The sequence below is a fragment of the Chiloscyllium punctatum genome, chromosome 9, assembly GCF_047496795.1.
Source record: "Chiloscyllium punctatum isolate Juve2018m chromosome 9, sChiPun1.3, whole genome shotgun sequence".
NCBI classification, from domain to species: Eukaryota; Metazoa; Chordata; class Chondrichthyes; order Orectolobiformes; family Hemiscylliidae; genus Chiloscyllium; species Chiloscyllium punctatum.
In genome coordinates this window covers 66,108,554-66,172,404 of record NC_092747.1, presented here as the reverse complement: position 1 = coordinate 66,172,404, position 63,851 = coordinate 66,108,554, and the positions used below count along the sequence as shown (strand labels likewise).

General features: G+C 39.0%; 1 protein-coding gene across 4 annotated transcripts; it reads right to left on the bottom strand.

Annotated features, from left to right (window-relative positions):
• Positions 1-4,905: 4,905 nt before the first annotated feature.
• Positions 4,906-43,405, bottom strand: pcf11 (PCF11 cleavage and polyadenylation factor subunit). 4 transcript variants are annotated; one of them, XM_072577690.1, is made up of 16 exons: positions 43,015-43,405; positions 37,138-37,263; positions 33,833-34,021; positions 33,425-33,622; positions 25,516-26,714; positions 23,483-23,666; positions 20,179-21,061; positions 16,626-18,349; positions 15,947-16,049; positions 14,295-14,411; positions 14,077-14,197; positions 12,074-12,257; positions 9,876-10,031; positions 7,761-7,853; positions 6,118-6,153; positions 4,906-5,842 (listed from the first exon to the last, which is right to left on the bottom strand). In XM_072577690.1, exons 1-16 carry the CDS (start codon positions 43,183-43,185, stop codon positions 5,630-5,632), a joined length of 5,697 nt encoding a protein of 1,898 aa, XP_072433791.1. In that variant the 5' UTR covers positions 43,186-43,405; the 3' UTR covers positions 4,906-5,629. The 4 variants fall into 4 exon arrangements, with proteins under 4 accessions (XP_072433791.1, XP_072433792.1, XP_072433793.1 ...); XM_072577691.1 differs by having other exon boundaries at positions 16,626-18,346; XM_072577692.1 differs by having other exon boundaries at positions 20,875-21,061.
• Between the last annotated feature and the right edge of the window lie 20,446 nt (positions 43,406-63,851).

Here is a 63,851-nt window from a genome sequence, read left to right as displayed (position 1 = left end):
GCTATGACGAGGGCCTCTGAGCCCTCCGTTTCTTCCTCTCCTGGCGTCCCCACCAGTACCCTTCCACTGACACTCTCATTTGTTTCGCTGACCTGGTCCTCACCCTTAACAATTTCTCCTTCGAATCCTCCCACTTCCTCCAGACAAAAGGGGTAGCCATGGGCACACGTATGGGCCCCAGCTATGCCTGTCTCTTTGTTGGCTACGTAGAACAGTCCATCTTCCATAGTTACACTGGCACGACTCCCCACCTCTTCGTCCGCTACATTGATGACTGCATCAGCGCCACCTCGTGCTACCCTCAAGAGGTTGAGTAGTTCATCAACTTCACCAACACATTCCACCCAACCTTAAACTCACCAGGATCATCTCTGACACCTCCCTCCCCTTCCTGGACCTCTCCATTTCCATCAATGACAACTGACATAACACTGACATTTTTACAAACCCACTGACTCCCACAGCTACCTGGATTACACCTCTTCCCACCCTACCTCCTGCAAAAATGCTATCTCCTATTCTCAATTCCTCAGCCTCCACCGTATCTGCTCTCAGGAGGACCAGTTCCACCATAGAACACACCAGACCATAATTTCCCTTCCCACGTGGTTGAAGATGCCCTCCAACACATTTCATCCATGTCCCGCACCTCCGCCCTCAAACCCCGCCCCCTCCAACCACAACAAGGACAGAACATCCCTGATACTCACCTTCCACCCCACCAACCTTCGCATAAACCGCATCATCTGCCGACATTTCCGCCACCTACAAACAGACCCCACCACCAGGAATATTTCCCTCCCCACCCCTTTCCACCTTCCGCAAAGACCGTTCCTTCCGTGATTACATGGTCAGGTCCACGACCCCTAACAACCCACCATCTCCTCCTGGCACCTTCCCCTGCCACCGCAGGAATTGCAAAACCTGTGCCCACACCTCCCCCCTCACCTCCATCCAAGGCCCCAAAGGAGCCTTCCACATCCATGAAAGTTTCACTTGCACATCCACAAATGTCATTTATTGTATCTATTGCTCCCAATGTGGTCTCCTTTACATTGGTGAAACAGGACGCCTTCTCACAGAGTGCTTTAGGGAACATCTCCGAGACACCCGCACCAATCAACCCCACCGCCCTGTGGCCGAACATTTAAACTCCGCCTCCCATTTGCCAAGGACAGACAGGTCCTGGGCCTCCTCCATCACCAGTCCATCACCACCCAATGCCTGGAGGAAGAACGCCTCATCTTCCACCTCGGAACACTTCAACCCAGGGGCATCAATGTGGACTTCACCAGTTTAACTTCCCGTCTCCCTACCTTATCCAGTTCCAACCTGCTAGCTCAGCACCATCCTCATGACCTGTCCTACCTGCCAATCGTCCTTCCCACCTATGCGATCCACCCTATTCTCCGACCTATCACCTTCATCCATACCTCCATCCACCTATTGTACTCTTAGCTACATTCTCCCCAGTCCCACCCCCTCCCATTTATCTCTCCACACCAGAGTCTCCCTGCCTCATTCCTGAAGGGCTTTTGCCCAAAACATCGATTTTCCTGCTCCTTGGATGCTGCCTGACCTACGCTTTTCCAGCACCACTCTAATCTTGACTCTTGATCTCCAACATCAGCAATCCTCACTTTCATCAAGTCTACTTGTTTCAGAGATGTGAACCATCACATCCAAACAGATTGAGTTAAACAAAAATCTCTAGTTATGTCCTGGCCACAAAAAGCAGAGCAAATCTAATTCATCCAATTACAACTCGACCAGTGTACTCTCAATCAGCAGCAATGTAATGGCAGGTGTTCTCATCAGTGTTATAGGGTTGCACTTAACTAATAATTTGCTGAATACTTGTGGCTCAGTTTAAGTCAAACCCAATTGTCTGAAATTATGTTTTGCAAAAATGTTTTTTGTCATTGCTAAAACTATCTCAGCCAAGTAGAGTATTTCTTTAAGACTTTATTGCTGTATCAAACTGTTCAAACATGTCTTGGGCAGGTGGGACTTGAACCTAGGTCATCTGGGCCAAAGGTTAGGGATGTTACCATGGCAGCACAAAAACCCTGCTTTATGATTTTGTCTTTTTTTCTATTGCTTTTTTCATATCCAGAAGTGCTCTTACACACAACCAAACTTCGTTCCCCCCATAATTAAACCAGCATGGTATTTTCTCATCTATCGACATTTAGGAATTTGTCCTAAACTAAGTTGTTTTATCAACGACTTGCCCTCTGTAAGGTCAAAGGTGAGGACATTGACCGATGATTGCAATCCAGATCATTATAGCATAATGCATGTTTTGTCAACATGAATTGGCTATAACATGATTGACAAATTGTGGATGCTGTTTGGATAACATGAACTTTCTACTGAAAGTGCATAGTGATTTTCTATAGCACGAAATTGCAGAGGAACGCAACTGTTGCATTATACCAGAATGCCTGTATTCAGTACCAATAGTGAATCCTCAGAAAATTAAGCAGTACGTGTTTGCTTGGATCAGGAGCCGGCATATATTCAGGTATTTGATCATCACTATGGCTGATGCAAAGAAAATGCAGCAAACACCCAAGGAGGGCACATAAAAGCCAAGTACCTATCAGCAAATGGGAGAAAGACATCAGCTAGGAAATAAAGTTGCTCTATCTACAGAGTTATGAAGTTCAGCTAGACACCAGCATCTCCTGCAAGTCCACACGTATTGTGAACATTTTACTTCCCACCTGGTCCGTTACATGTTCAGCACCATCAGGTCTTCGGAAATTCAGACTGTCCAGGGAGCTAGTCAAGCACGAGGTGTTATTGCCCCCTCGAGGTAATGTTCGGTTTGTAACTTTAAATATTAAGCTAATGTAATGGCATAGATTGGAAATTAATTTGCTTTGCACCAATAAATTTTCAGCTGGCCAATCACAGTGTCAGATAGGACCAAGACAGTATCCAAGTACACCATCTCAAAATATTATGTTTTTTCCTCAGTACTTAATCACAGGTTTTGGAAAGTGAGACATACCCCATAAACAATAGGCAATGACGTTGTCCCCTTCACATTCCTAGATCATGAAAATCAGCATCTTGAAGCCTACTTTTCTTTGGAAAGAACTGCATCTTATCACCTACAAGTCTCACCCATAACATCCCTGCCCCCTCAAGTCTTTGAAATGTTCAGCCAAAATTCCAGGTTTTCATAGGGTTCATTCATTGTATAGAATACATCAGTTCAACAAGTTGGTTCTAAATAAAATTAAAGTAACAAATGCTAATGTTAACAGTACCACCCATATCCTGTAAATGATTTAAAAACTATACCCCAATATCCAATGAAGCCATTTCTTCAACTTCCATCATTGTTCCACGTCTTTGATAGTTTTGTCACATTGCATAACTGCAAAGCTTTACTGCAGTACTTATTCCCTCAGATCTTCTCTATTTGCTGATCTAATAGCAGATTATGTTCATTAGATTTAATCTTCAGTATTGGTTCCACTCCATTTAACCTTGTATTGTTCAACCACCTTATCTCTTAGCACACTTCCTTCTAGTTTTCAGTACATACTTTCATCCATATAAACTTCATTAAATTTTGTTTTACAATTGAAATTGTAAGACATAGTTTGTATGTTCACCAGGTAATGTACTCAATATGATCACTGTTGCCCAGATTCCTATACAGGAAACTTGTTTAATACTTAGCCCAACATGGGTGTGCTAGACATAATACCTCACCAATCTTATTATAGAATAATTAAAGCAGGTTTGGTTGATGGAATACCATGTGGGAAAATTTGAATGCTCACTTTGAAAGATAGAGGAGCTAGGTTGGCCTTTGTACTTAAAGTCAGCATAAAGGTTCAGCAAGTAATTAGTCAAATTAAATACTCTGGCCTTATAAATCTATTGTATTCCACATCTACCTTTATAGTTGACGGAACATTAATGGTTCCTGAAAGCCACTTTGCAGTTCATGGATTCAACTTCAAAAGCAGACAATTAAGGCTGTTAATCCATGATAATCAGATGGTTATTAAATAATTCCAAGATTTCCAGGCTTTTCATTAACCCTCAAAATAAAAACCTGAAGATGCTAACACTTCTGTAATGTCACAGAACAGCTACTTTGTAAAATATAATCAGACAGCTGCTTGGCTTTCACTTGTCCTATATCCCTCTGTAGATGCTTGTCATCTTCCGTACTTGCCTTCCCATCTATTTTTAATCATCTGCAAATTTAACCATAGCACATTCTCTTCTCTCAAAGTCATTTATGTTGTAAATAATAATGTAATCACTGATTCCTTTGGCACTCTTAATTACAGGTCACCATCCAGAAAATGACCATTGCCCAACTTGTCATCTATTAAAAATCACACACCAGGTTATAGTCCAACAGGTTTAATTGGAAGCACACTAACTTTTGGAGCGACACTCCTTCATCAGGTGATATCACCCAATGAAAAAGCATCGCTCCGAAAACTAGTGTGCTTCCAATTAAGCCCATTGGACTATAACCTGGTGTGTGATTTTTTAACTTTGTACACCCCAGTCCAACACCTGCATCTCCAAATCATGTCATCCATTAGTTTGCAAAACTTCTACCATGCTAATATATATTAGCTTAAGCAGTAACACACTCCCACAAAAAAATGAGTATTAGGGTAAGTGTATGAAAATACAGATCATCTAGCTAAAGGGCAGAAACTTGGCTGAAACCCTATTCATTCCCATGGAACATATCAAATAAAATCTCTAAACCAGAAATACTTGTTTTATTTAGTTAATACCAAACTTAAAATGCATGGTGGCTGGAATGCTGTGCATAATGTTACCTGATTGAAGCTAATATTCAGATTTTCTATGTTGCTCAGATTGAGAATTACATAAATAAAAAAAAACAGAAAATTTTTGGATGGAGATGGTTTATTTAGTTCAGTACATACAAGGTTAATTTCTAATGGTTTCAACACTGCATTTGTTTCAGGTGCATAGATCCTTTAGCTGTATGAAGATTTAGTAAATCAAAACTACGAATGCAGGAATAAAGTAACTTGGGTAAATATCAAGTTTTATTATCAGTTTTCAATAGTTCAGATCCCATAGTTTTATAATAAATTTTATTTCCTAAATAAACTGACGCATTCAATTGCACCATAAATAAAAAATCAACTTAAATACTTTGCATCAACTGTACACAAACCATATTTCAAAAATATTTTATTGGTTTTAGAATTTACATTCTTACAAAAGTAACATTTTCATTCCCCAAGTGCATTCATTCATTTGCAGCACTCAGTAATACACACCTGAACTGCACATGCAGTTGAACATACAAATACCAAAATGTATTCAATATAACTTCTGCTGAGATCCCTGTCTCAAATAATAAAAAATATAAAACAAATGGTTTCAATTTGACATGTTCCTTGAAGGTAGCATGTACTATTGCTGCTTTGCAAGTTTCCCAATGATTTCAACATAGCAAGAGGTAGTATCACTTCAGTGTCATACGAAAGTCACCCTCATACAAAAGGATACATCAAATCCAACCAGTCATCTTGCATCTGATTCTTCTTCCAATACTCAAGTTTGTAATAGTGAAAAAAAATCATTTTTCTTCATCAAAGACCTAGACTGCTTCCACTTTAACAGTTGCACTATCTTTTTCAGTTTTATTATCATTTGTCAAGACACAGCTCCGCTCATTCCCAGTATCTTCACAGCTGTTCGTGGTATCAGAGGTCTTGCTACTACCAGTCAACTGTTCCTGTTTAAGGACTGAATGTAGTGGATTTTCTATCGGAGCTTCACTTGGAGATGGAGTTGTATCAGTAAATGAAGCCTTAAAAAGGTAATGAGAAATATGAACATCTAAAAGCGGTTTTCATAATAAATATTTGATAAAACAATTAAAATTTACTTTTATCTGAATTTTATATACTTAATTACATATTGCTCTTGTGAACAGTACAAAATCCACCTCAGAATTGCTGTAGGATTCTTGACACTACATCCAAACCTTGCTGTTCAAATGTTGTTAAATTCTACTTTGCATATCAACTATATTTCAACTTTTTTCAATAATTTCTGATAAAAATATTTCATGTTCATACTCACATTTTTGTAATCTTCATAACATGCTGGATGATATGTCTAAAAGAAATGATAAGAGAAATCAGCTCATATATCAAAGGTGAAAGTAATTAGAGACAATATCTATGCTGTTAAATAGATTTCAAATTCTGTTGGCTCTGCCAAACAAACTAGATTAGAAAAAAACATTAAGTCACAGCTTAGCACTTGCAGTTAGTATAGATGGGCCAGATCTAACTGGAAAAGTAATGGCATGATAATGACAAACAGTTTAATGTGCAACATTCAAAAGGGATTAAGAGGTAATCTCCAAAACCTGATTGTTTTGCACTCCTCCACTATTTATTTCACATGAATGATATATATTTAGATAAAGGATAACCAGAAGATGTGATTTAATGGAATTTCCAGCAGACCTTTCACCAGGTGCCATACAGGATGCTGTGAACAACCCGGGGTGTTAGGTGCTGGCATTGTTAGAGGATTGGCTGACTGACAGATGGCAGAAAGTAGAGGGATAAAAGGATGTCTTTCAGGAAGGCACCAGTGATGAATGGAGTTCTGCTGGGTTAGGAACAAACTTTGCACATTAACAAAGGAAACAAGGGCATTGTTGCAAAGTTGGTAGATGATAGGTGGAAGAACAGGTAGTGGTTGAGGAAGTGGAAGGCTGCACAAGGACTTGGACAAAAGTGGTAGATGGAAGACAATATAGGAAAGTATGAGGTTATGCACTTCGGTAGGAAGAGAAAATGTACACTTTTTCCTAAATGGGCAAAGACTTTGCAAATTGAAAGAGAGGGTTTTAGGAGCCCTAGTTTAGGATTCTCTTAAGGTTAACATGCAGACTTAGATGGCAGTTATGTAGACAAATGTAACGTTAGTATTGTAGTCATCCTGACGTGAATACAAGAGTAGGGATGTATATGGCTGTGTATATGTACTGAAGATGTGTATGGCTGTGGTCAAACTGCATATGAAATATTATAAGTAGCTTTGGGCCCCACATGTAAGGGACAACGTGTTGGCATTGTACGAGGTCCAGAGAAGGTTTACTGAATGATCCTGGGGATATGAGAAATGATTGAGGACTGTGCAACAATGGCTTGTACTTGAGATGTTTAGGTTTAGGTGGAAGAGGAGACACCTCATTGAAATTTAGAATACTGAGAAATCTGGATAGAATGGATATAGAGAGGATATTTCCAATAGGAGAGACTACGACCCAAGGGCAGAGCCTCAGAGGGAAGGTACAACCCTTTTAGAACTGAGAGAAGGTGGAATTTCTTTAGCCAGAGGACGGTAAATCTCTGGAACTCACTGCTGCAGAAGACTGTGAAAGCCAAGTCATTGAATGTCTTTAAGTCAGAGATAGATAAGTTCTTGATTAGTAAGGGAATCAAAAGTTACAAGGCGGCAGGAAAATGTGATTGAGAAACATATCAGCCATGATCAAATGATGGAGCAGACCTGATAGGTCAAATGGTTTAATTCTGCTCCTCTACTTTATGGTCCAATAATCTACTGGGTTAACCACCAATGAGTTTTTGATAAGACCTCAGCCAAGCTATCTTTTTTCAAATAATGGCAAACAGTGACCATAGCTCTTTATAAGTGATAACTCTGAACATCCCAAAGTATTTAATAATTGGGTTTACAATACTTACTCTACTATCCACACGAATTGCATTTTTTAAATGCCACTCTTCTTCATCTTCATCCCAATACTGCTCAAAAGCCTCTTGACAAATTTCACACACCTACCAGATGAAATTACAAATGTGTTTGTTAGAATTAGGGCAAATATTAATTTTTTTGATAAGCATGAATATATTTACTTGCAAATACAATGCAGTATACGTCTAGATTTAGGGTAGGCTAAGCTAAACTTAAAACTCTTCTGATGGGATGCTTCCCCATCCCCATATTGGAGGGGACTCCAGTGGAAGTGCAATTTTCTCTTTCCTCCAAACAAATTGTGAATTTGCATAGTACCTCTGGCATTGACAAATGATTTGTACACGTCTTTTAAGCTCCTGTGTTATTATGAATAATTGGTCATTATCCTTTAAAGTGATCAAAGAATTCTGAACATAAACACTTAAAAAACGTTACTTATTACAGCCCTACTTGGGAATAGTGTCTTTTTTGTTGTCTTTATTACTCCAAATGTAACCTTTTACATCTCAGGTGCGACTAGGTCTAGGTCAGCGTTAAAGGTATTAAAAAAGGTATTAAAAATAGAGGAAATGGTCACTAGAATTGTGTCTTCACCTTCTGCAACTGCCTTTATTGAGGTTTAACTGAGATTTTTGATTATGTAAAGAAAATTCAATATTTACCATTGGAACCAGAGCTTGCAAAATAATTGCAGGAATCCTGTTCCAAAAAGGATTAATGATGAGCAATATAAAATCATGCTGATTTTCCTCACATAATCGAGCCTAAGAGGAGGTTAGTTGTGTCCCTCAGTACTTTTTCCAACCACAAATGTAAGACATACTATTTCCTGGTTTACCCCCACCATGCTATTCTTAAGCAAAGACACCATAATAGCTGAACTCCAGTCCACTGGCACCCCTCTTGTAGCTAGAGAGGATTTGAAAATTCATATCAGAGCGCATGCAATCTCCTCCCTTGCTTCCCATAATAATATGGGATACATCTCATCTAGTCCAAGGCTTTATCCACTTTCAATCTTGCTAATTCATTCAATTATATCACAACTTCCCTGTCCCGACTTTTAGGCCCACATAATCCTTCTCTATAGGAAATAGAGATATGAAGTCCTCCTTTGAAAACCTTAGCTATATCTTCCAGCTCTGAATACATTGTCACTTTGGTCCCTAATTGGTCCTTACTCCTAACATACTTATAAACACCTCTGGATTTTCCTTAATGTTGCCTGCCAGTGTTTTTCATGTCTCTTCATTCACCTTACCTTTTTTTTTGAATCAACTCCTGCACTGATTACAATCCTCCAACAAACGGCTGTTTTGAACGTTGGGGATCTACCTTAAGCATCCATTCTTCCCCCTTCAATCCAGATCTGCTTTCGCTTTCTCCTCATATTTGATTACAATGACGTATACACAGCTAGATCAAACTCCATTGCTAATGTTCATGATAGACTGACATGCATAAAAATATTCCTACTGCTGTAACTGTTCGAAGGCAATCTGCAGAATTTTCTTAAGATCACAGTGAAGAAAAAATTCTAATTGAGGATATTAGACTCAACTGGAGCAGAGAATGTTATGAACAATCACTGTCTGTGTGACCACCATCATTTCCAGATTTGTAAGTATCTTATTTTCCAAAGGCTTAACCAGTAAGCTTTAATTCTGGAAATTCCAGAATTTCTGAAACAGAATGTTTCATCTTATTACCTTTAAGCTGTTATAGGGTCATAGAGATGTACTGCATAGAAACAGACCCTTCGGTCCAACCCGTCCATGCCAACCAGATATCCCAACCCAATCTCGTCCCACCTGCCAGCACCCGGCCCATATCCCTCCAAACCCTTCCTATTCATATACCCATTCCAACAAGTCAGCTCTTTAAATATTAGACCCAAAAGAGGAATGTCATCTCCAAACGTCAGGCTATTCTGCTGAGTATGTTGCACAGAAGAGTGGCCTGCAAGTACCTAATATCATCCCCTTAAGACTGGGCAACAAGCAACCTATTGGTACCTTCTGCATGCATACAAGTAAAGCTGTATGGAAATCTGATGAAACTGTCATACAATCTAATCACATGCACTTCATTAACAAACCTACTTCATGTACTCCAGCAGGCCCAGCAGGAACACTCTGAAATTCCTTTTCCTTTGCAGCTTCTTGCGTTCTCTGTACAACTTCCTCATGGACCTTCTCGAAGAACTGACTCTTTGCACGCTCTTCCAAGTCGGCAATTTCTTCAAATTCTATCCAGTCCTGAGAACATGCAAGCAAAAATGTTTCAAAACCTAACAGTTCATTTCTGTGTTGTTTTCAAAATTTGGAACCATTCTTAACAAATAGAATATCCAATGACACTCTTAGAAGAGCCTGTGATTATAATGGTAAAAATGTACTACCAATTTTCAACTTTCCAATTCTGAACTCTACATCTGGAACCTTTTGTGGAGTAAAAATAGTTTTTAAAAAGTTGCAAATGCCACCTTTGAATGGAGGATAAGGAACAGGTGCAGTAACAGTGTCAGAAAGATCCCCTTTGCAGACAGCGTGATGGCTGGAAAGGACTGTGCAGAAAGGGGAAGCCACAGCTGGACAAAGGAGCAAGGAGGCGCACATGACAGACACCATCTGTGGAGGGGAAGCTCCGCATTGTCAGTCTCAGCCTCTTGCATCTTACCTCCAACCTGATGATTTCAATGGGCACATGCACAAACACATCTGGGCACGGTAACATCAATGGCACTTCTGACAGCATGTCGCAGCCAGATGACCTCAAAGATAGTATGTGCGCTTGCACAGGGCTATTTTGCTGTTATGAATAAGGACTCAAAAAAAAGGAAACCAGTGACTTAAGATGAATACGATCAAGTTTAACTAAGCTTATGAACACATCAAACAAGACCCAGTTTGAACTGAAGCTGATGAGTCTTCAAAATGACCAAGACCAGTCATTCAGATCTCACCTCCCATTTGATTTAAACTTGTTTGGATGTTTTACATACTGGGATGAAAGACTCCTACAGATTATCCATCTTGAAGAAAACAATTATTCCAGATGTGAAAACAGAAAAAGGAAAATATATTTCAAGCAGAGAGATGTATAATAGATTTGTAACAACAGCCCGAGATCTACCTCTTAACCAGAGCTTTCTCTCAGTCTCTCAAAAACAACACCACTGATAAAATGAATTGGAAGAACATTCCTTTCATAGAAACTCAGTCGTCTATAAATCTTGTGACTGAGGATGCAGGCATCCATTAACAAAACTCTCAGGATACTAAACATATGTTCCTGATTGTCCTTTTCACGCTAGAAATTGTCTGCTTTTTACATTTTATATCTGTTTAATCTCACTGTGATTTTCCCTAGGGTTAGTAAATAATACAATCCCTCTTTCTTTCACTCAATAAAACCTTGTAATTGGCTGTTTCATTTTTATTAAGCAAACTGTTTTTAATTAAACAGTGATTCAACTGTGTGCAAAAACTTAGAACTCTATTGTGGTCAAGGACAATTTAAATTCAGCCTCCTCATCAGGTCATGTACATAGTGGGCTCAAACAGTACAGAGGGAAGGAAATTGTTCCTTCAATAGCTGTCTCACAAAAACAAAACCTGCAATAAAACATTTTCCTGGATTTGTATAATTAAATAATGGAAACATTTGGTTGGTAATAAAATGTGCCTCAACAAAGGATAGCCCAGGCTGGAAAAGCTGGAGAAAGCCAGAGGGTGGCAAAAAGGTACAGAACCAAAGCTGTATGTAAACTTCATAAAGGGGCAGTTAAATGAAGAAAGGATCACAACAACATCTCTAAACAACTTCAGCACAAAATATTTGTTAAAACTGAATATTAGTTTTAAAGGCAAGTCCCAAAGGCACCTAGATTCAGAGGATGATTGGATAAATTCTAAACATCACCATCTTGTAAATGCAATCATTTAAAAATTTAAAACGTAAACTTCAGTGGGAGGCATGGTTTTAAGTATCCCATTAGAACATAAATTAAAGGGAGTGTTTCACCTCATGTTACATTAATTGTCCCGAGTTGTAGAAAATCTCATTTATATTTTCTAATTTATAAAAATGTAATCTGACATTCTATCTGTCAATGCCAGTTTAAAAAACTTTTCTAGTCCAATCCCCATTCTTCCCCTCACATTATATCTGCTTCTTCACAATCTGGTCCAATTATACTCAAATCAATTTTATTTGTCTCAGAGTAGTCTTACATCGCCTTCACTTGTTTCGTGCTACAAATCAGCTAGTACAAAAATCTTTGTACATTTAAACTTACAGTTAAACTGTAGTACCACTTTCTGTAAGTCACTTTCTTAGTGATATCCTTTTCCATTCTGTTCATACGATAATGCCAATCTAAATGGTCTGCATAAACATCAGTTTGTGACGCTGTGAACCTCATTCCACAGGAGTAACACTGAATTCCCGTGTATAGTCGACCGATAACACCATCGTATCTCCTATTAAGATAAATTAACAGTACATCTAATGCTCAATAATGATGCAATACAAAAGTTATTTCAGTTTCTGGACAAAACATTGAGGTCTTTGTTCATCCGAATTCTTTTATATGCTGGAGACTTCTCAGTACTTTCAAGGTCTTCATCATAAATCAGACACACGTTTGCTTTCAACAGATATTTTACTTACGCTGAAACAAGAATTTAATATAAAGCATACATCCTTTACAGTTTCTGCTTATGCACAAACTTAAGGACTGAACTAGGCAAGTAATTTCCTTACTAATTCTTTGAATGTAATTAATGTTCACGTGCCAATAAATGATCTCCCATTTGTCTTTGAAAAAGAGACAAGGATTCTCCAAGTTATATTACGCTGTAACTTTCAGTTAGAATGTGTACACCGAGTTCAATTACATTTGATGACTAAATTTCAACCTAGACACAGAGACAATCTACAGAAGAAGTAGAACTATGAACATGTTAACTTTTCCCCACTCTGAATTGCAATGTAAACCTTCACAATGCAGATGGTTTGTCTTCTTAATGTAAGAAAGCCAATCCCACATGTCATTCTTACAGAGAACAATTCTGCAGTGAAATCAAAAGTTAAAGATTGCACAGATAATTAGCCAGAAGCAGGATGTGGTGTCAAACAACTCTAAGACCAAGCACATCTTTCTTCCTCAATTCTTCAAAAATATATAAATCTTATACCTAATTGGGACCATATAAAAACAGCCCTAAATTTATTTTGAAGTACCATTGAAGCAATTACTAAAGGTCCGGATGCACATACGTTGGAAGTTAACATGCAGACCCTATTGAGAGAAATTGATTGGTAACAACAGAACAAAATTAAACAAGCCTCATTTATTTCAGATAATTTCAAACAGGTTGTGATCATCCTGACAACATTTCAGCTTTCACTTAAGCATTGTTGATTGTTTTCTGTATTTTGTGTTTGACTCTCTGGCATGCAGTTATATGTGGAATCCTAATTTTGTTACATGGGTATCAAATAAAGTCATTAACTTTTAAGGCTTTTCTTTTAATGAAACTTAAAACTTAGAGCAGTATCAGTTCAAAACAGCTTTGAGCTCACAAAAATACTCTTATGACAGTGGGTTGCAGAACTGCTCTTCAAGCACATAAGTCGAAAATCAAGATATCTAAACTAAGTCTGTTATCAATTGAACTGAAGGTGAGTTGATCAAGGCTACCCAAAAGTTAGGTTTACTTCAACCAACAGCTGTAAAGGTGGTTTGAAAAGACCAGCATGGCTGTAGAGAAAGAACAGTCAATCTAAGTGGGCTTTTTTTTCCAGGTATGATGGGTTTATATTCATCTATGCTGCATGATTGCATGCAGTCAGCATTAACTGCTAAGTTAAAAACTCAACTGGTTTCATAATTTTAAAGTGTTTAACCATTCACAAAATGCTATGTAGAAATCAACAAAATGAAAGTTGAATAAATTATTTTTCTTTCCTGAATTAATCTAATTGTTATGCACTGCAAAAAAATGGTTTCCAAAGCAAACTGTGTGTTATTGGGTAGTGAAGAGTACATGTCACCAATCTCAAAGGTGTATTATGTTTCAACTATCTATTAAATAAACAAATAAGGAAGAATAAATTTTGAACTATCATTAATTGAATCAATGTAACGTATGGTTGGAATGTTTGTTTTGAAAGCTGAACTGAAAATTAACTTATGATTATTTTGATCAGATCTCCTTCAACTTGACGAGAACTTAATCTTCAAATCAGTTTCTCTGAATGCGAAGCAGAGTCAGGAATTAGTTAGAAATTACTTACTGTTTTAATTCCTCAATTTGAAAGCCAGTAAGATCTGGAATGTTTTCCTCATTTTCTTCCTCCTCATCATCTTCGATTGTTGTTTGAACCTGAGAATCACCTTCTGGAACCACATCAGACTCTAAATTCATTGAAATAAAACAGTTACACCTTGATTTAAGCTTTCTAAAGACAAGATATAATGCATTGTTTAAAAAATTTCTACAAAAACATCTTACGTGTTGGAGCAGAGTCTACTGGATTTGGCTTTAGAATTCCAGTCGAAAGCAGCTTTGAAAACAATTCATTAACATCCAACTGCCCCAAATGATTATCCAAAGGTGCAAAAGATGACCCTGTGATATTATAAAATACTTTGATTACAAAAAAGGCAAGTTAATGCTCTTGACTGAATGGAGTCTTTAAATACATTAATTTTAATGGCAGCAAAAATCCAACATAAGCTCAGTAGCAACATACTTCATGACCACACTAATTTATCAGCACTAAAATGTTATTTGCTATTTCAAAACCAAGACTTCAGACCATGAACATAAATTTTAAGAGAGTTCTTGAACAATAAACTGTTTAATGCAATATTTACAATACGAACATCATTCTCATTATTACCATAAAAATTACATTCTGGAAAATTTCTAAACAAAACAACACTAAAAGTCAGACAGTTTGTGTATATTTGAAGTGCACAAACCCTCATGCTATAATGATTCAGACATTTCCCTCCATATATCTGTTACACACAGCTGGTTTCTTTGAATACAAGTCCAAATAGTCACCATCCACCACATTCTCCTGTTTGAGCTTATTCTTGCCACGAATGTTATGAGTCAACAACTAGGTAGTTGAAAGCATGGTTGCAAATAGTGAAATGATGAAACGTGAATATTCAAAACAGGCCAGAATCAGAATGCAGAGGTCTCAGCAAATTGCAGCAGGGAGGTTAAAGAAATCAGAAAACACGTTTTGAAATACTTTGTAAGCACAAGTATAAGCATTTTCAACTGTGTTGCCACACCAGGAGCCAACATAGATAATCGGCATAGGGATGATAGATGAAAAAAAAACTTTGCAACAATTTTCAGATTTGTTCCAGTTTTTATACAGTGCACAAAATGAGGCTAGCTCGTAAAATAATTGCAATAGTCGAGCCTGCAAGAAACAAAGATGTAGTTGAGAGCTTCAGTGGATGAGCTGAGACAGAATAGACCAATAGCATTGCAAAGGTGAAAATAAACAATCTTGGTAAAGAATACTGGTTTAGAAGTTCAGCTGAGAATTAAACAGAATACTACTGTTGCATAGTCAGTTTATTTCCGACAGTGACCACAAGGAGTCAGTGGCAAAGGAATTGAGTTTGTCGTGAACCACAAGATAATGACACTCTGTCCCCAGTATCTAATTTGAGGAAATCCTGAATGTCCGACAAACATGACACAATCGTACAGTGAAAAGCTCTCAGCATTGAATTGGATCTGACATATTTTTGGCTGATACCACAGATGGACTTTGTGTATATAAATAGTCAGAGGGAGGCGAGCATAGATCGCTTTGGTAGGTAATGTTATAGTGTTAAGAAAGAAAAGCTGTGGCAGATGATTTTCAAACAATTACCAGATAAACAGTGAAAGTACAGCTTGTGGCAAAGGAAGAAACATGAATGGATGGGTCAAACCAGTCAATTATGAAAAAATACTGGAATTTCAGAGGAAATAACATTCAACAGCACTGGAGGCAAAAGGGTTCTGTAGATACTAACATATTACATTACCAGTCAAAGACATGGCTGCCAATTACTGTGAATGAAATCAATAAGCATAAATCAAAGCAGAGGAAATTAATTGGTTCAATTCATCAGCAGAAAAGCCATTACCTTGCTGAATCTGTGAAACCGGAACAGAAGACTGGGGGGTTACGTACTGCTGGCTTTGACTAAAAGGAATTGGATTGTGAGAAAAACCAGTCATGGTATTAACCTGGAAAATAAATATAAAGTTATATCATGAAAATATCCAGAGATCACGCCTTAAATTTATGCTGTTTCACCTAAGAGTCTGTTGTTATTTTTCTTTCCATTTCTACCCTCCACTCCTGAGGGTACTGGATACAATTTCATTAGTTCTTCAATGCCTCTTTAAAAGATTAAATTGACATTAACTGAAAATTCCAGTTGTATTTTGATTGTGTAGAGCTTCGAGATGTCCATGAAAGAGCACCTTCCTACCCAAATCATAGGGGGGATATCAGTTATGCTGATTTTAACAGGTCAGTAACGTGCCATTGAAACAAATCATTGAATTTCTTTAGTCGGCATGCGCTGGTTTCATCAAAGGGTCTGTTTCCATGCTGTCAATGACTTTATGGCACAAAAGCATTTCAACTTAAATCTACTGGTTAAACAGTTCCCACAATTGCTGCAGTGCCCAGATTTGTAAGTTCTGGTAATGTGAAATTAATTTTACTCCTTCAGATCCAAAATATTGAAACTAACAAATAATAAGTTTTTGACAGAACGTGTTCCCATACAAAAGAATTAATGTGTTAATACTTACAGGCTGCATTTGACGCATATTTTCAGGTAATGATGCAGGAAGGTTGTTGTTGTAAAACGTTCCACATGCTGAATCATATTGGTCATTATTATGGGGTCCTGCCAACCGAGGTATTGATGTCTGACCTTCAAAACAAGGACCTGTGGGCCCATAGGCTGGGTTAGCCAACGTTGTTGCTCCATGTACAGCAGATTCATTATAATGAGATCCTTGAGGCACATTAAATCTGGGTCCAGGCTGTCCATCAAATACTCTTCCTTGATACTGTGAACTTGGTGGATGACCATTAAATAAGTGACCAGCAACACTGCATCTAGGATCAGGATTCATGGAAGTGCCTTCAAACTGCGGCCCACGAGAATTATCGAAGAACGTCCCAGGTTGTGTAGAAATAATGTCATAACGAGTTCCAGTGGGACCATCAAAACGAATTGCAGGTTGTCCAGGGTGACTGCCTGAACTATCAAAATGTGTGCCAGCTTGCCCAATCTGTGGGCCATCAAATCGCACTGCACACTGTGCTGGACGACCACCAAGACCGTCAAAGTGTGTATTGGGCTGCCCAGGATGTGGACCATCAAAGCATGTGACAGGCTGCCTTAGACGAGGAACTGGGCCATCAAAGCGTATATTGGGGTGTCCAGGTTGGGGCCCATCAAATCGCATACAGGGCTGACCTAAACCATCTGGACTATCAAAGCGTGTACCAGGCTGTCGAGGATGAGGGCCATCAAAGTGAATGGCAGGCTGCCCGGGGTGTGGGTCAAAGCGAGCGTGCCCTCGATGATTTCCAGGAGTATCTAATTGTGAGCCAAGCTGACCTGAATGTGGGCCAAAGCGTGCGCCAGTTTGACCTGGGTGGCCACCTGGACTATCATAGTGACCACATGGTTGCCCAGGGTGTGAACTATCAATGCGAGGACCAGATTGTGGACCCTCAAAGTGTATCCCAGACTGTCCAGGATGACCACATGGACTATCAAAACATGTACCAGGCTGTCCTGGGTGTGGACCACCAAAGCGCGTCCCAGGTTGTCCTGGATGTGGGCCTTCAAAGCGCAGTCCAGGCTGTCCTGGGCGAGGACCATCAAAGCGTAACCCCGGTTGTCCCATACGAGGACCATCAAAACGTGGTCCAGGCTGTCTAGGGCGAGAACTGTCGAAACGCAACCCAGAGCGAGGGCCACCTGGACCATCAAAGCGCACACCAGGCTGTCCCAAATGTAAACTACCTGGACAATCAAAGCATACACCAGGCAGTCCTCGGTGTGGACCATCAAAGCATGCACCAGGCTGTCCAACACGGGAACCACCTGGACCATCAAAGTGTGCATTAGGTTGTCTAGGAATACCCTCAATCCAATGACATGGTTGTTCAGGGGCACCGTCAATTGGTTGGATAACCTGTTCAGGGGTTTCTTGTAACCTTACTCTAGATCCAGCAATGCATCCATCACAGCTCGGAGATCCATTTCTACTACGGAGCCATGTCCTATCCGATTCAATAGATTCTTCAGTTCTCAATTTTTCTAGATTTCTTCCAGAACCAGATTTTCCTTGCCCTGGTCTATCAGCAATTTCTCTAAATCTCTGAGGCATTTCATGTGCCCCAGATCTTAACCTTGTGCTTTCAACTAGTCCACTGCTTCTCTGGGTTGCATCATAAGGTCTTTCCTCTGAATGACGGTCACAATGAGATCTTGATTCTTCTCTTTTCATATCTGCTAAAAGAGAAATTACATTGAATCATTCATTTCTAGAGAAACACTCAGGCCAGATAGGATTCTGAGATTCAATGTAAAGTATTCAAAGACTTTTTGCTACTTTACTATAATAGCAGTCAATTTTATTGCCACAATAAAACGATTCTATATGTTTTAACCTGATAGGCTTAATTTCAGTTACCCAGCTGTATCTGATCTTAGTATCTGCAACACTTAGTGAACTCATAAGCTTTAAAGTTTAGTAAGTTTATGAACCAATAAGAAAATTCATGAACTCGCTTGTATAGTAGAACTCTGAAACCATTCTGGAAAAATGTCTCTGCATGACTGCACAATAACTATGAGAAAGTGAGGACTGCAGATCCTGAAGAAGGGCTTATGCCCGAAATGTCAATTCTCCTGCTCCTTGGATGCTGCCTGACCTGCTGCGCTTTTCCAGCAACACATTTTTCTCCACAATAACTATCCCAGCCTAACTAGGGGATCTACTGCCACACAAATTCAACTTAGGACAAATCAATGAGCATGCAAGTGACTTTGGTAATAATTATCCAATATTACCACCTTTAACTGTAATGGTGTTCAATTAAACTTCCTTATTAAGAATTTTATTGGATTCTTGTGGACAAAGACAGCTAAGCATTGGTGACATGATTGTTGGCTTCAATGCTCATTTCCTACAAAATGGACGGTGGTGGGGTGGGGGGAGAAGAGAAGAGGTGAGAGAAAGTTGGCAAAATCTATTATTTGATATCTGATTCCTAGCCACTAAACGACATTGCACAAGCAAAAATAGCGTCATGAATTCCTGCCCAGAACTCCAGTGCAAGGGGCCAACCACAAAATCTGAAAGTAGCAAAAAGTGGACCTATACAGATATGTATGAGAACGTATTGCAGCCTGTTGATGTGGAAAAGAATTCCCATGGTTCAGTGAGTAAATTGACCTTTACTTTAACATGGAGATACTTTACAAGGCCCTACACCACTATCAATTTTCAAAGAATCCTAGAATCCCTATTGTGTGGAAACACGTCATTCAGCCCAACAAGTCCACACCACCCTCATAAGAATAAGCCACCCAGATCCATTCCCCATACTCTACATTTACCCCCTAACCAATGCACCAAACTACACCTCCCTGAATACTATGTGCAATTCACCATGGCCAATTCACCTAACCTGCACATTTTTGGATTGTGGGAGGAAACCAGAGCACACTGAGGAAACCCGCGCAGACACGGAGAGAATGTGCAAATTCTACACAGACTGTTGCCCGAGACTAGGATCAAACCTGGGTCTCTGGCACTGAGGCAGCAGTGCTAACCACCGTGCCGCCCCAATTATGTGGTTAGCTGATCTTAGCTGGAGCTCTAGTAGTACTTAGAGAATTTAGGATCTGTAGTAAATCAAGAATACTCTATTTTCAGTTAGATTCTTACTCCTAATCACTCATAACATTTTGAACTGCACACACATCAGAAGACAATGACTGCTTGGTAACATTTCCTCTGGGTCGACGACTGTCAACTGAATAAAGAGCAGCTACAACTGGTTAGCGCTTCAATACAAATTAAAAATCGCAAAAGCTATACTTGTTAAACTAGTGGATAAAACCTTAAATACTGAAGAAAAAAATGTACTGAGCACACACACTTTAGTTTGAACAGCATATTTTTTATTCTTTTCACAGACAATAATAGAGGCATTCACAAACCTCTGGGGAAAATCCTGATTTGCTAGTGACTGGTAATTGTATATTGTGACCCAGAGAAAGAATAATTTTATCAAGTGCATTGAGAAAACTATCAATTATTTTTCTAAATTTACCTTGTCCATCTCTTGGACCAAACTCCTGAAGGTCTCTTTCAACCACAGGCTGATGTTTCGACCCCTGTCGCTGATCTTTAAGGTGTTCGTTCCTGGGTTCTATCCAGTTGTTACACAACTTTCCATGATTAGAATCTACTTTGTATCGTTCTTCAGGATTTGGAGAACTTTTCACTTGTTTAATTAACTTCTCATCTACATGTTTTTTGCTATCCCGTATGTTACTTTGGTTTCTCTCCTCATCTACTAAAGGATTCATACGTTGACGAAGCGGTGATACATGATCACAATGTTTTTCATGCAACTGTCTATTATCACCAGCAGGAGATCGTCTTGCAGGCTTGACGTCACACAATTTTCTTCTTTCAGAATGCCTTCCTTCACTGTAATGTCCACGTCCACTCTCACTTGTTTCTCTTTTCTCTCCAAGTTTCCTTTCCTGACAAGTACCTCTTGTATCATGCCTTTCAGTTAATGAATATGAAGGGCTGGCCACATTTGGAGACTTACTGCCCTGGTCACCATCTTCTCGGTTACTAAGCGAGAGATCACCTGATACATCTTTATTATGAGCCTCTCTTGTTTTCCAACGGGGTTCTATTTCATGTGATTGTTCTAACTGAACCCTGGTTCTTTTTAATTTAGACATGTGCTCAAGATAGCTCATTTCTGCTTCAGATAATGGTGTACCTTTACCTTGGGTTCTAGCTAATGGAGATTCTCCCTTCAGTTCAGTTTTAAAACCCCTGGGAGTAACATGGGTTCCTTGCCAGTCACTAGATCTACTCTTTTCCTCTTGATACTGGAACAGCTGATTGATTTGATGAGCAACAACAAGAAATTCATCGTAACTTATTTCTCCAGCTGCCAGTCGCTGATTTGCCTACAAAAACACAATATTATAAATTTGAATAAATGAAAAGCCAAGCACAAATAAAACTCATTTTGCCATATCTAACTATAGTTTCAAAATAGAACTTGAAACAAAACAGCAAGTGAATTTGAACTTTGCATCGCCTGGACACTGAAGAAAATGGGTTAGTTCTCTTTTAATTCACAGCACATACATAGATATAAATTGTAAAATTACACCATGATGTCTCCACACTGATAACTGATTGCTCAAAAAGCCTATACTAATTAAAAATGCAGTGCTGTTAACTGCCCATGATGACAACAAAACAGGAGTCATCACGAGAAAGGGAAAATAGTTCTGAGCATCAAGAGCAGACCAGCAAGGTACGGATACAAATATAGAATATTCTTTCCAAAACATAACCAATTGCATTAATTTTAAACATTAAGCCAATGACTTGTCAAGTTTTCAGCGAAACACTGAGATGCCAACTGACTTGATGATACACTACATTTCCTAACAAAAAGTTGCTTTCCTCATTCTACTGAGGTTTATCTTTCTAATATGAGCATATTAGAATCACACTGTCTATATTTTTAAGGCTCATCAACCACTCTTCCCATTAAGAAAGCAATGCTCATTTCAGAGCGAGACTTCTGTAACCTATATCTTCCTCAATCCAAAGCAAAAGTACTTCGTGACTCATCAATGTCTGACCTTACACCAAACATCACATATCCTGTTAGGTTATATTCCCTCAATAATCTGGTCCTCATATAAAGAGCGTAGTTTACATACATTTATCACATTCTTGCTCAGGTGATATTAACTAGTGTAGCTTTCAATATTTCTCAACTTTATGTAAAACACCCAGCGTCTTCATTCCTTAACTAGAGCTTCACAGTTCTTACACAAAAGGATTGCTGATTTCATTCATCCCAACATTTTAGATGGGTTTAGCAAAAATATATTAATTTATTTCATGCTCTGAATAAAAAAACAATTTAAGTATATTGGAATGTAAACTTACCATTGACTAGGTTCCCTATCTTTTAATGCCCTTGCTTAATTAAAGGTCCATTAATCTGTTGAAACTTTCAGCAGGCGTAGGCCACAACAGCTTTTTAGAATGCGTTCCAAATTTCTTCTCGCCTTTTATATGAAGTGATTTTTTTCACATTACCTAAATGTTCCAACTCTCATTTTAAGATCATGCTCATTGTTCTAGACTGACCCACTGATCTTGTTTAATCATTACTAGCTCATCATTTACAAAATACTTCGGCTCACTTCATACTACCTCATGTTCAACTCCAATCTATTCCGATTTACTGCATTAAGCTAGCTACAAGAATCATCAAGAAAGTTGGATGTGCAGAATTTTACAACCAAGGTCTGCTATATATGACCATGTAAAATGCTTGATAAACTGGTAATGTAACTATTGCTTAAAAACAAAACAGAACAAGCTCCTTGCTGGGAATGGTTAATCTCCGAGTGATTGTACAAGGCACACTATTCAAAGGTCAGACTACAAATTGCTGTACAGGTACAGGTACTTCTTCTATAACGTGCTAGTCATGTTCTTGTACAACCTCGCAAGCTTTAGAAAGTGTCCCCAATTAGTCAATCGTGTTACAGCGAATTCACGTTAACAAAACACACATTATAGCAGAATGACCTGTACAAGGTTTCCTGATATTCATTTCGACATCAACTAAATAGAGGTGACCTTACAGAGGTTTATAAAATCATGGGGGACATAGATAGGATAAATAGATAACATGTCTTCCCTGTGGTGGTGGTGCCCAGAACTAGAGGGCATAGGTTTAAGGTGAGAGGGGAATGATAGAAGAGACCTAAGTGGTAACCTTTTCACACAGAGGGTGGTATACGTATGGAATGAGCTGCCAGAGGAAGTCGTGGCGGTTAGTAGGACTGCAACATTTAAAAGCCACCTGGATGGGGATATGAATAGGAAGGGTTTGGAGGGATATGGGCCAGGTGCTGGCAGTTAGGACTAGATTGGGTTGGGATTTCTGGTCGGCATGGACGAGTTGGACCGAAGGGTCTGTTTCTGTGCTGTACATCTCTATGACTCTAAATAAGCCATTTACTGGAAACTGGAAATCAACATTCTTTTTTCAGAAGTTTTATCAAGAAACACTGGATGAGGCATGGAAATTTTCCACCTCCTTTCAACTGTTCACTCACCCCTTCTGCAACATAACTATGTGACGGAGAACAAGGGGGACACTTTTTACAAACTGATGAAGGGCTTTTCCCTGAAATGTCGACTCTCCTGCTCCTCGGATGCTGCCTGACCTGCTGTGCTTTTCTAGTATGACACTCTACTTTTCACAAACTGGCTAACTTTATTTTTTGTTAAACATTTGACGTGTACAAATTAACAGGTGACCAAGACATAGTTAATACATTTCCACTTACTTTTTTCAATAAATCTCTCTTGTTAGCAGATGTCAATTCTTTTGGGATTTGTAAATTTGCATCAACACTCATCCTTTGCTGTCTTGGTGTTCGAGGTGACAGAATACCTTTACTTCCAGAATATACTTCCTTCGGTTGATGAGGAAACTTTCCATGTGAAGGAGTTTCTTGTTTCTGTTTCAAGCTATAAAACAAATATTGACATATATGTTTGTTAATTTGACATATAACATTTTGGTTGTAGTGATTCCTTTAGAGCACTAGAAATAAAATAACCTCGAAGTTTATTTCATTAAGCACATCCCCAAAAAACTGAAATAATCTTGCTCCTTTTCTAGCTTTCAACCATATATTTACAGACTTCTTGGAAACCAACTAAAATGGCTTGTACACAACTAATAGTACTATTACTTCATAATGTGGCAGTAGCCATTATCAGAAGCCCCAATTCCTGAAGACAGTTCACATACTGTATAGAGAAGTTGTATCATGCAGTAATAAAGAGTGAAGGTGAAGGTTTTCTCAAGGGTCGTTAGAACAATTACAATTCTTGATAGATAATGTTGGGAGGAACCAACTAAATTAAAAGAAAATGACTTGGAGATGTCAGTGTGGACTGGAGTGGACAAAGTTAAAAATCAGAACACCAGGTGACTTCCAACAGGTTTATTTGGAAGCACTAGCTTTGAGAGCGCCACTCCATCAGGTGGTTGTGGAGGTCAAGATCACACTCAGAATTTATAGCCTTTGGAAGCTAGTGCTTCCAAATAAACCTGTTGGACGATAACCTGGTGTTGTGCGATTTTTAACTAAAAGAAAATGATGCACTTGCAGGAACTCAGATAGACACAGCTGGAAATACTCAGCAGGTTTGGCAACATTTATGAAGAAACACTGTTAAGTGTGACTTTCTCTTTAGATGTAAACATCTAGCATTTTGTTTGCACTAACTATACAGCAAACTGTTTTAATTGGGTTCTTATGAACTCAAACCATGAAAGATTATATAACTCGAATACTGGAGGGTGAGTGTGAGAAGGCTCTTTGCCTTAAATAAAACTTATTGGCAAAGTTGCAATAAGACATTTAAGCTGTAAACAAAGTATAACAGTAATGTGCATACCCCATGCATTAGTTTCTCTATCTTATTGTGCATCTTCAGATTGATTATGTGAACCACTTGATCAACCAGTATAAACTCCTCATCCCATAGGTGCCCGTTAATGTTAGGTGCATATTCTAATAACTCAAAATACAAGTGTGGGTGATGGAGATTTAAGAAACAAACTGGGTCGAACTGTAGATTAATTAAGTGGAATTGGGATGAACTGACTGATAAATGGCAGATACAATGAAACATGAGGTAATAAAACCTAGTAAAAAATATATATACATTCCACACACGCACACAATAACACAAAAGCTGCATCACTGCATTAAGGAGGATCCCAGGACTGACATGAACACCACAATTTCTTGGGTGTAAAGATGAAGAAATAAAACAAACTTCAGAAGCTAATTCTGGGCACAGGGCACATTTGACTTTGAAGTATAAGACTGGTAATATATTAAGAGGCAACATAATTAAAGAGCGAATAGGTGGGATAAACTAGATATTTCGTTAGAAGAGCAGCGTATCAGCAGCCAAATGCTGTCTGCATTCTTCTGCAAGATTCTATGACCTGAACTACCAGGAGAGAATGAAGTGGAAAGTGTGGTTTGGTAAATGCCCCACTCCATTAAGGAATATTGATATAGTGAACTGTCTCAATTAACTAACCTAGCAAAGGAAACCTGATTCCTGTTTGAGTAGTAGTAAACAAATCAAGTGTGGGAAGAAATTAACAGCTTTAGACTTAGTTACTTCATACCAATGACACTCAGCGCAGAACTATGTAGAGTCCAATACTTTGAAAACATGCAAGGTGAAGTTGGCTATTTTCCTGTTAAGTACATGACCAATGGATGTCAAGAGATTAGTAACAACCATTTGTAACAGTAATCTGTTCTGGTCCTGTACATTCATAACTTACCTTTTAGCTTCCTCCCACCCAGACTTCCATCTTTTTGCAGATGGCTGGTCATGCCAGTTTTCTACATTTTCTTTTGGCTCAGGAGACGATCTTGGAGAATTTCTGTTTTCAGGCCGTGCAACCTGTTGTTCTTGACATCTATCCTCCCGTGTTCTCTTCAATTTCCTTGGGTCTCTTACTTCTGGTTTGGTATTGCCTTTTTTCCTAACATCTCGACGTTCCCAGTTATTAGTATTCTGTTTATACTCATCAGAAAGGGGTCTCTTTACAGACTTTTCTTTGTCCTGGGTTTTAGAAAGTGGTGAAACACTTGCACGCCGTCTCTTTGGTGACAATCGGCCTCTTTGTCTGGCAGAGCGTGACACAGGTGATCGTGATATTGGTGAGCGAGATCTTGGGGACCGTGACCTTGGAGACCGTGACCTTGAAGATCTAGAATGTGATCTAAAATTGAATCCTCCAGATTTAGAAACATCTTTTCCAACTTCTTTTCCATCCTTTTCATTTTTCAACAGAATGCCATTAATTGCTTTATTTCTTATTGCTGAAGGCTTACGTTCAGCTCCTTTACTTTGATCATCCTCTTTTTTTTCAACATTTGTCCTCTTCTCTTTTGTTTCTACTTTATCAGTCTTGTCTTGAGAAGACTTGCGCAATCTTGGATCTCTTTTACTGACTTCCACTTTTACTTTCTCTGTATCTGTTTTTTTGGTATTTTTAACAGGCAACTTATTTTTCGCTGGTGATACCAATTTAGATTTTCCTTCTGAACCTTTGGACTCCTTCCTTACCAACTTCTCACTGGTTTTATCTTTTTCTTGTTTTGATGTACTAATTTGACTTTCTGCCCTTTCAGAAGATCCTCCAGCTGGGCTATTTCTTTTGCTTCCTGCTTTCTCTAATTTCTCAGTTTGGAGTTGGCTTTCTTTTTTAACAGGATCTTTTGAGTGAGTTGACTGTTGACTTAGCCTATTAATCCGAGGGTCTCTATTTGATGCTTTGGTATCACTGACATTTGGTGCCTGGAGTTTTTCTAACTCTGTTGATTCTTGTTGCAAGGGTCTGACTGTAGCTGGAGTTGGCTTTCCTGTTCCTATTGAAAGCATAGGAGAAACCTTTGTGATTGGCACATGTAATTTGGCATGTCCAAGGTTTACTGCTGAATCAGGGGTAGTATGTTGTGAAGCAAGTGAGGCCATCTAGAGGAAAAAGAACATAAATATGTTAAGAGAAAATAAAATACCTTGAACCATTTAACATTCAAATTTAGAACGGAAACATGCATTAAGCCTTTGTGGAAATATATTTTCTCATAATTCCTTTTTGCACTCATTAAATCTTTAGCATTCAAACAATAAACAGTTTTTACCATCTGTCAGAAGTTGATACCAAGAACCATTGAAAATGCTGAAATATATAGACCACTTTGGATGTAAAGTTGTATTTTAACTTGTTTTCCATAGATGCTAACACACCTGCATATTTTAGGAAGTCTATTTTTATTCACAATATTTGCAGTTTATTTCATGGCGCTTTTGGATGATGGTTACTTTTTATAATTCAATCTTTTCAAAACACTCAACCAGGATTTATTCATAATCTCAATCAAGATATCACCCACTTGATAGAATTTTACAGCATAGAATTTTAGAGGAGATGGCAAGAGGAGAACCTTGGAATAGGCAATAGCTGTCAGAAGGACAAGAGACAAGCTGCTTGCTGAAAACTGTTGTTTCGTGCGGTGTGAACAGTGACTTCACAGGAAAACTGGTGAATGCTTGCCTGGTGCATAACAGCTCTTTAAGGGATGTGTGTAAATAGTAGGAAATTAGAGGGTGAAAAAAAGTTTTGAATTGCTTTTTAAATGGTAAAAGTTTATTCTATTTACTAAGTTGTATTGGTAGTAACGGTAATAAGATGCAATATATCCAAGTAAAATTTATAAAAGGAGAATAGCTAAATAGGATAAGGTATTAATTATTTAAAACACATTAAAGGAGGCAGGGAATGTGAAGTACCACATTTGCAGGATGACAGCATTTCTGGTTGCCAATGTGATCCAGAACAGATGTTTGTATTACTGACTGTAGCTCAGTAATTTAGCTGGACAGTGAGCTACAAACATCGACATATTAGACCGATGGAAAGTTAGCTGAATACTTTGATTCGGGAGGCAATCGTATTTCTTAATATAATGTTTTCTAGTTTGGTCAGTGGGCACGAATAGGAAAATGAGATTGCAAGTCAGACAGGTCAAGGAACAGAAGACAAGAGTATAGGAACCTCAGACCTCAATTGTCCAACAGGATTTTGAGGTCGTGCTACCTTTTTTAGATGAGGACAAAAGTATCAAGGTACACGAGCTAAATGACCAACTAAAATGGCACAGAAAATCATTCAAGGAGGGGGGAAAGAATAGTGGTGTAATGGTAGGAGGGGTTAGTTAAGGATCCCCAGATGGCGTGTGCAATTAAAAGACTGGTGTGGGAGAAATCAGTTTTGATTCATAGGGCACAGGTACTGTGAAAGAGGGAGCTGCATAGACAGTGACATGGATAAGAGGTGATCAATGCTGAGGAGTATTTGATACAGCAGAATGACAAGAAGCAACTAAGTGAACGCAGAGCAGCTCTGTTAATTAACTATGACATGAATAGCACACAGAGAAATGGCCTTAAATTCAAACAAGATGTCTACCAGTGCAGATATGTTGGGCTCAAAGAATCTAAATTATGGTGTAAAAAAGATGCAGAGATGTAGAACCAATTGGCAGAGTCTAAAAAAAGGCAAGAGTTTACTTCTAATACTAGTTTACAGGGATGACCGACACCCCCCACCCACCCTAAATAGTCACATTGAAGAACATAGCACACATGGTATATAAGAAATGCAGAGTGATGAGGCCCGACTTAGACCTTTGTGCAGGTTAGGAGAATCAAACTGATAAAGATAATATGAAAAACAATACAAGGCCTTCTGTACAATCTAGAGCCAACCAGCAAACAGGCTCTCCTAGACCTGGCAATTTGCGATGAGATAGAATTTATCAATAGTCTCATGATAAAGGAGACTCTAGGTGGACAGTAATCATATGAGGGATTTGGTTAGGTTAGCAAGGAAGGACTGTAGATCCATGACAAGTGCTTTCAAACCTAAATAAAAGGTGACTGATTAGAAGACAGCAAAGCTAGCTACAGTCGACTGGAAAGTTATGTTCAAAGGTATGACAGAAGAATTGGAATGGCAGACTTCAGAGGGGACATTTAATACTCTCAGCAAGGATGTAGCCTATTGTGAAAGAATGGTTAAAAAGACAGTTAATGATGAATCTAAGATTAGTGAAAAGTCAGAGAACTGGACAGACTAAGAGCCAAAGAATGGCTCAAATGCTAAGGAGGTACAAAGCAGAAAAAGCTAGTCACCAACATAAACAGTATTAAGAACTTCTACAAGCTATTGAATAAAAGAGAAGCAACCAAAGCCAATACTGGCCCTCTTATCTCAAGTGGGGGAATTGAAATTTCAAAATGTGAAGATGTATTTTGCTAGGAACTTAGATGCAGCTTAAATGAAGTGGCAGAAATGACAGATGGACAGATTCTAAACTTCTAAAATTCCTAAATTTCTGCAAAGGTCCTAATGAGTTGCAAAACAGCAAATGTAATACCTTTATTCAAAGAAAGAAGGAAGCAGAATGCAGGAAACTATAGTTCAGATAGCCTAGTGTGTCTCAAACAGAAGCCGCTTGCATCTATTATGGTGGTGGTTATAGCAAAATACTTAAAAAAGAGAAATGTGATCAGAGAGAGTCTGGCTTTACGAAAGGGAAATAAGTTTTACTATTTGAAGTAGCATACACATGGTTAATGGGGAATCAGAAGATGTGGTGTATTTCGATTATGAAACAGCATTTTTTTCTGGTTTTATTTATTTTTGATATAGGCTTTGCTGGCTGGGTCAATATTTATTGTGCATTCCCAATTTCTCCTTGATCTGGTGGCTGAGTAGATCATTTCACAGGTACAGTTAAGAGTCAACTACACTGCTGTGGGTTTGGAGTCACATGTAGGTAAGGACATCAGACTTTCTTCCCTAATGAAGATAAGTAACAATGATCACATGATCAACATTAGACTAGCTTTTAATAGGAATTCATTTACTGAATTCAAATATTATCTGGATTTGAGCCCTTCAGGCAATGGCTTGGTTCTTTAGCTTACTAGACCAGTGACATTACGTATTCTCCATACTTACTGTCATACCCATCATACATGAATACAACTGCTGGAGGCAATCATGTCAGTTTAGGACAATGGTAGGAGTTTAACTAGCTTCAACTGTTTTATCAGCCTTCGATATCATTTGTCCACAATTGTGATGCTCACTGATTGCAAATTATACCAAACGTGACAATGGGTCAGGTACCACATTTGTAATTCCTTAAAATCAATGCACAAGTTGCGTGTGAAAGGCCATGACCACCTACAATATAGAAAGTAAATATCGCAGCCATTCTTAGCATTACTGTCAACAAGAAACTTAACTGACTATCCATAGATATAGCAGTGCAAAGTCATCTCCTGACTCCCAAAACCTACCCACCACCTATATGTCAAATCAGACGTGCGATGGACTGCTCTATTTGCCTAATTTGAGTTTAATATCCAATAACAGAAGATTAATGAAATCCAGGCCAAAACAGCCTGCCCTACATTGGCAACTTTAGACATTCAATTCCTCAACCTTTGACAGTGGCAACATGTACCATGCAGGATTAATGGTAGAAACATACCCAAGACCACCTCAATGCACCTTACGAACTCAAAAGGATAAAAACTGCAGATGGACAGGAACTCTAAGTCACACATCACCCTGACCCAAAATTATACTGCAATTCCTTGTCAAAAAGGCAAAGCCTGAAAAAATATCCATCCCAAACAGCACTGACAACACACTTACAACAGCAGACTGCAATGCTTTAAGTGGCTTAACACCACCTTGAATGCAATCGAGTACGGACAATAAATGCTCATCATACCAGCAAAATTTATCCAAAAATAAAATGAATAAAAACCACTAACAGATTACTTTTGCTTCGTCACCAGTCATTCCAAAAATAGCCAACGTTCAAACATCTCCGACATCACAAGAACAGCAGCCCCTTGGACTGACAGGGGACTAGAAGGCAACAACTACTGAATTGCAGCCTAGCCTGACACATTCCAGCAATCTTCAAAGAAAAGAGTTTAAGTTATAAGGAAGCTGACTAGGATGGGACTTATTTCACAGGAGTGTAGGAGATTGAGGGGTTACCTTATAAACGTTTATAAAATAATGAGGGGTATAGATAAAGTAAATGGCAGGTCTTTTTTTCCCCCTAGGGTGGAGGATTCCAAGACAGAGGAGAAAGATTTTAAAGACAACAAGGGACAACTTTTTTTTTTTAAAAGTGTGGTTTAATGTATGGAACAAACTTTCAGAGGAAGTAGTAGATGGGGTAGTTGCATTTAAAAGACATTTCGACAACTAAATAAGAAATGTTTGGAGCGATATGGGCCAAGTGCAGGCAGACAGGATTAGTTTAGTTTGGAATTATGGTCAAGATGGACTGGCTAGACTGAAGGGTCTGTATTCATATCGTAGGACTCTAAAAATGAAGGAAAATTTTATCATGAAAGTTAATGCACAATTATTTTAGGATCTTCCTTGCTTTAAAATAAGCCAAATGATGGAGCTATGATAATACACTAATTCTAAGAGTATCAGTCATAGCAAAAACTCTCCTGACACTTGGAGCATCCAGTAAACCCTAACTGGAATAAAGTGTAGAAACATTCAACAGATCTGGCACAATCTATGGAGAGAGAGAGAGAGAGAGAGAGAGAGAGAGACACAGTGAGAGAGAGACACAGTTAAGTTGAGTCAAGTGTGACTCCTCTTCAGAAATGTAAGGGAATCAGAAATATGCCTAATTCAACAATTCCAATACGTTTCTACATCCATTCAGTTCTCCAATATCATATTGAATTCTAAATGTTAACTTTGTCTCTCTACACATTTATTAGCCAGTAAACTCTAATATTTCCAACACTTGGTTTTGTTAGCTATAGTCAGTTGAGACTGAAAATAAAAGTAAAATATTGTGCATGTTGAAAATACAAGACACCTCTGCTCGTAACAATTTATTTTTCACCGATGCTTAAAGATGAAGACTCTTTAGAACAAAAGCGAAGCAGAAATGTTGGGTTATACCAAAACCCAACTCTATGATAACACAAGAACGGAAGATGCTGGTAATCTAAAACAAAGAAAAACAGAGTTAATTTTGAGTGCAGTGATCCTTCTCCAGAATTTTCTGACAAAGGGTTACTGGACTATTACATTAACTCTTTTCTCTTCTCAGACGCTGTTGGACCTGCTGTGTTTCCTCAACTATTTGCAACTCTCTTCAGGTTAGAGAAGTTGTATTGAAGTCTACATGTTTATTTTGTAGAAACACTACTTTATTTCAAACTTCAACTGAGCATAGCCAATAAAATCAGCCTTCCAAAATGTTTCAGGGAGTGCAGTAAAATCTTAAAATATAACTGAAATCTCAACGTACCCATATCTTCTACTTGCCAAGTAGCATTTTCATTTCGCTGTACAAATGTAAGGTGTTTAAATAACTGGTATTAACTAAAACTGCCACCTACCACAATGAAGGTTCAGAGACGTGAATGGTGCACTACAACATACTTCACATCTTACAGGTTATTGGTAAGATTTCTTCTGTGATTGCTTCATAGTGCTAATGGAAGCACAACAGAGTGAAAACTTTCGTGACAACGGATCAGCACCAATCCATTCTCAATTTCAAATTTGGATGTGTAATGCTATTTATATTTGCCTGCTTTAAACATCTACCCTATCTCCTTGTCTAAAGTCTATTCGGTCTGGAAATGGAAACTCATCCATAGGTCAACTTCGAAAGTCGTGAAGGATTGATCCTTTGTTGAGGTGATGCTACATTTACATCCAAATCTGAATCCCTACAGTGCGGAAGCAGGCCATCTGGCCCAGTGAGTCCACACCAACCCACTATACAGCATCACACCCTGACCTACCTTATCCCCGTGACCGCACATTTACTAGGACCAATCCACCTAGCCTGCACATCTTTGGACTGCGAGAAAACTGGAGAACATACAATGGTGAAAATGAACCTGGTCCCTTGCACTGTGAGGCAGCAGTGCTAGCCACTAAGCCACCATGGTGTAACTGCAAAGCACAGTCTTACATTGATATAATTGTACTATTTCTCCTTTATACTCTGCACATTACTTCCTCAAAGCACTCCAATCAACTGGTTAAAAATGATTTCCCTCTCAAAACCAAGTTGTTCAGAAAAGCAAAAAAATGTTTGGTTCTCACAAAATGGTATTGTATCAAATTTTATTAATAAGAGTACACCTTCTCAAATCCAACACCCTCGGGACTAAGGCCTTGCCAAATTTCTGATTGAATTGCCAGTTACTGATCGCGTACAAACCCAGAACAAATTCCTGGTCTGTGCTTAAACCTCACATTTTCAGGGCCAATCCACCACTCCTCAAAGGAGATGGATCATGAAAAGTACAGTCCAAGACAGCTGCAAAATGCAAACAATGAATACAAATGGACACTCCAAATTAAATAAATGGTGCAAGTGCTGTGATGCAACTGAAGCAGCAAAATGGACTTTTTTTTGCACAACTGCATTTTCTGGACAAATTTGGGGTGCAGTAGCGTTACCTTTATATCACAATTAAATATTACCAGAAATAAAACTTACTGAGGAGCACTGTTACCTCAAACCCATTAGACCTCAATCACTACAGAAATTGCCTCTTAACGTTATGACATTTAGTGATTAGGACTTTGAACTTACCAGTTGTGCCTTTGTCTGCTCTAATTCCAGTTCCAACTTCTTCTGTTGCAACTCAAGTAACTGTTTTTGTTTTGCTAACAGCTGTTGTCTTATAAACTGCTCTTGCTCCTGTGTTACGTTTTTCTGTGACTCAGCAATGTTTTGTTTAGCTGAGTTAATAGGAGCAACTGTGGAACTTGAGGTGGTAGGTTCTTCAAGCTACGAGTAATGAGAAAGTGAAGTTATGACCAGGATATTCTACAATTCTCCGAGGAAACTGGCTCAAGAAATGCCAAATAAAAGGAGGACCACAACATTTTGCAAATTTTCTTTATTTACACTCAAAAGTTAGTTTTTGCAACCACATTAATTCATCTTGGAGAGTAACATTTTCCTTATGTTATAGTTGAGAATTCCTGTAATACTTACCGATCTATTTAAAAACTTGGGATTTACATGAATGCTTGAACTATTCACATTTGGTGGCAAAGGCTTAATAGGCCATGCAGGATCTAGTTTGTTGATTTTGACGTCTAAGGCATAAAGTTTCGTCAGTTGAAACATTTCATCCCATGTGGAACGCAATTTAAACAAACTTTTTCTAGTGCTCTCATCCACCTAAGAACAAAACAATTATCCAGCTTTATGCAATGTTAAATGCCTCTTACATATTCTTACAAGCATACCTATAATCCAGAAAGAATACATCTATTCATTAAGTAACATAGCTTTAAATTTGCTTTGACAACTTATTTCATAGTCAAACATATGGAGAGGTTTTTTTGACCAGATCTCATTCAGTTACTGGAAGATTACAGAATATGGGTACTTGGTACAAATAACTATCTTCATTTTTGTTCTAATACCTATCTGTACTTGGGAAGTAACTGCACTTCAAGCATGTAGTTCCCCAGACACATTAGATTAACAGAATAAATCTCTGAAATAAATTCAGTTGGAATATGAAGTTATCCCTCAAAGCTCTATCAACAAGGAGCTTCCTTGTGGTCACACAGAGGAATGCTTTAAGTACTGAACTGGAAATTTTATTTGTTACAAGATTCAGTTTGTAAAGCCATGATTACAATCCAACACATCACTGTCATTTTACGGCTATAACTGAACTTTGCTTTTTAAATTAAAATTTCACCAAGCAAAATAGCCTGGAAAGGCAACAGGATAGTGTGCTGAGTTTAGCCTGTTTGTTTTTTGCCTCTGGTACTCAAGTTTAAAATCCAATCTTAACTGATTAAAGACAAACAAGCTTTGAATAAAGCTTCAAATAATTAGGACGATCTCAGTTCTGCAATTCAGAATTACCTAACAACCCACAACAACTGATGAAAGGAAAGTACATAATAATGCTGATTCAGAAGTATTTGAGGCAAAATATGTTGCTGTGGCAAAGCAAGAGTTTGTACATCTTGTTGTGCAATATACACTAACAGTGTGCTGGATTCTGGTAGCAAGTCTCAAACTGGAAATAATTTAATACCCGAATTACTTGTTTTTGATGAGCACAAGAAAAAAGCATTTAAATGGGAAAGGGTGACAATAAGTTGACAAACGAAACAAACAATTGATAAAATATGTACAATATTTTGAAACAGAACTGAACACAAAGTTAGCCAATTGCATCTGTGGAAGGCTGACAATGCAAATCTGAGACTGTTTACAATAATGTACTCTTCACTAGAATCACAACTGTTGCCTATATGTTCCCACTGCACGGACATTTTTTCAGCACAAATTATCAACATTGTGATGTTGATTTTTCATGTTATTCAGTTACAAGAGGAGTGCAGTGTAGTTTAAAAAGTAACGTATATGGTTAAGTCACATTTCCAATTAAAGAGTATAAGAAAAATAGAATAAGATTGAGTACATAACTGAAACCATACTTTGAAGTTCAGTTTTTATTATGCAAATTTCAAATGTCATAAGTATCAGGCAGAGAATGACCAAGTCAGTGTTCAAATGCTGCATTGTGGAATTGCAGACGTGCATTAACATTCACCATTCCAAAGTGCTGACTTTCTCCGTTTGCTATTGCCTGGTCTTATTCAATGGTATCAACTGAACTGAACAAAAAGTCCAGGGTGTACAGGTTCATAATTCCTTGAAAGCGGAGTCACAGGTAGATAGGATAGTGATGGCAGCATTTGGTAGGCTTTCCTTTATTGGTCAGAGCATTGGGTATAGGAGTTGAGAGGTCATGTTGCGTTTGTACAGGATGTTGGTTAGGCCGCTTTTGGAATAGTGCGTGCAATCCTGGTGCCTCTCTTATCAGGAGGATGCTGTGAAATTTGAAAGGGTTCAGAAAACACTTACAAGGATGTTGCCAAGATTGTAAGATTTCAGCGATACGGGGAGGCTGAATAGGCTGGGGCTGTTTTCCCTGGATCATCGGAGGCTGAGGGATGATGGCCTTATAGAGGTTTATAAAATAATGAGGGGCATAGATAGGGTAAACAGACAAAGCCTTTTTCCATGGGGTGGGAGAGGCCAGGACTAGAGGGCATTGGTTTAGGGTGAGGGGAGAAAATCTAAAAAGGGACCTAAGGGGCAAGGTTTTCACACAGAGGTGGTGCATATATGGAATGAGTTGCCAGATAAAGGCGTGGAGGCTGGTACAATTACATTTATTAGGCAACTGGATGGGTATATAAACAGAAAGGGTTTAGAGGGATATGGGCTAAATGCTGGCAAATGGGACGAGATTAGGTTAGAATATCTGATCCATCTGGATGAGTTGGACTGAAGGGTCTGTTTTTGTGCTATACATCTCTATGAATCTATGAACAAATGCCTATTATGTTCAAAATGGAAATTCTCAACACAGAGAACTCGGCACATATACAAGACGTATCTCAAATTAATTTTGGAACAGTCTTCTTGTTGATCCATTTGACACGTGGGTATAACCAATAAGTTTCCAATACTGGTCCAAAATTGGTTCTTTACTTAAAAATGCAATTTTGTAGCATTCTATATAATGTAATAGGAACATCTAGACATGTACATTCCACATATGGTCCAGTTAAGATAGCATGCTTAACTTTTATTTAATCCAGCAGTTTATTTGAGAGACAAATTCTGAAATTTACCTAAAAAAATGTGAAGTGCGACCTCAGCCACAGATTACAGGAATGCAAATAAAAAGATGCAAAAAAGTCACCTGGCAACTAAAATGTGTCAGATCTTTCCAATAATAAGTGATGCATTTGCTTACTTATACGTTTTGGTTCTTCTAACCAATGGCTAAAACGGGAACAAGGAATACTATATGCAATTCCAGTGAGTGTGAATATTACGTTTACTTGGAGTACAATTTACACAAGCCGAAGTGGAGGTCTGTTTGTCAAAACTAAATCACCAACTTAAATGGGTCACAACTTTTCAACTGTAAATTAATACGCTGTCAAATGAACAATCATTTTAGCTAAGATACTAAACTCCATTGGAGTCAACCAATACAATCTTTAGCAATGAGATCACTGTTCAAAAATTAACTTGATTCTATTCAATATAAAATGCCATTAGAAACACAATTGGAAGTGTTTCAATATTTCAAACAAACTACTGAAGCACAGAGAATGAGAATTTCACCCACGTAGCTCCATAAATAAATGCACAAATCTTCAACTAAGAGGTTATAATACCTAATTAAAGCATTCAAATAAGTGTACAAAAATATACATTCACGTTTACTCTAGTGATTAAAGTATAGATACCTTTTCAAAAACACTAGAAAATATAGGACTTAAGTTTTGAGCAAAGAGTGAAATATAGCTTCCTCCGACATTCTTCACAATGGAATCCATGAGGTACATTACTGGAAGCTTCTCTGAAGCTGGGGCCTGCAGCAACAGGAAAACTCAGAACATTAGGAAATTAGATAAACAAACAAAACAAAGCAATTCTTGTTAAATCATATATTAAAACATTTAGAGTGGGAATAGCTTGCCACGACTTGCAGGAATTTCCTTGACTTCTGTAATTCTTCAACTAATCTTAGGTGATTAGAGACTAGCAGTGTAAGCAGCTTCAGAATTTGGTCTATTAAATAAAAATCACAACAATCTCAAGTGACTGAAACCTATATTTACAAATTACAAAAGCTTATAACAGTTTACTTCCACGTATAGAACTTCAAAGCAAGTCTTCCACATTCTCTGAAAAATTTGCAATTATTCTTCATTTGAGTTACAGCAGTAAAGGTGCATTGTTTTTCAAACATTGAATCAAAGACAAGTAAAATCTGTTTTAACTTGATGTAATTTGTAAACTATGCTCTTTCACACCAAAGAATTGTGTTCAAGTTATTAAAGCCTCTACCTTTGCAGTTGCATGCAGTTATTTTCTCAAGATATAATTTGGGATAAATTGTATATTGACCCCAATCACAGTAATTCTATAATTTGGCTTGATGCTGATAACCCCCTACAAGAGCGTAGACTATATTAAAATGTAACGGATTTTCACATTGCCAATTTTGAATGCAATATAAATTTGATAGAAAGTAATCAAATTCTGTGTCACTAAACAGAAAACGATGGTACTTCATAACTGGATGCTTCTAATCACCTCATTCAGTTTACAATGAAACTTTAATCTACCCATTTGTTACCTAACAACTTAGTGCAAACCTGTGGCTAGTTTTCCTCTAAATTTCTATTTCCAATAGAAGCTAGACTTGCACGTATTTGACATCCTTTTGATTTTCATATTTTCGCTAAGAAAATTTCAATTCCTCCTTTATCCAAAAACTGATTAACTTAGTGTTGACACACCAATGCCATCACCAATTTCATTCCCAACAACAATTTTTTTTCATGTTCTGATCTTTCCTTCTTTAGTCTGAGGAGATCAACTGGAGCACACTACTCCAGGCCAATTTTATCACCATCGATCAGACAGCAGATCTCATTGGTCTTTGCTCCAGTCAATTCCTGAAGCTCACTTCAGTGTGGAACACTTTCAAATCTCAATGTACAAACCAAGTTATAAACCAAACTTCCTGTGGATTCTGCACACACAATTCCCTTCCATAGAAGGAAAAGGGTGTCTGGAAGTCTTTAATGATTTGCATTTTGTAAAATGGAGCTCTGTATTCGAATGTTCGATTTTGAAAAACAAAACTATAAAGTACCACCTGCAAAACACATTAATTGTTGACATTAATCCTCAAAGAGGCTATGCACTAAGATAACCTTAATATTTCTGTACCTAGAAATATTGATTGCACAACTTGCACACAAAACTTAAATTAGCTGCAAAATATTGCAAACAGATTCATTCAATAAAGTTCAAGAAAATGTAGGTTACCTAAAATTGCCTTCAGACTTTGATCACATGGTAGGCTAGATATTAATTATGTAACAGCAAACAAAACATTGCAAAATGAACACCTTTGGATCTGTAGGAATCATGTGATCACATGAATCTACTTCCGTTCGAAAACAGCATTTCTCTGGCAAAGAGGGGCATCAATGCACATCAGCCTACAGATTCACAATGCCAGGGAACAGTTATACAACTGCTTCGTCCAGATTTCACTTCATGGTTGCCAAGTAAATGTTGGAAGTTGACCATGTGATGCTCACCTCAGTCCAAGAGAGCACTGCATATTGAATATTTGACATTGGGAAGAGGCTGCAGGATAACAATGTGGGTTAATAGTCCAGAATCAAATCACATCTGACATTAATCTTCATGTATTTTTCAGTCTTGTTAACAAAGACATTGGCGATCCTCCAGACTAGCCTATATCCATTCCAACCCAACAATTTAATTTCCAAATACTGTATTTTAACACCTTCAGCTTAAAATTCCTTGCACCAAGATGCATCAAATCAAAAAATTACAACTAGAGTTGAAATTTCATCTGTTTACACCTGTATGTTGAAGTACATCATTTGAGAAAGAACCACAAGGTTTATAATGAAGCATCTTCAAAATCGCATTTACGATCTGCTTCCATCAAAATCGATATGGATTTAATTCACTATGAAAAATTCAATTAATATCTTCCCCAAGGCAGTCCATGGTTTTCTAGAAGCTAGCATGTGGCACTGCAAAAGTGGAGTGAATGAGAGATGGCAACGAACCGAACCCAATGCTGTATGGTGTAACTTTTTTAAAAATCATGCACATCAGCTATTTCCAAAATACTTATTATTCCACCTGGCTTTCAGACCTTAAGTATCAGGGTTAGATACTTACATGGCATATGATTACAAATCATGCTTAATAGCTTAAGCAGTGCTGTAAATAACATGAGAATCACATCCTGGGTTGCAAGTATAAACCATGCAGTAATATCCTGGAAACCTAACAAGTATTTGCAAGTTATGCAAAAGGCCCCTATCACTAGTTTGTCAGCACTGCTGAATGAGTGTGCCTTTCACATTCAGTTTCCGTTTTGAACAATTACTCCAGAATTTGTATTAATGACACTATTGTTTCAAAACATCTGCAGTTTAAGTCAATGAACTGGCTGCAATAGGGTGACCTTGAAATGACCGAAATTTATAACTTACAATTTCATGTTGCCGGTCACAACTTTACCCGAATGAAGTTTACTCAGGAATGGTTTAGTAGTGTCAATGACCTACAAAATTTGCTTTTTTGTAATGTCACAGAAATCCTTGTTTAATCAAAGCTTATATTTAAATCCTGCCACATGATTTGTCTGCTTCATTTTTTTCCCCTTGTACACCAAAACCATTATTGAAAATGATCTCCAATACATCCATGAAACGCACATTGAGGTGAAACGATATCAGGCAATGCCTGAAATGAGTCAGTACCAAAGTGGTTTGGTATTTGCAATTAATGTCCCATTTAATATGCAAATTTGTGCATCACCATGATCAGATGCCAAGTGCGAACAGATTTATGCCATGAGTAGTGTTACAAAATCATGTCTACCCAACTGTAAACCTTTTATTTTAATCCTTTTGTTAGATGTGGGGCAGCAGTGTTTGCCCTTGAAAAAAGGTGCTGAGCCACCATCTTCAAGTGTTGCAAGCCAAGTGGCATAGGTGCACCCACATTGCTGTTAGGAAGGGAAATATCAATTTCAAAAATTTTGTTGTAACTTCCTTCCAACTCAGATTGCTGGAATTATAAAACATTTCACCAGTTATATCCTCAATCCAGCTAATTGGGGCTACAGGTAATTGAGCAATGTCAAAAGTTTCAGTGCAGGGAGTGAGGTGTACTTCCTACTCTTAAAAAATGCCCACTTACTCTCAACAATGTCAACTTTTAAACGATAAGCTGAGATGTTGATGAGCAGCATTAAATTGAAGTTAGTGGGCACCACAACTTCAGATTGAGGGCAAATTCACAACCAGTGAGGTTCCAGGCTTAGGCAATGCCATGTTACTTTACTAAATCCAGTTCCCACTGGAACAATCCACACTAATTCAGCAATCTACTGGTAGAGTGGTTGAGCGATACCATTTAGAATCTTCCAGAAACAAACTTGAAGATAGTATTTATTTTCTTGAGTAATGTCACAATCAGCTTCATAGGTAAATTAACTGGTACTGAAATTATGGAATCCATATAATTTTAGTGAATTATTTCGATTAAGTGAATTTTTTTAAAAAAGGAAGCCAGAAACAGCAGCTAGGTCACAAGGACAAAACTTATGTCAATGTTATAAACCATTGCCAGCAAAAATAACCAGCGGTTGTGCAATTTAAGTCCTAAGGAACCATGCGCCATAGTAGTGATGCAGTATGCAACAGCATCAGTTGCAGCACCCCAACTTGATCCAGCACATTGGTTAAAAAATCAAGAACACTTTCAACAGACATGAACAAAACTGAACACAAGTGATTCAAGGCTTTGAGAGCCAAGTGCAACAGTGGTTGAAATCAGCAACTGCAGACACGTGCTTGTGATTTTGCCCAATATCAAATGTTAAGTGCAAGCATGATGTACTGGAAGCAATCCTGCTCGACTCTAGGTAAGACAGGTCCCAAAGTGCCAACTATGTTCACAAACACACTGGAACCAAACAAAAATATTTGTTCTCATGAAGTAGTGTCTTTAATTGCAAAATATGGCATTGAAATAAAAGTTGCTACAAAAAAAGGTTGTGCTCTTTAATGAAATAAAACTAAATTATAAAACCGGCCTCACTCTCTGGCTTTGTAAGGGGAAAACACTTGTGAACGGAAACAGAAGTGGCAGATAAGACTTACTTTGCATATCCCATGAAATAAAGTCAAATTAAAGCATTGTATTGTGTAATCAAAATTACACTTGTGTTTGGTCCCATGTGTTATAAGTCAGTTGGCGCAAGGCAATATTAAAACCTTATACTAAAATGCCTGTGCTAATAATTACTGGGGTCAGATTTTTTGCTGTCTGGTAAAAGGCCTTTAGAATGAGTCTTATTTAGAATTTGCAAGGAACTTTAAGCAAAACCCATGGGCAAATACAGAAAAACATCTGGATATCTAAAATTCTAACTTGACATCTATATTTTATCTTTATGGGTACATTTTAGTATTAATCATGTTGCTTTTAAGATCTAAAAGAATTGTCAACTTTCTTTCCTAAAAGACACAAGCTGTTACCTCACCACAAACATTCAGCTTTGTGACATGTGCTCTTGAAAGAAAAAAATGAAACACTAATGAAAACCTTGTAAGTCTGTGAAAGAAATAAGACAAAAGAACGTATTTCATTTTCTTTATTAACATTTTTTCAAAGAACCATTTAAACAAATTACCATTTAAAACACGTTAAATTAAAAATCTAAACGCAATTTAAAAGGAAACTTACTTTGCTGACCCAGTTACAAAGTGAAAAACCCAACTACACTCGTTTATATTCAATTAATGTCAAATTACGTTAGAAATGTATTCAAACAAAGGCGAAGGAAACGGGTGTAACTAAGAAATAAGAGCGAATGGCAAAGGCTCAAAGGGGGAACAATTTGTCTTAATTCACCCTGGGGAATTCCAAAATTTAAGCTATTAGTAAGTCGAAGTCAACACTAGACAATGCCCGACTTGAAACACGCGAAACTTAACGAAAGGTTTTAGTGAACTACGAAGCAACTCGAACACTCAACATGGCGTCTCTTGCGGTCTGGGTCGGGGCGGCTGTTCTCGCACGAACTGCGAACAAGCCGCTGGCGCCGGAGTGATTAGAAGCGGAGTTACTCCGTCCGGAGTGAGGGGGCAAAAAAAAAGAGAACTCGTAAACCTCGCTGTCTGTAAAATCATACACAAGTGCCCGCTCCACACCTAGATCTAAAAACCTTGGCTAGTATCTGACCGTGGGCGTGTTTGAGAGAAAAATGGAGATTAATAAAAAAATTCTAAAGGAAGAAAGGAAGGCAACGCACGATGAGAGGCGGCGCGGCTGTGGCGCCGGGCAGCCTGATCGTTGGTCGGTCTTTGTGCGCCAGCCCTGGGCCCCCGCCGCCATCTTGATTAACATTACAACACCGACAGCAAGGGTGTGGGACGGCAGAAACACGGCAGATTAGTCGATCAAACAAAGGCTCGACTTTTCTTTCTTTTTAAAAAAAAATCCGAATTTTCAATTTAAATAAAATAAAAACAAAAACAGATTTTAAAAACCTTGGTTATTTGTGCTTCGATTAACTTGACGATTTCCGGCGAATACTTCAGGTTCTCTTCGGCCAGGATGGTCAGGTTGTTGATATGGGGTTTACTGTTGAAAGTCAGGTCTTCAAGCGACGACTGATATTCTTTACAGGCATCCGCCTTGGCCGTATCTTCCGCCGCCATCGTTGCGTTTAAAAAAAATTAAACTCGATTCGCTGTTAGCGCTTAAATAGTAAAATAATGTTTGCCTTTAAATATAAGTAGTTATTCCCTAAACATATACATGATACGGAAGTCCTTTCTCAAAAGCAAGGAGGGGAAAAAAAACAATGCTAAACCGCTCCGCACAGCTCAGCACTTCTGTCCTCTCTCCTTTCCTAATACAAAATGGCGGCTGCATCAGGATAAACGATTCAAGAGCGTCACAATGGGGTGTGATTACAGTCTAAGCCCATTGGATGGTCGTCGTGATGCACACAATCCACTTGCTTCCCATTTGTGGCTTTGGGCGGCGTTAGTCAAGGCATTGTGACGTTCCATGAAGTACGACAGCTGATTGGTGCTTCCTGTTGTAGTTTCCCGTCTCGTTGTTTTCCTCCATTAGGGCGGGGCGGCGGTTGGTATCGTGTGCATACACACATCTTCTGGTGTTGTGTGGACTGGAGGAGTTACGTCATCTGGACACGTGGATTCCCATCCAGGCTGGGATGTGGACATGTGACCGGCTCAAAGTTGCACACGGTTGTGGTTAGAGGGTTCGTTCTGAAGAATTGGGGAGGACATTTTGTAATCTTCTTTAATATATTTCATCATTGCTGTCGATTATATTTTGTAAGCACAGCTTTTTTGTTAAATATACGATCGCTCGATACATAGCTTGAATTCCTTTATCAATTTCATCTTCCCATTCCCTGGTTTTCTTGAAAAGTATTCTAAAGGGACATTACTGATGTTACACAGGCATGGTATAACCACTGAGGAAATTCCCAAATGACACAATGTGATTTGTTAGGGAAAATACAGTCAGTATGGTGAGCGCTTTTTTTGTTTATGTGCCAGTATTTTCCATTCTTGTTAAACAATAAGTCGCGTTGCTATATTGACTCTAGGGGAAAAATGTCTGGAAACATTCTTAGATTTAAAACATACATTTAAACAGGGTATTCATTTTTTAAAAGTGTACATACTAATTAGGAGCAGCAGCCGGCTACTCAGTCCCTTGAATCCGCTCCATCAAATTAAATAAATGATCCCTAATTTTAAAACTGATGCCTAGTGCTGGAAAGTTAAAAATCACACAATACCAGGTTATAGCCCGACAGGTATATTTGGAAGTACAGTACTAGCTTTCAGAGTGCTTCTCCTTCATAGGTAACTAGTGGGGTAGGATCATAAAACTCAGGATTTAGATTAGATTAGATTAGATTACTTACAGTGTGGAAACAGGCCCTTCGGCCCAACAAGTCCACACCGCCCCGCCGAAGCGTAACCCACCCATACCCCTACATTTACCCCTTACCTAACACTACGGGCAATTTAGCATGGCCAATTCACCTGGCCTGCACATCTTTGGACTGTGGGAGGAAACCGGAGCACCCGGAGGAAACCCACGCAGACACGGGGAGAACGTGCAAACTCCACACAGTCAGTCGCCTGAGGCGGGAATTGAACCCGGGTCTCTGGCGCTGTGAGGCAGCAGTGCTAACCACTGTGCCACCGATTTATAGCAAAAGAATATATTGAACAAACTTAGATTGCTATTAGGTCTTTCACCTTTTAGAATAGTTTGCAGGTTTTGGTTTATTAACATGTAAGTCCCAGAACTTCTTTTAAGCTGCATTCTTGAGATAATTTAAGGTTTTATATTAAAAAAAGGTGACAGCTCAGATAATCTATTAAAGGTGTTAGATTAGAATCTGGATAATTGGGGCTCCTTCTGACTTAGGTGGGACCTCTACAAATATAATGATCTTCACCTGAACCAGAGGGGCACCAGTCTCCTGGGGGTGAAATTTGCAAATGCTCTTTGGGTGGGTTTAAACTAATTCAGCAGGGGGATGGGAACCAAGATTGTAGTTTGAGTATACGGGAGGTTGAGCTTAGTAAAGTCAGAACTAAGATTTCAAGATCACAAGAAGTTGCTTTGAAGTGTGTTTACTTCAGTGCCAGGAGCATCCGGAATAAGGTGGGTGAACTTGCAGCAGGGGTTGGTACCTGAGATTTTGATATTGTGGCCATTTCAGAGACATGTGTAGAGCAGGGACAGGAATGAGAATTGTGGGTTTAGGGATTTAGATGTTTCAGTAAGAACAGTGAAAATGGTAAAAGAGTGGCTGTGTGTGGCACTGTCAGTCAAGGACACTATTATGGTTGCAGAAAGGATGTTTGAGGACTTGTTTAATGAAGTAGTATGGGCTGAGATTAGAAACAGGAAAGGAGAGGTTACTCTGTTGGGAGTTTTCTGCAGGCTTCCAAATAGTTCCAGAGATGTAGAGAATAGGATAGCAAAGATGTTTCTCGATAGGAGCGAGAGTGACAGGGTAATTGTTATGAAGGACTTTAACTTTCCAAATATTATAGTTTAAGTACTTTAGTAGGGTCAGTTTTTGTCCTATGTGTGCAGGAGGGTTTCCTGACACAGTATGTAGACAGGCCAACAAGGGGCAAAGCCACATTAGATTTAATACAGGATCTGGCCAGGTGTTAGATTTGGAGGTAGGTAAGCACTTTGGTGATAGTGACCACAATTAGGTCATGTGATGGAAACAGCAGGGCAAGAGTATATACTGGGGGAAAGGCAATTATGATACAATTAGGCAAGATTCAGGATGCATAGAATGGGGAAGGAAACTGCAGGGGATAGGCACAATTGAAATGTGGAGCTTATTCAAGTACCAGCTACTGCGAGTCCTTGATAAGTATGTACCAGTCAGGCAGGGAGGAAGTTGTTGAGTGCAGGAGCTCTGGTTTACTAAGGAAGTTGAATATCTTGTCAAGAGGAAGAAGAAGGCTTATGTTAAGATGAGATATGATGGCTCAGTTAAAGCATTTGAGAGTTACAAGTTAGCCAGGAAAGACCTAAAGAGAGAGCTAAGAAGAGCCAGGAGTGGACATGAGAAGTCGTTGGCAGATAGGATCAAGGAAAACCTTAAGGTTTTCTATAGGTATATCAGGAATAAAGAATGACGAGAGTAAGATTAGGGCCAATCAAGCAGAGGAGTGGAAAGTTGTGCGTAAAGTCAGAGGAGATTGGGAAAGCACTAAATGAATACTTTGCATCAGTATTAGAAACAGGAAAGGAGAGGTTACCCTATTGGGAGTTTTCTGCAGGCCTCCAAATAGTTCCAGAGATATAGAGTTACAGGCTGCTAGACTAAATGGGATTGAGGTCCATAAGATGGAGGTGTTAATAATTCTGGGAAGTGTGAAAATAGATATTTCCCCTGTGCCAGATGGGATTTATCCTAGGATTCTGTGGGAAGCCAGGGCTTTGACTTTTGTGTCATCATTGTCTACAGGAACAGTGCCAGAAGACTGGACAATAGCAAATGTTCCCTTGTTCAAGAAGAGGAGTAGAGATGACCCTGGAAATGATAGACCTATGAGCTTTCAGTTGTGGGTAAAGTGTTGGAAAGGGTTATAAGAGAGGATTTATAATCATCTAGAGAGGAATAAGTTGATTAGGGATTGTGAACATGGTTTTGTGAAGGGTAGGTCGTGCCTCATAAACCTTATTGAGTTTATTTAGAAGGTGACCAAACAGATGGATGAGGGTAAAACAGTTGACGTATATATGGATTTCAGTAAGGCATTTGATAAGGTTCCCCACGGTCGGCTATTGCACAAAGTATGGAGGCATGGGATTAAGGGGAATTTAGCGGTTTGAATCAGAATTTGGCTAGCAGAAAGAAGACAGAGGGTGTGGTTGATGGGAAATATTCATCCTGGAGTTCAGTTACTGGTGGGGTACTGCAAGGATCTGTTTTGGGTCGACTGTTGTTTGTCATTTTTATAAATGTTCTAGATGAGGGCATAGAAGGATGGGTTAGTAAATTTGCGGATGACACTAAGGTCAGTAAAGTTGTGGATAGTGCTGAAGGATGTTGTAGGTTACAGAGAGACATAGGTAAGCTGCAGAGCTGGGCTGAGAAGTAGCAAATGGAGTTTAATGTGGAAAAGTGTGAGGCGAATCACTTTGGAAGGAGCAACAGGAATGCAGAGTACTGGGCAAATGGTAAGATTCTTGGTAGTGTCGATGAGCAGAGAGATCTGTGTCCAGGTACATAGATCCTTGAAAGTTGCCACCTATGTTGATAGGGTTGTTAAGAAAGCATAAGGTGTATTAGCTTTTCTTGGTAGAGGGATTGAGTTTCGGAGCCATGAGATCATGCTGCAGCTGGATAAAACTCTGGTGCGGCCACATTTGGAATATTGCATACAAGTTCTGGTCATTGCATTATAGGAAGGATGTGGAAGCTTTGGAAAGGGTTCAGAGGAGATTTACTCGGACATTGCCTGGTGTGGAGGGAAGAAGGTCTTATGAAGAAAGACTGAGGGACTTGAGGCTGTTTTCATTACAAAAGAAGAAGTTTGAGAGGTGACTTAAGTGAGACATATAAGATAATCAGAGGGTTAGATAAGGTTGACAGTGAGAGCCTTTTTCCTTAGTTGGTGATGGCTAGCATGAGGGGACATAGCATTAAATTGAGGGGTGATAGATATAGGACAGATGACAGAGGTAGTTTCTTTATTCAGAGAGTAGTTAGAGCTTGGAACGCACTGCCTGCAACAGTAGTAGATTTGTCAACTTTAAGGGCATTTAAATGGTCATTGGATAGGCATATGGATCAGAATGGAATAGTGTAGGTTAAATGGGCTTCAGATTGGTTCCACAGGTCAGCGCAATATCGAGGGCCGAAGGTCCTGTACTGCGCTGCAACGTTCTGTGTAATGTTCTATGTTCTGTGTGGAGTCTGTCTGCCTTCTGACTGTCTGTCATGATTCATTGTGGCTCTATTTCCAAAGTAGGAATTTGTAAAATGTCATATGGATTGACTGTCTGCAGGTTGTGTGTTTTTTGACCAAAAACAGAATGTATCTGCAAATATAATTCTGCAAATGCAAATTCACCCCATAGACTTATTTGTGTTTGTGTGTGAGTGCGCGTGAGAGAGTGTGTGTTCGTGTGCTCGATAGAGTGTGTGTGTGTGTGAGTGTGACACACACTTTGACCTTACTGAGGTTGATAAAATCATGAGGGGTATGTATAAGGTGAATGGCAGGTGTTTTTCCCTGGGTTGGTGCATTTCAATACTAGGATGCACAATTTTAAAGGAGAAAGATTTCAAGATGACATGAAAGGCATTTTTGTTTACACATAATGGTTCTTGTGAGGAATGAGTTTCCAGAGGAAGTGGTGGATGTGGTTACAATTACAACATTTAAAAGATATTTTGATAAGTACATGAATAAGAAATGTTTGGAGGGATATAGACCACATGTAGGCAGGTGGAACTAGTTTAATTTGGGATTATGGTCAGCATGGACTGGCTGGATCGACGGGTCTGTTTCCATGCTGTATGATTCAATAGCATCTCACCAAGTTACTTAAGTTGCTCAAATATATTTCTTTGATAGAAATATAAAATGAAATTTGTTCTGTTAAAAGATCTCTGGTCATGGTTAGTAAATTTTCTGCAGATGGTCAGATTTGGATTGTTAATTTTAAGAAATAACAGGGAACAAAGAAGATAAGTTGATGTTAATCAGTAATGAATTCATATTTCTTGAAGTCAGGGCTATGAGCATTCAGGCAAAACTTCAGTAAAATAATTGCCAAATAAATGGCTGCATTGTCTGTATAGCTGAAAAATATCTGCTTTACTCTGACCCATTTGCTCAACTGTCAAAGGCGAATGATTCAAGGAAAACTGAAGCTCTCCTTGAAATATAGTGTCAACATAGTGCTGGGAGGAGATTATGACCAATCTCTCAGAATGACAATTTGTCCATTAAGCTGCATCATTATTTGAAACTCATGGCTTTATTGATGCAATAGACCAATGGCAGAGAAAGAGACAAAGCCTGAATTCTGGATTCCATCACTTTGTGGAGTATTCCTCATGTACTTAAAAATAAAAATCAATCTGTTCAGTCACATGAAGGTGCATGGCAGAAACTTAGAACCCTAAGTAAACATTAGTCCTAAAGCAAGGAGGTAGGGGGCAGTGTCAAAAGATCAGTGTCACACACCCCAACATGGAAACTTGAATGCTCACAAGTCACAACACCGAACTGAACAATATTGATGAGGAACAGAAGCCACCTATGAGAAATGCACAATGAGCCAATTGCACACAGTGGACATAAAAATAATACCAGACAATGGCAGTGTGATGGAACATCAGGACACCATTCAACCCACTGATAACACATCTGTGAGTCAAGAATAACAAAGTGCAAAACCCACATCTTCAGAAGATTACACCTTAATAAAATCTGGAAGAGTTCCCAACCTAGCAAAGCAAAGTAAGGAAACTTAAACTCGTACTCATAAATCTTACTTTCATTTTCTGTGTGCTTACAAATTTTACAATCTCCATGTTTCTAAAACAAATGTTGCTGTTATTCAGTCATAGAATCCCTACAGTGTGGAAACAGGTCATTTGGCCCAACAAGTCCACACCAACTCTCCAAAGAGTATCCCACCCAGACCCATTCCCCTACCATATTATTCTACATTTCCTCTGACGAATACACCCAACTTGCACATCCCTGAACATTGGGCAATTTGTGATTCGGTTATTCCTTAAACTGCAGTGTTTACAGATTATCCTGCCTGCAAGGCAGAGAAAAAACAAACTGGGACATCCAATTTCTTACATGTGAGCAGAACAAATTAACCCTTTAACATCTCACAGTGCAAACCACTGTGCCACCATGTTACCCATTTTCACTTGTGGCATACAAGAGCTATCTTTCATAAAAATGTGGAGATATATTGTCACTCTAAAATATTGTCCCTCTGAGAAATGCTATGTGCCGTTACGTGAAGTACCTGGATGCCATTTACATGACCAGGCAGCTATTCTGCATTGTGACACTCTCAGAAGGACATGTCTAAGGGTGACTCTCTTGTCTGTACTAGTTTTAGTTGTAAACAAACCCACCAAAGATCTTCAAGTAAAAAGAATCCATGTACTTCATCTGAAATGTGCAGATTTCACAAACAATCACTATAATGATGGGTAGAGCAAGGGATATTCAAAGAATGATCTTACTGCTGTTCTAAAAATCAAGGGCAGCTCTTGGAACCACAAAGATAAGAGAAAGAGTGCAGAAGTTGATGGAGGGCCCGTTTAAACTGAAGAAGTTGCAGAGACACCATATATTTAGTTGGAACTTTGACAATCCTGACTTGCCACTCTTTACTGATAAGAGGGTGGGAGAAATAATTCTGAGGCTTAAAGGCAAAGAAAGGTCTTTAGATTAGATTCCCTACAGTATGGAAACACGTCACTTGCCCAACAAGTCCCCATCGACCCGCCAAAGAGTAACCCACCCAGACCCATTCCCCACCCTATATTTACCCCTGACTAATGGACCTAATATGATGGGCAATTTGGCATGGCCAGTTCACCTAACTTGCACAGCTTTGGACTGTGGGAGGAAACTGGATCACCTGAAGGAAACCCATGCAGACATGGGGAGAATATGCAAACTCCACACAGACGGGAATCCAACTGGGGTCCCTGGTGCTAACCACTGTGCCATCTCTTGAGTACTTCTTGAATGTGATAGAGGGAAACTCAGTAGTGAAAAAGGGAGGGCATGTGGACATGGCTTTGACCTCCCATGTCAATGTTTTAGCCTCAATACACATCACTCTTGAATGAGAAGAGAAAATGCCTGTGGTCGTACAGGATTGGCTTCACCATGCTAAGGTGGGTAGAAGCCAGAGTTTGACCAATGATAGGTATAGGCATCCCAATCGCAAGAAAGCTCAGAACCAGAGAGTGTCCTGCAAAGAATATGCTGGACAAACATTGCAATGCAGTTTTTTTTTCTCAGACATCATCTCGTGTGTATAAGGTGGGTCATCAACCCTGCATTTCCAGTAGCCTAGATACAGCTGAGGAGGAACTGGTGGAGGGTGCCTGAGTGCCACACATGCTAACAACTAATGTAGCAAAAGGCAAATGGCCCAGAGAAATACTAATCAGGGAAACACCACCTGATGGATTGGCAAATGTGTGCCTCAAATTCACAAATGATGCCCAACCATTAACTCTACACATAGCAGGATTCAAGGTATGACATTGATAATGATGTGGCACAATAATTTGCTTTTTCATAAGTCCACAGACACTGAAAGGGAGTGAATGCAATGCCCTTAAATCCATGTCATCATAGCAGCAACCACTACGTAATGAAAAGGCAACATACATGACTAAAATACAATTACATTTATGTTCATAGAATCCCTATAGTGCAGAAACAGCCATTGGTTCCCCCCCCCCCCCCCCCGCAACCTTGGAAGACTACCCCATCCGGGACACATTCCCCTACTACTCTACATTTTCCCCTGACTAGTACTCCAACCACATCCCTGAACAATGGGTAATTTAACACAGACAATTCCCCTCACCTGCACATTTTTGGACTGAGAGAGGAAATCGGAGCACCTGGAGGAAACCCACACAGACATGGGGAGAATGTGCAAACTCCACACAGACACAGAATCGAACCCGGTTCCTTGGTGCTGTCAGATAGCAGTGCCAGCTACTGAGCCATCATACTGCCCGATTATAATGTTATGATCCTGCTAAAATCTGGCTTGATAAATCATATCTTGAATTGTTTTGGTTTTAACAAAGTTATCTCTTGCTGTAACATAAGCATGCACTGTTGCAGATTTTGCTTGAAGAATAAACCAGAAGCTTATTAACAAAATAAATGATAAAATAGCATACATAGAACCATACAGTACAGAACAACAAGAAACCTTTCAGCCCTCCATGCCTATAATGACCATGATTAGACACAAAAAAAACTGCAGATGCTCAAATCCAAAGTAGACACGCAGGAGGCTTGAAGAACACAGCAAGCCAGGCAGCATCAGGAGGTGCAGAAGTCAATGTTTTGGGTATAACCCTTCTTCAGGACTATGGGTTGGTGTGTGTGTGTGTGTGGGGGCGGGGGGAGGGGGGGGGTGGGGGGAGAGCTGCAGATAGGGAGGAGGGATCAAGGGCAGTGAAGTGGGGTAAGTGAAGGCAGGTAGAGGGGACAATCTAGTTGGTCAATGGGAGGAATGAGTCCATTTGGTGGCAGGGAGCAGTGCAAGGGATGGGGAGGGTGTCATTCTAAACTAATCCCATTTGCCTGTATGTGGTCCATATCCCTCTTTGCTGCCTGTCTAAATGTTTAAGAAACATTGCAATTATATCTATCTCTATAACCTCCCCGGTAGCTACTCTAGGTCTAACCAACCTCTTGCCTCACACATGTTTCTAACTTTCCTCTTCTCACCTTTAACCTATGCCCCCTAGTATTTGTCATTTCCACCCTAGAAAAAAGAATCTGACTATCCACCTTATCAAAACCAAGTTTTCTGTTTAATGATGCATCATCATGTAATACAAAATCAAAGATTTTTAAATATGCAGTAAATTATTTTCCCATTAATCTCAAACGTTCTCATATAAACTTAAATCACACTAAAGCACAGCTTTTGTGCAGTACCCAAAACACATGCTGGTACAGTACTCAAAATACCATCCTTACAATACTCATAACAGAATCCCTGTCCCTAACACCTCGGTAGGTTTAAGTCACTTGTGACTTCAATTGCAGATTGCTTCTTCCAGGAGCCTAAATATACTCAGTTTTAATTATCCTCTTCAGCATTTTATTCCAACACTTCTGGTCTGTGATTAACTTGAAGGCTTCTCTCTAAGGTAAATTACTTCACAGTATACTTTTCCTCTCAGGACCCCTGGTTTATGTTGCAGTCGTCATCCAAGGACTTTACAAGACTGTCCCAAAAGTCCCCTTTCAAAGCAATGGGTGTTTCCATTACGCTTAAAAAACAATTTCCAGATGTCTCTCACAAACTTTTGTGTTTTTTTGCATCTTTCAATTCGTGTCCTCTTGTCTTTGATCAGTTTGTAAGTGGGAACAGTTTTTTCCCGTCTACTTTGCTCAAACTGCTCATAATTTTGAAAATTTCAATAAAATCTACTCTTTCCTCTGCAAGGAAAACAGTCCTAACTTCTCTCATAACTGAAGGTCTATCCTCGAACTATTCCCATAAACCTCTTCTATACTCTCTCCAATGAATTCACATCCTTCCTGAAGTGTGGTGCCCAGAGCTGGGTCTAACTAATGACTTATACATGATCAGCATAACCTAACTGATGTCTTACCATCTGACACGATTAATAAAGCCTAGGATAGTTTTTTTTTATTAACTGCTCTTTCTACTTGTCCAGTCACTTTTTAATGACATACATATACTCCAAGCTCACTCTGCTCTTGCACAAACTTAAGAGTGGTACACTTCATGTTATATTGTCTCTATGATCTTTCTAATAAAGTGGATCATCTCACAATTCTGCATAGTGAACCTCACCTGCCACTTATCCACCCTCTCGATTAACTTATCAACATTCTTTGAACATCTAAACTGACTTCCTCACACTTTGAAATTGCCCTGTGCATTCAAAGAGCTAGATAATTAAAACAGGAAAAGCAAGGATTCATGTACCAATCCTTGGTACAAACTTCATGACAAACTTCCCCCTCAACCTAAAAGGTATTCATGATTACTTTCTGTTTTCAAATCTCAGCCAGTTTTGTATCTTTGGGTTGCTCCTGTCTCTTTTAATCTATAAATATAGTTTATCACAAGTTCGTTGTTGTAGCCTCTGTAACAAATGCATTTTGAAAGTCTGTGCACACCATGTCAATAACATTACCCTCTCTGTTATCTCTTCAAGAATTCCAGCAAGCTAGTTAAATGTAGTTTTCTCTTAGAAAGACAACAGCAATAGGCAAAAGGTGATGTAATTACATCCAAGTTGCATACCATTTCCTTAAAACGATTGGTGAAGATGCTGAACTGATAACCTTATAAAACTGTGAGCATCTCAACACAGTTTGCAGCAGTTTCAAGATGTCCTTCAATTATTTTGTCAATAATAACCAGAGATAACAAATAAATGATGTGATACGTAAACCCTAAGAATGATTTCTGTGATTTGTAAATGGTGACATAGACTTTGGAGCATCAGAAAGTGAGTTACTTACTGAAGAATTCCCAGCCTCTGATTTGCTTACATCAATACAGTATTTATATTGTGAGTCCAGTTTAGGTTTGGTTAATGGTAACTCCCAGAATATTGATTAAACAGTGATTATGTCATGAAATGTTTAGGGGTGACGGTTACATTTGCTGTTGTTGGAGTTATTCATTACCTTGCATTTTTATTGCATGAATGTTACTGGACACTTATCAAGCCAAGTCTGCATTTGGGCATGGCCTGCTTCACATCAGAGGAATCACAAAAGGTGCTGACATTGTGCAACCATCAGTATGCACCCCACTTCCAACTTTATGATGAAGCATTAAAGATGGCTGGGCTGAGGACACCACCCTGAGGAGCTCCTGCAGTGAAGTTCTAGAGTCTCTTGATTAAACTTAAAATATAAGCCATAGCTATTAAATTAACCTGGGGCAGTGTTTGTAGAGGAATAAGACGGTGTTATTTTCTGGGTCTGTAGATTGTGAAGGAGCAAAAAATGGCCTTAGCAGTGATATGTACTTCTTGTCAGATGTGGGAGTTTAAAGAGAATTTAAGGGTTACTGTGGATTTTATCTGCCATAAGTGCTGTTGGATGCGAATCTTGTCAGATTGGATGGATCGGTTGGAGAGACAGATAGAAGCAATCAGGAATTTGCAACAGCAACAGTATGTGATGGATGGCAGTTATAGGAAGGGGGGAAAAGTCTCAGATACAGTCACATAGATGGGTTAACTCCAGGAAGAGTGAGAGAGGTTGGCACCTAGGGCAGGAGTCTTTTGTGGATATACCCATTTCAAACAAGTATGCTGTTTTGGAAAATGTAGGGGGTGATGGATTCTCAGGGGAACAAAGCACGAACAGCCAAGTTTCTGGTATTGAGACTAGCTCTAATGCAACGAAGGGAATGTTGGCTTCCAAGAGATCAACTGTGTTAGGGGATTCTGTAGTCCAAGGTACAGACAGACGTTTCTGTGGCCAGCAGAGAAAGAGCAGAATGGTGTGTTTCCCCGGTGCCAGGATCAAGAATGTCTCAGAGGGTGCAGAATGTTCTCACGTGGGAGAGGGGCCAGCAGGAGGTCATTGTCCACATTGGAACCAATGACATTGGAAGGGAAAAGGTTGAGACTCTGAAGTGAGATTACAGCGAGTTAGGCAGAAGTTTAAAAAGGAGGTCCTCAAGGGTAGTAATATCTGGATTACTCCCAGTGATACGAGCTAGTGAGGGCAGGAATAGGAGGATAGAGCAGATGAATGCATGGCTGAGGAGAAGGATTCACATTTTTGGATCATTGGAATCTCTTTTTGGGTAGATGTGACCTGTACAACAAGAACGGATTGCACCTAAATTGGAAGGGCACTAATATACTGGCAGGGAAATTTGGTGGAACTGCTTGGAAGGATTTAAACTAGTAAGGTGGGGGGGTGGGACCCAGGGAGATAGTGAGGAAGGAGATTAATGTGAGACAGGTACAGCTGAGAACAGAAGTGAGTCAAACAGTCAGGGCAGGCAGGGACAAGGTGGGACTAATAAATTAAACTGCATTTATTTCAATGCAAGGGGCCTAACAGGGAAGGCAGGTGAACTCCGGGCATGGTTAGGAACATGGGACTGGGATAGCATAGCAATTACAGAAACAAGGCTCAGGGATGGGCAGGACTGACAGCTTAATGTTCCAGGATACAAATACTACAGGAAGGATAGAAAGGGGAGCAAGAGAGGAGGGGGAGTGGCATTTTTGATAAGGGATAGCATTACAGCTGTGCTGAGGGAGGATATTCCCGGAAAAACATCCAGGGAAGTTATTTAGGTGGAACTGAGAAATAAGAAAGGGATGATCACCTTATTGGGATTGTATTATAGATCCCCCAATAGTCAGAAGGAAATGGAGAAACAAATTTGTCAGGAGATCTCAGTTATCTGTAAGAATAATAGGGTAGTTATGGTAGGGGATTTTGACTGGGACTGCCATAGTGTTAAAGGTTTAGATGGAGAGGAATTTCTTAAGTGCGTACAAGACAATTTTCTGATTCGGTATGTGGATGTACCTACTAGAGAAGGTGCAAAACTTGACCTACTCTTGGGAAATAAGGCAGGACAGGTGACTGAGGTGTCAGTGGGGGAGGATCTTTGGGGCCAGCGTCCATAATTCTATTCGTTTTAAAATAGTGATGGAAAAGAATAGTTTTGTATGTGGGAAGTCATGTCTCACAAACTTGATTGAGTTTTTTGAAAAAGTAACAAAGAAGATTGATGAGGGCAGAGAAGTAGATGTGATCTATATGGACTTCAGTAAGGCGGTCGACAAGGTTCCCCATAGAGACTGATTAGCAAGGTTAGATCTCATGGAATACAGGGAGAACAAGCCATTTGGATACAGAACTGGCTCAAAGGTAGAAGACAGAGGGTGGCGGTGGAGGGTTGTTTTTCGTACTGGAGGCCTGTGACTAGTGGAGTGCCGCAAGGATTGGTGCTGGGCCCTCTACTTTTTGTCACTTACATAAATGACTTGGATGCGAGCATAAGAGGTACAGTTAGTAAATTTGCAGATGACACCAAAATTGGAGGTGTAGTGGACAGCAAAGAGGATTACCTCAGATTACAGCAGGATCTGGACCTGATCGGCCAATGGGCTGAGAAGTGTCAGATGGAATTTAATTCAGATAAATGCGAGGTGCTGCATTTTGGGAAAGCAAATCTTAGCAGGGCTGATACACTTAATGGTAAGGTCTTACGGAGTGTTGCTGAACAAAGAGACCTTGGAGTGCAGGTTCATAGCTCCTTGAAAGTGGAGTCGCAGGTAGATAGGATAGTGAAGAAGGTGTTTGTTATGCTTTCCTTTATTGGTCAGAGTATTGAGTACAGGAGGTGGAAGGTCATGTTGCGGCTGTACAGGACATTGATTAGGCCATTGTTGGAATATTGCATGCAATTCTGGTCTCCTTCCTATCAGAAAGATGTTGTGAAACTTGAAAGGATTCAGAAAAGATTTACAAGGGTGTTGCCAGGTTTGGAGGATCTGAGCTACAGGGAGAGGCTGAACAGTCTGGGGTTGTTTTCCCTGGAGCATCGGAGATGGAGGGGTGACCTTATAGATGTTTACAAAATTATGAGGGGCATGAATAGGATAAATAGACAAAGTTTTCCCGGGGTCGGGGAGTCCAGAACTAGAGGGTTTAGGGTGAGAGGGGAAAGATATAAAAGAGACCTCAGGGGCGACTTTTTCACACAGAGGGTGGTACGTGTATGGAATGAGCTGCCAGAGGATGTGGTGGAGGCTGGTACAATTGCAACATTTAAGAGGCATTTGGATGGGTATATGAATAGGAAGGGTTTGGAGGGATATGGGCCTAGTGCTGGCAGGTGGGACTAGATTGGGTTGGGATATCTAGTTGGCATGGACGGGTTGGACCGAAGGGTCTGTTTCCATGCTGTACATCTCTATGACTGTATGAAATGACCAATCTTCAACAGCCACAACCATTTTCCCTTGTGCAAGTCTGACACCAATCAGTGAAGAATTTTTGTCCTGATTCCCACTGACTCCAGTTTTGCTAGGATTCATGATGCCTCACTCAAATGTTTCCTAATCAAATACAGTCACTCTCACCTCATATCTGGGGTTCAACTCTTATTCATGAATTTCAAATATGTAATGAGATTAGGAGCAGAGTGACCTTGTCAGAACCCAAACTGAACAGAGAACAGGTTATTGCTGAAAAGCTTTTACCAATCTCTCAAAACTAATAGTCTAATTTTTTGTTCTTCATACCGGAATGCTTTCCTAGTCTGCACCGAATTGCTACCTGGGGGTAAATTTGTGTTCAATTTGGTTTTTGCATAATTCTTGGCTTAAGTACCCTTAATTACCCTGCAGAATTTATGAAGAATTCCATGTTTTATTCATTATTTTGTTAACTTGTTCCACCACCTTCAAAATTTTCTGTTTATGCACTCTCTTTAACTTTCTCACTTATGTCTCTCTAAATTCTATACACAACACCCTTTCCCTGTCCTATCAATGTTTGTCACTTGTCTTTTGAAGTTTTTAACTTCCTTTCTGCCATTATTGTGTTTAGCCGCTATCCTTTTCTGATTAATTTTCTTCTGGTTTGCTTGTCCTGCTTTTAATTCTTTCCTTTTGTTAACTCTCCCTTTAGTTTCCCCATCTCCTTATATTACCCTCTAAAGATTTTCTGGCTAACTTCTGGGGCTTTTCCATTTTGATCTAGCTTGACTTCCTTTACAGTTTTCGTCTCTCTTTATGGTTTTTCTCTTCTTTAAGTGACGGAGGGATGTGTGTGTGTGGTGGTGTTAAGGGTTAATGAAAACATGTAAATAAGATAGTTTACATCATAATTTAGAAGTGATGTAAGATCATATGATTTCCAAGAAGTGGTTGTGTCTAGTGGCCTGACAGCAGATGTGAAGTCTTGACCTGTATTATAGTCAGTGAATACCACATTTGAATAAATGGTCATGTTTACAAAAAACAAAATGTACAAATGAACAAATTTAATGATAATGACTCAATAATCAATCTTTTGTAAGGGATTGATTTACTCCATTCGTCAGTTTATCTAAAATAATAAAGCACATTAAATGTCATGAAGCAATGCAACAAGTCAACAGATTTCTGTGTGAGCAGCTTGCAAACCCAAGGCAGACTTCAGGATGATTGACAACATTGTATACAAACAGCACATTGAGTTCTTAAAGATTAATTCTCTTAAAAGCAAGGTATAAATTAAACATGCCCTCTTCCCTAAGGAAAGCTTAACTATTTTCAATAATAAGTGCATCTATGAGTTTCTGTAACATGGACAATTGCTCAAAAAGCCGTTCAGCTTCCTCAAATGTAGCTTCTTTATTTATTTATGGCATTTATTTCTGAACAGACCATATCATAAGTAATTTGCAGCTCCTTGGTGTGCATCTCCAAATGCTTTTACAGCATTGGCTTCTTTTCTGGCAGTGCTTGAAGCTGAAACAGATGTTTTTATAGCTGCTCCTACTGAGTTTGAGGACCTGGTACAATGGGGTGTAAGGCATCATGTCTATCCCTGACTGTGAACTACTGACCAGCAAGACAAGCTGCTGACTTTGTGACTGAATCATAGAATCCCCACATATGGAAGCAGGCCATTCAGCCCATCGAGTCCATACTGATGCTCCAAAGACCATTCCCACCCAGACCCAGACCCGACTCTATCTCTGTAACTCTGCATTTCCGACAGCTAATCCACCTAGCCTGCACATCCCTGGACACTATGGGAAATTTAGCATGGTCAATCCACCCAACTTGCACATCTTTGGACTGTGGGAGGAAAACAGAGCACTCGGAAGAAACCCACATAAATATGGGGAGAATGTGCAAACTCCCCACAGACAGTCGCCCAAGGGTGGAATTGAACCCAGTCCCTGGTGCTGTGAGGCAGCAGTGCTAACCACTGAGTCACCGTGCCACCCTGCGTTAAGAGGCAAGACAAACTAGGGGTGCAGAGTTCATTCTAGGAACAGCCCTGAGATGAAGCCTGGTCCAGCCTGTGACTCCATGCATGTATTATCCTTGTAGCAGCATTTCAATACTAACATGCAAATAGATTCTGTAAGTAGAAAAAGGCTGGCAGGTGTTGGATGCCAGTCTCTGTAACTGGGTGTTGTCGTGGTGCTGGTGCCTTGGTTCATGCCTGAAGATGTTGTTGCCTCGTGTCAAAGATGGCAGCCGAGAGCAGCAAGAGGAGCGTTGTCAGCTATCTACTCTGACTTTCATGAGGCAATTTTCAGCATACAGTTCCTCATGGAAGATGGTAGGAAGCTGTATGTTTAAGAGGGCAGATGTGCTTTTAATGAGACCGATAACAAGCAATAATCCCCCTTTATAGGCCATTCACAGCTGTTTAGCAAGAATCTTGAATCAACATCATGAACTTAGTTGGAAAATGCAGCAAGTTGCTCTCTGCATTGAGAAAAACCTCACTAGACATCTCATACCATTCTCCCAAGTTGTTAAGGACTATTTAAGACTCTGCCTACATCTTTCTTCAAGTTCTACTCATAATTTGAACAGAAAAATAACACCGACACTTCAGTGCTTTGCTGATGGAGGTGTTGTCATTTTTCATGAGACATTATATCAAGGCCTGACTTCTCAGGTGAACATAATTGATCCCACGACGTTATTTTGGAAAACATTAAAGAACTTATTCCCACTGAGGGATAAGTACTGACAAGGACTATCAACAATGCTAAGAAAACGATTTTCAGGATTTCATCATTTATTTGTGGGAGCCTGCTGTATACAGTTTGGTAGGGTACTTTGTTTCCTACATTACAAAAGTGACAATAATTCAATCATACTTCATTGACTATAAAACACTTATGGATGTCTGGTGATCAAGATAGGAAGTATTTCTATAAATGGAAGATTTCCTTTATGTGCTTAACATTCTAATCACTGAAAGGAAACACCTTAGTCGAGATTGTAAAATCTATAATGCAAAGCTATTGAAAAACATCAATTTGTAAACATAACCTTTTGTGAGAAGGTTATCACAGTGATCAATACCTCACTCATCTGTTTTCTGTTATTTAGGAACTGCAGTTAAATATCCTTGTAGTACAGGATAGCTACTCTTTCAATATGCAAATTTATGAATTTAAACAAAAAGTACATGAGGCTGTGAAGTATAGATTTTGGTCAAAATTTGTTGGTACACTAACAAGACTTGGTGAAAGCAGGCAGTGGAAAAACGAGGGAACTATAGACTTGTGAGTCAGATTTTGGTTGTGGATAAATTGTTGGAGTTTATTATAAAAGATAGGATTAATGGACACTTAGAGAGGCAAAAATTGATTAGGGATAGTCAGCATGGTTTTGTGCAGGGAAAATCATATTTCACAAACTTGCTTGGGCCAACAAACAGCATCCCACCCAGACCCATCCCCCTACCTCTGTAACCTTGCATTTCCCATGACTAATCCACCTAGCCTGCACATCCCTGAGCATTATGGGCAATTTAGCATGGCCATTCTGCCTAACTAGCACATCTTTAGATCGTTGGAGGAAACCGGAGGACCCGGCAGAAACTGACGCAGACAAAGGGAGAAAGTGCAAACTCCATACACATAACACCCCCTCATGAAAAAGTTGCCCCTTAGGTCTCTTTTATATATTTCCCACCTCACCCTAAAACTATGCCCTCTAGTTCTGAACTCTTGCACCCCAGACAAAAGACTGTGTCCATTTATCCTATCCATGCCCTTGAAGTCGTGGATATGGGTACAATTACAACATTTAAAAGACATTTGGATAAGTACATGAAGAGGAATGGCTTGGAGGGACAATGGTCAGGAGCAGGCAGGTGGAACTAGTTTAGTTTGAGATTATGTTTTGCATAGATTGGTTCGACCAAAGGGTCAGTTTCCACGCTGTATGATTCTATGACTCGATGAAATGTTGCGTATGGAGTTTGCAGATGGTTATTGACTATTGTATATTACACTAAAAGGAAGCTAGGTAAGTACATAAAGGCGAAAGATGAGATAAAGTAAGTTAGGAACAGGCTCATAATTCATATGGAGTATAAATACCATCATAGACTTGTTGGATTGACTAGCCTGTTTCTGTGACGTGAAATCCTATATTGTTACATTCTGAGAAAGGAGAGTTTCCAGCAGACAGATACTTGCTACATTGCCTTTTTTTGTGTGCATTGGACCTATTTCTGTCCTTTAATCTTATGGCTCTTTGCTTAGGATATATTAATAGTTTATTCATTTTAATTAATGTTGCTAAATCATACAATTCACTGCATTTCTTATTATAGAGGCTGAACATAAAAACTTGAGAAAGTAGTTTTCACTTCGGGCAATATTGTGAATAGCCAAGCATTCTCCATTGAAGCCAATGGGAATTAAAATTGAGAATGATATATAGTATCACCTGTTGTAAACTATTGCCTAAACTCAAAATACCCCCAAGGTTTCTGTGCGCCTCTGCTCTTGATGCTTATAATACTGTAGTAGGTGAAGTTAGAGGATAATGTCTTGGTTACTTTATGCAAATAATACTCTCTTCTCAATCTTTCTGATTATAAGTGATATTTTGGTGGTAGAAAGAAATCTGAAATAGTTCTTTTCAACATCAGATGTGGGAAATGAGATACCTGAAATACTGTCTGCTGAGTTTAACTGCAAAATTAATACAAAATTAAAAATAACTGGTTCTGTGCCTATCCTCTGAAAATGTATAAAAGAGAAGCCCAGTTTTGGTTTTGGAAATAAAAAGCACAAAATGTTTGAAACTGGAGATAGGGAAACAAACTAATGTTTCAGGACAATTACATTTCAACAGAGTTTGTAGAAGTTTGAGATTTAACAGATTATATGTAATCACAGTGAGAGAATAATACCAGAAAAAGAACAAAAATAATATATCTTTTTTTAGGGTGGAAATGATTAAATGAGAAATGGGATAGGTGCAAAGCAAATGGAACAAATATCAAAACGAACGATGGATCTAGAGATTGACTGAATGGTAACAGCAGAACCATTTTCATCATCTGCTGTCCAAGAAAACATTGGTTACAGTGTAAAATTGATCAGTGCTTGAACCAGAAGGCTATAAACTGCTTAACCAGAAAGTGAAGTGATGATCTTCAAGCTTGCATTAAAAGTCATTCTTTAAACTCAAGCAAAGCAGAGACTAGTTATTTAATTGAGATTTATTAATTATTATATTGAGCAATTATTTCAGCAAAATAAAATGAGTTATGTAAGGGCAGGATTAGATTGGATGTTATGTGTATCTTCTTTTTCTGTAAGATGAGTCATCAGGTGGATGGACTTCAACTATTACCACTCACTTGAGTCCTGGATCAGTGGTCCCATCAATCAGCAGGATAGCTGGTCCAATGGAAGCTATCAGTTCTTGGAATCCCTGAGAGACAGTACTCAGCACGAGAGCCATAATTTATCTTACATCCTTCTGTTCCCTATTCCATCCACTATTTGTTCCAGAGTGGCATCCTTACTTCCATGGGGGTGAAAAGATACAATCCTTAACCACTTCATAGCTGAACAACTATTAAACATATTGTTGAAGGTACCACGTATAGCATTATTCTTTGCAAGGAAGACAAAGCTGTTATGCCTGTCATGTTCCAACAAAGGGCAGCAATAGAGTCATATTTTCCTGCACCACATGCGGAGCACAGGATTGGATTCGGTCTTTTAACTTCTCAAGCCTGGCATTCAGTAAGGTCATGGTTGATCGTTACCATAACTCCATAGCTCTTAATGTATTTGGTTTTAAAATCTAACAATCCCATTTTGAAATTAATAGAATATCATAGAATCCCCATAGTGTGGAAACAGGCCATTTAGTCCAACAAGTCCACACCGACCCTCCGAAGAGTATCCCCACCTAAACCCATTCCCCATTGCAGTATATTTACCCCAACTAACGCACCTAACCTACACATCCCTGAACACTATGGGCAATTTAACATGGCCAACTCACCTCAACTGCACATCTTTGGATTGT

Bases quoted from the DNA above. Each gene is read 5' to 3' on its own strand.
- pcf11 (XM_072577690.1), bottom strand. From the start codon at position 43,185: ATGGCGGCGGAAGATACGGCCAAGGCGGATGCCTGTAAAGAATATCAG. The intron at 12,258-14,076 runs GTAAGTAATTTC...TTATCTTAATAG, and splicing joins CAAATTGAGGAATTAAAACA to GAGATACGATGGTGTTATCG. The intron at 10,032-12,073 runs GTAAGTTTAAAT...GCATGTTCTCAG, and splicing joins AGTGGTACTACAGTTTAACT to GACTGGATAGAATTTGAAGA.